The sequence below is a fragment of the Meles meles genome, chromosome 7 (genome assembly GCF_922984935.1).
Source record: "Meles meles chromosome 7, mMelMel3.1 paternal haplotype, whole genome shotgun sequence".
NCBI classification, from domain to species: domain Eukaryota; kingdom Metazoa; phylum Chordata; class Mammalia; order Carnivora; family Mustelidae; genus Meles; species Meles meles.
The window spans coordinates 56533750-56589717 of record NC_060072.1 but is presented as its reverse complement, the minus strand read 5'-3'; the positions used below and the strand labels follow the sequence as shown (position 1 = coordinate 56589717).

Below are 55968 nucleotides of genomic sequence, written 5' to 3'. Positions count from 1 at the left end.
ATAGTTGATTAACACATATTTCGCATGTTACCTGTGTTATGCTCTGTATTCTTATAATAAAGTAAGCTGTTATCGAGACTATCAAAAGAAAGAGAAAATTCATTTACAGCACTGAACTGGACTTACGGGAAAAGCCCCATATAAGTAGACCCACACAGTTAAACCAGTGTTGTTCAAGGGTCAACTGCAATTGAAAAGAAAATCCTTTTGTTACAAGATGTGTTATGAAGAAACAACTTGAGGGGCACCTGGGTGGCTCAGTCAGTTAAGGAGATGCTCAGTTAAGTCAGTTAAGCCTTCGGCTCAGGTCGTGATCTCAGGGTCCTGGGATCGAACCCCACATAAGGCTCTCTGCTTGATGCAGAGCCTGCTTCTCCCTCTGCCTCAGCTTTCCCTCCCCCTGCCTGTGCTTGCTCTCTCTTTCTCTCTCTCTCTGTCAATTAAGTGAATAAAATCTTTAAAAAGAAACAACTAGGGCCTTTGTTATAAGTTATTCTCTAAACTAAATGACTATATTTTTAAAATTAAAAATGAAACCACACGGGCCACTGAACAGTGCTGTGTCACACACAGGTGCAAGAGGCAGCTTCAAAAATATAAAGACTTAAATATTTGAAATTTCTAAGACATTTTTAAAGGTCTATGGGACCAGCCCATAGTTCAAATATTCATAGGATGAATATTTGAAACTGGGATGATCCCATAAAACGTTACAAACCAACTTTACCCAAAAGAATAATAGAAGCAACTTTTTCATTGATTCTCAAAAGCATCGTGATATTATGGATTATTTCTTGGTCAAGACCCTTGTGCTGTCGTGGCTGAGCTGGGTGAACTGGAATACTTTTGTACGGAAGCGATTTGGTGACACAATCAGATATTAAGATTTAGAAACTCATGTGAAGTTTGTCAGTCCCCAGAGTGATTTAGAATAAGTCAGTCATCATTTAGTCAAAGGGGGAAAATATGACAGGAGCCTAAATGATAACTTTTTCTGTATTGTTTTTATCCTCTCTGGTGCCATCTTCCACGAGTTTAAAGTCAAAGGGTTTTCTTCTCAAGGGTTTACAAGCAATGATTCATTAGTCCCAGCACAGAACCACACATTCTTTCCTCTGCCTTATCACAGCATTTATCGCTCAGCAAATAAAATAAGACGAAAGGGATGTAAACAATTCTACTCACAGAGGTTGGAGCGCTCCAGACTTTCAACTTAGGAAGACGCAGAAGACCTTTATTTCCAAAATTGTTTTCTAATGAACTTGTCAAAGGCCCCCAGTCTCCCTCTGTTCCTGATTTGGTAGGCCTGGCTAAGACCTACAGAAGAAAAAGGACTTGCTCAAAACTTACTTAATGAGACACTGGCACTGAGGAAAATATTCGTACCAAGATAAGAAGGTTAGTAAATAAAGTCCATTCTCCTCTGAGTGCGGGGGAAATATTTGGCTTTCCAATACAGACCAGTCTGAGGTTTTGAGAAAAAAAAAAAAAAATATATATATATATATATATATATATGTCTTTTTTTTTTTAATACAGCCTCAACCATGATTTCCTGAGTCATGAGAAGAATGAAAACCTGAGGGAAGAAAAGCTAAGAACCACATACTGATTGAAGGCCCACTTTGTGTCAGCCCCCCCTTTTTAGCACAAAAGCACTAAAGAGAAGGCTCCATGCATTCTCTCAGCAAACTTGTCCAATACGCCTACTGTGTGTCAGGTACATATAGTTTTTCAGATGAAACTGAATCAATGAGTAAGAGAGCCTTATCCAAATCAACAAATCACCTTTGCATCAAAATGTCCTTAGTCTCCTCTCTTGGGTTGGAAAATCAGCAGATTATTACCTTGTGTTGCTTGTTCTTTCGTTGCTATTAGTTTATTCAGTGCGTTAATGGGGAGACCCCAAGGAACATGGCCAAAAGGCCTAGTGTCCCCTGGGAGTGGGATGAGAGGGGTCCCCAGTCTGCTTTGCAGCCCCAGGCCACATCTGGGTCTGATTCTGGTCTCATATCAGAGATGGGCCAATGGCTCCAAGGAACCCAGGAGACTAATGAACTGACGAATTCCAAAGACAACACAGACCCGAACCAGAGTGAAACTTCTGTGGAAAGATTCTGGCCTGGCACTCAGGGAACACCCTGGGGCCCGCCAGCAGGCACAGGTGGCCATGGCAGCTCCCAACCCACCCTCAGCGGTGGTAGGTGCGGAGCCAGAACAAGGGTGCCATTGGGCCTGCCGCTTGCCCGCCAGCCATTTCGTTATTTCTCTTGTCCTACCCCAAACCACGACTGCTCGAAACACCTTCACAAGAAACGGATGGGTGTGACCTGGGGAGGGAACAGGGTAAACAGGCACAGACAAAGGCGAGTATTGAGAAAAGAAGATGATTTTTAAGGGAAAGCGGGAGAAGACGTAGCCACCTTCATCTCCTTCAAGGTGAAGGTTCCAGATATTTCCGGGTAAGACTTCTCAGGTTCTCCAAACCAAGGCTTGTCCTAGCTCACCTGAGAAAGAACTTCTGAAGGGAGACCTAGGGAAAGCTTATTTTCCCATTGTAAAGAAATATGGCTCTCTTCCCACGAAATAACAGCATGTGAGTGTGAGTGTGTGTGGGTGTTATACATCATGCTTTGCAATGTTGAACTATTAGTTAATAATATTTGGGGGTGTGGGTAGCACTTGGCATCTAGGTCTTGTCCATGATGCACATCCATAAAAGCAGGTGTAGTGAGAACAAGCTTGACCAACAACAAGACTGAAGTTCAGAGACAAAAGGATGTGGAGCACGTCCCCTCTAGTTGTCTGGGGAGTTCTAGTCAGGGCGAGAACTGGAGTCTCCAGACTCCTGTTCCGGGCGGCCAGCTGTTTATCACCCTAATCCTACATCAACTCTTATTTTTTTTTTTTAAGATTTTATTTATTTATTTGACAGAGAGAGATCACAAGTAGGCAGAGAGGCAGGCAGAGAGAGTGAGAGGGAAGCAGGCTCCCTTCAGAGCAGAGAGCCGGACGTGGGACTCGATCCCAGGACCCTGAGATCATGACCCGAGCCGAAGGCAGCGGCTTAAACCACTGAGCCACCCAGGCGCCCCTACATCAACTCTTATTTAAGGATAACAACTCAGACAGCAAACTCTTTTACATTCTGCATTTTAAAAATCTGCATTCTTACTCCTACCCACAAAATCATGGAAGAAACTTCCTTGATACTCTCAAGGACCACCAGCGCTCCCTGCTTTCTCCAGTGCAGGGGCTCAGAAACTGAGCTCCATGGGCCACACCAGGGATCCAAAGGGAGATTCCAAGCTGAGAACCCCTCTCAAAGGTATCCATGGAGCAATCAAAGGCAGAACCGCTATTAACCTATGTCCCCGGCACTGTACCTGCCAACACAGATCAGGTTTTTCCTGGCTCTCAGTTGTAAAGGGACATCCCTACAAGTGGCTTAAAGGGTACAGCAGTGATATACCAACAAAGGTTTGGCTGAGAAACCCATGATCAGCCTAGGGGATTAACATTTCCCTATTTTGACATTTTATTGGAAATGTATTTTATAAAAACCAAGGGTTTCTCTCTCTCTTTCTCTCTCTCTCTAAGGGACATCTGGGGGGCTCAGTCAGCTGGGCATCTGCCTTCAGCTCAGGTCATAATCTGAGGGTTTGGGCTCTCTGTTTAGCGAGGGGTCTGCTTGTTCCTCTTCCTCTACCCCTCCCCATGCTGGTGCTCGCTCTCTCTCTCTCAAATAAATAAAGTCTATTAAAAAATAAATAAAATAAAATACATCAGGGAGGGGCACCAGTCAGTTAAGAATCTGACTTAAATTTCACCTCAGGTTGTGATCTCAGGGTGGTAGGATTGAGCCCCATGCCAGGCTCTAAGCTCAGCACAGTTTGCTGGAGAGTCTCTCTGCCTCTCCTTCTACCCCTCCCCGACTCAGGCCTGTGCTCTCTAAATAAATAAATAAAGGAATAAATAAAATCTTAAAGAAATAAGAACATAAAATTCATTGGGGGGATATTCATAAGAAGGAATAGTTTCTTTTTAATTGGTATTATGGATTGGATGTTTGTGTCTCCCACAAAGTTGACATGTTAAAATCCGAATTCTCACATGTGATAATATTTAGAGATGGGGCCTTTGGGAAGTAATTAGGGTTAGATGAGGTTATAAGAGCAGGGTAGAGTCGCGGGGCTCATGATGGGATTAGTGCTCTTACAAGAAGAGACACCAGAGGGGCGCCTGGGTGGCTCAGCCCTTAAATGTCTGCCTTCGGCTTAGGTCATGGTCCCAGGGTTCTGGGATCCAGCCCCACATGGGGCTCTCTGCTCGGCAGGATCCTGCTTCTCCCTCTCCCCCTCCCTGATTGTGTTCCCTCTTACTGTGTCTCTCTCTGTGTCAAATAAACAAATAAAATCTTAAAAAAAAAAAGAGAGAGAGAGAGAGAGAGACACCAAAGAATTTTCTTGCTGTATGTATGTCTGCCCCCCCTTCCATGAGTGAATGCACACACACACACACACACACACACACACACACACACACACACACGTCATGTGACACACAACAAGATGGCGGCCTCCTTCCAGCCAAGAGAAGAGGCCTCCAATGAAACGACCCTGCTGGCCCCTTGATCTCAGATTTGGAGACCCCAGATCTGCGAGAAAATACACTCTGTTGCCCCAGCCCCTCAGTCTATATTTTGTTGCAGCAGCCTGGGCTGACCAATACAAGCCGTTCTGTTTCTTTTTCACGTCAGTGACAACTGGCATCCAGAATTTTCAGTGTCCACACACTTGTGCTTTCTTTGTCTCATCCTGGACCTTTACAGAAACCCTTCAAAGCAAATGCTATTTTCTTCATTTGACAGATGAGAAACTCAGGCTGGGAGAGGTAAGCGGCCTTGACGTGGGTCAGCCTTCAGAGAACTAGCAAGGCCCACAAAGCCCAGCTCCTCACCCTGCAGGCAGGCCGTTCCCCACCTCCCTCTGCCCTTGGCCCCTTGGCCCAGAGCATGACTGACTTTGCAGGGACGCTGAGGCTGTGTGCTCTCTGCCCTGTGCTCCCCAGAGGGCTCTGCCCTGGCCTCCCTGCCCGCCTCGCCCTGCTGAGCTCATTTGCAGCTGGTGTTCCCCAGCCGCCTTAAACGGCTTTTTAGACATGTAGACAGTTAGGTTTGGCAGGGCCTGCAGCTCCTCCCTTAATTTCTCCTTCCCTAGTGAAAATAGCTGACAAATTGACCTCACTGGGGCCAGGCTGGCATCTCTTAGCAAATGTCTCCATTCGCAGCCCGTTTTCCATGATTCATATTTGGTGCTATTATTTATTTCTATGCATTCTAAGATGCACGACAGACCCATGAGGTGGCTGTATCTTCATTTAGTATCAGTGAGGGACTTCACCTCATTCCTTGGTCTCTAGCTCACCTGTCATGTTAGGAGTTCCTGGGGGGCAAGGCCAGTCTAGTCTACAACAGGCTGGGAAGGGCATAGTCTCAGACCCGGGTCTCCTGCCCACCCCACTGCCCCACTCCTGCTAATTCCATATCCTTCCCCATATCTCCTCTGTTTCCTGAACACCCTCCCACTTCTAATCTGCTCTTTTGTCTTTTTCTGTTTTCAGCCAACATCTGCTGAGCACCTTCTTCTTCCGGGCACTGCATTACTTGCTCTGTATCCATTATCACAAATCATTTTCTGCGCCAAGAAGCTGTTAAACATGTTCATGGCAAGGCATATAGAGCAGATAAGGTTTAATAAGTTACCCCTGGGGCACTTTAGTGGAAACTGGATCTATACCAAAGCGTGAGGCTGTCTTTATAAATACGAAAGTATTAGTAAGCCAGGTAAGGAAGGAATCGGCAATGGTTTGGTTTAGTTTGGTAGGCTGGGGATGCTTTCCTATAAGACCTTGAATCATATTATCAGGTGTTCCTTCACCTGTTCCTCTTTTTCAAGACTTGGCAAATATCATTACTCAGTTTGATTCCGCCCAGTGTACATACTAAGTACCTACTACGTGAGGGCATTGTGCTCATCTTGCAACACCAAAGTTCTCTACCCGAAGGAGGCTCCTGGACTCCCAACACTACAGAAAGTTTATAAATGTCTCTGTACAACTCTTAGGAGAGAACTTTCATATCCTTTTGAGATTTTCAAGGGTTTTCAACACCCTAGCAGGTAAGAACGACTGCTATACACAGGTAAGTTATAAGGTAAGCCCCTAGATGTTAAGATGTTTTGTAGAAAGTAAGAACATAAAAACAGAAGTAATAAAGACACACATAGCTAAGTGAAGCCCCCTCTCTCTGTTACCATCTGTCATGGAGGCATGTCGTGGCCCCAAGGAACAGGACCTGGTCCTCACCTTCACTCCATCCTCTGCTCAGTCTGCATCAATCTGGACTGGAGCAGAAGGATTGGTTAGGTGACTCTACCTAAGGCACTGGCTGAACTGGAAGGCTCGGGGACTAACCCATCTCTTAGTTAGCCTTATCCACTTGGTGTTCCTTTGCTATTACTGCTTATAAGTCAACTCTTTCATTTCCTTGGCTAGATTTGCCTTAAACGAATTTTAAGGACACACACATACACATTCATATTGTAATTTAAGACAACAGGGTTAGCCATTGGCTTCATTCATGTGTGCATTCAATCGGTACTTACTATCCCACCTGGAACCAGGCTCTGGGATGAAGGACATAAGTTAAGTCCCGTCTTTAAGGCCCTCATAATGTAATAGGAGAAACAGACCTAAAAGCATAGGATCACAATACAGAGAGCTCAATACAAAGAAGTAAATAAACCAGGAATTTAATAGAAAGAGAGCAATTTCTCCTGGAGGGATAAAGAAAGCAGGAAAGATGAAATGAGCTGAAGAGTAAGTTAAAATGAGATGTAACAAAGAAGACACTTAAAACATGTGTCTCATCAAAAGCTTTTGCACAGCAAAGGAAACAGTTAACAAAACCAAAAGACAACTGACAGAATGGGAGAAGATATTTGCAAACGACATATCAGATAAAGGGCTAGTATCCAAAATTTATAAGGAACTTAGCAAACTCAACACCCAAAGAACAAACAATCCAATCAAGAAATGGGCAGAGGACATGAACAGACATTTCTGCAAAGAAGACATCCAGATGGCCAACAGATACATGAAAAAGTGCTCCACGTCACTCGGCATCAGGGAAATACAAATCAAAACCACAATGAGATATCACCTCACACCAGTCAGAATGGCTAAAATTAACAAGTCAGGAAATGACAGATGCTGGTGAGGATGCGGAGAAAGGGGAACCCTCCTACACTGTTGGTGGGAATGCAAGATGGTGCACCCACTCTGGAAAACAGCATGGAGGTTCCTCAAAAAGTTGAAAATAGAACTACCCTATGACCCAGCAATTGCACTACTGGGTATTTACCCTAAAGATACAAACGCAGTGATCCGAAGGGGCACGTGTACCCGAATGTTTATAGCAGTAATGTCTACAATAGCCAAACTATGGAAAGAACCTAGATGTCCATCAACAGATGACTGAATAAAGAAGATGTGGTATATATACACAATGGAATACTATGCAGCCATCAAAAGAAATGAAATCTTGCTATTTGCGACGACGTGGATGGAACTAGAGGGTATCATGCTTAGTGAAATAAGTCAATCGGAGAAAGACAACTATCATATGATCTCCCTGATATGAGGACGTGGAGATGCAACATGGGGGGTTAGGGGGATAGGAGAAGAATAAATGAAACAAGATGGGTTTGGGAGGGAGACAAACCATAAATGACTCTTATTCTCACAAAACAAACTGGGGGTTGCTGGGGGAGGTGGGGTTGGGAGAGGGGGAGGGGGTTATGGACATTGGGGAGGGTATGTGCTATCGTGAGTGCTGTGAAGTATGTAAACCTGTCGATTCACAGACCCGTACCCCTGCGGATAAAAATACATTATATGTTTATTAAAAAAAAATTGGAAGCGGAGGCGAACCATAAGAGACTATGGACTCTGAAAAACAACCTGAGGGTTTTGAAGGGGCGGGGGTGGGAGGTTGGGGGAACCAGGTGGTGGGTAATAGGGAGGGCACGTATTGCATGGAGCACTGGGTGTTGTGCAAAAACAATGAATACTGTTACGCTGAAAAAAATAAATAAATTTATATATATATAAAAAAAAGACAAAAAACATGTGTCTCACTGTGGGGTTGCTTTTCATTCCTGCAAGCATTCACTCAACAAACACCAATCCAGCACCAATGCGAGCTACCAGCTATGCTCTGACTTCCCAGCCTTCCCTTCCCTGATGGCAATAATGCATAGTCAAAGCACCCATAGTCAAAGCCCCCTGCCCCTTTCTCCAGACCAAAAAAGATGATTTGCATTGCAAATACCCTGGGTGGGGTGGAGGGTGCTTTATGAGCAGAGGTTTGTGAGTGGTTTATAAGACAAGTTCAAGTCTACTCCCCCGCCTGGCTAAGGGAAAGCCAGCCTTTGACATGAGCTCTTGGGGAAGGCCCATCTAACCCCCAAATCTCTTACCGGAACCTTGTCCTCCACCCCAAGGTGGGCCATGAGCATTAATAAGCCTTATTTCAAAATGTAAATATGGCATGAAATGCTAGTATATTAATCTATTACGGTTCATACCTTTTGTGTAAATATAATCCAGTTCTCCTCTCTGAACAGTTGCTAGACATCTTCTTGCTTCGGAGACCACTTTGCCTGCATCCGTGAGAAGCCAGCGGCATCCAGGAACTGATGTCTGTCCATGGCACTGAACCAAGGTCTGGCTGACCCCTGATGGGTGCAGGTGTGGGGGCAGGGTGTGAAAGCTCCAACTCCCTTGGCTCCAGTATGGTCAGCTCTCCTTACCCCACTCCCCACCTTCCGGCAGGCCAGGCCGAGACTGCCTCCTGCAAGGCTTCACCCTACTTGGCTTCTTCCTCTACCTTTCCGGCTGTCCCACTGGTCTTCCCCGGGAGCACCTCCTCATGGAGCCTGACCGACAGATACCAACAGAGGACATGCTGCACCAGGAAGCCACAGATGGGAGATGGAAAGGCCTGGAAAAATAAATTCCCAGTGTTTGACAGTGTTGCCTTGGGACAACCCTTTGAGGGTTTTCACAGTGCCTGGTGTTGTTAGTACTGCTACTCTGCCACATTCCTTCCCAGGCCTGTGACTAGCAGACAGTCATGGCCGCCATCCACTGTGCCCTTTGACAAGTGCCACACACACATTTTCTTTATGTAATCCTCACAACAACCTCATGAGGGAGGCAATTCTCGTGTTCCACTCTTCAGGGAGAAAACTGAAGCTTCATAAGGTTAATAACTGACCCAAGGCCACAAACCTGGCTAGGGGAAGAGCCAGGACCAACCCCAAATCTCTCTGGCCGGAGACCGAACTTCTCATCACCACATAATCATTGAAGCTGATGGTCCCTCTCTCCAAGGGTTTGCCTGGATTGAGACTAATCCCTGCATCTGAAGGGAGGCCCAGCCCAGCAGGCCTCAGGTTCCCTGCACTCCCCAGTGGAGCTGCTTGTCCAGCACAGCACCAACCTCCTCCCACAGGCTTCCAAAAGAAACCAGGAAGCCACATTTCTCCTCACACATGTTTCTGATATCATGTGCAGGGAGTAGAGGTTCCTATGAGATCCTACTCTGAAAGGCAGCATAGCAACCCTAGTCTTCTCAGGGAGACTGCACTGACTTGAACTGCAAATAAGCTTTATCACTGGCTCCTTATTCACTTAGCATTTCCTTAACAGTGGCTTCTAAATCCTGAGCGAGGCATCAGGTTCTGTGCTAGGCCCAGGGTTACCAAGATTAAAATAAAAACAACAGCCTACCCCCTACCCTTAGAAAAGGTAACGGTCTAATTTGCAGAAACAGGTAGGTAAACTGGGCTACAGTGTGGGGAGCGCTGAAAATGCGAAACAGTGAGGAGTACGACCATCTGGGTTTTAGTTCTGGGTGGGTTTGGCCAGAGGCCAGAAATGCTCTCAAGTTATTTAAAAACCATAAGCTTCAGTCTCCTCAGCAGCCTTAATGTGGATAAAAAGCTTATCTCTTAGGGTTGCTGAAAAGATTAAACAACAAATACATGCAAAAAATGTGTTCCTGGTTAGCTTCCGAGTAAATGCCAACCTTCACAACATGGGGCAGGTGACTTAACACCTTCCTCCTCAGCTTCCCACTCTGTAAGTCAGGGCTAACACATCTTCCAAATCTCTGGATCCGTCAATTGATAGAGGTTGCCTGAAAACTCTGAGAGGGGTTCTGGGGACAAGAGGGAGAAAACCATCAACCCTCAGCCAGCTTCCTGTAAAGCTGGGAGAACAATATACCTGGCATGTGTGAGTCAGCACTGAGTTGTAGGGTGCCTACTCTTCCAGCTGGGACAGGGGTGGGTCTGGGAGTGACCCGCAAGGGCTGGAAGAATGACAGGAGGCTCCCACAGATGTGGGACCAGAGCTATGCCTTGAAGAACATGTAGGACTCAACCAAGGAAAGCCCCACATGGACCCACAAACAAGAATGGAGCATTGGTGGACAAGAGAAGAGATTAGAGTCAGTCCCATCAGGGGTCATTTAGAATATCATCTAGACCTTCAGAGGCCCCTAAGCCAGTGGATGAACACACCAGGCTCATTCATTGCCCACAGTCCCAGCAGCTACCCTTGCCTCAGATGTCTCTTCTTAGGAGCACACTCCTCCAAGTAGCAGCCACTGGGGCCACTTATTCTCAGCTGTTCCAAGTCCCTCTAAGAACTATGGACTCCATGAGCAACCTGTGTCCACAGAGGGTGTTTGAGAAGCCCAGCTTGATAGGGCAAGAGTACCCCCACAGAGTAGCCAATCAGAACTTACTGGTGTTCTATGTGCCAAATAAACTACAAAAAGCAAATCAAAACTCCAATTCTGATTCAAAGGAGAACAAATGAGGCAGTTATGAGAAAATGGCCTCAGTTTCCCTTGGATGCAGTGATTTTGGGGGGGTGGGGTGGCACATCTATTTATTATTAGCAGTTGTAGGCGTAAGCAATGAAACTGGAAACCATATGTCCCACCTGAACCATCCCTGCCCAGTTTTTTGTAGCTGCATATCTGGCTCCACCAAATAGCACATATTACACTTGTGCCTATATAAACAAGTGAAAAAGGCTAATTTACTGGCAGGAAATTCCTGTGTGATTAGTCAACACCTCCAGTCCCTGCTCTGTCACTAACCAGCACTGTGACCTTTAGTAGGTTCTCCTCTCTCCATCCCCATTGACATAACCTTAGGCCAGGCCACTATGTCCCCCTTGTGGGCCACAGCAGCTTCCAACTCATCTCTGTCTCCCTCCAAGTATTTCCCACCCTGGCGACCTTTAGTGTAGATATCTACCTAAAATCCCAAATCTGGTCAAATCGCCCCTCCCACAATCTGCAATGTCTCTTCATTTACTTTTGGATACAATGCAAACACCTCTGTACAACTTAAAGTCACGCTTTGGCCCCTGCTTAGCATTCTAAACTCAAACTTCCCCCTGCCCTCATCCTCTGGAGTCCTTTGTTCTGGCCATTTTTAACTTCCGTATTTTCCTGTATAATACTAACAATAACCAACACTTACTGAATGTTTTCCATGTGCCAGATATTATTCTAAAGAACCGTTCATGCACTACTGATATAACCGTTTCAGATCTAGTAGATAACAATTATGATTATCTCCATTTCACAAAGGAGGAAACCGAGATGTAGAAAAGTTAAATAATTATCCAAAGTCACCTGTCGAGTAAATGGTAGAATCTGAATGTCCCATGCTTATCAACTCCTCTTCTTATCTCCATGTCTCCCTCTGCCTGGAAGACCATTCACACTCTCCTTCTTTTTCTTCCCCACCCTTTCTTCACTTGGCTAATTGGAAATCTTCGTCTGAGCATTCCCACATATGTATCTTTTCCTCTGAGTTTTCCCTCCTCAGATGGCCCTCCCTGCTCTGTGGTAGTTTCCAAAGATGGCGCCCAATGAATGATGCATCCCAATATGATGCAGTTCCCTTTACGTACTGAATCTCAGTTGACCCTGTGACTCACAACAGTATGGTAGATGTGATGCTGAGTAACTCCTAGGCCTCAGTCATAAAAAGCCAGCTTCCACCCAAATCTCTTAGAATACTCATTCTGGGGCAAATCTTACAGTCACTATGTAAGAAGTGCCTCATGCTGTGAGGAAGCCAAGGTAACCACACAGAAAACTATGTGGAGCTAGAAAGATGCCAAGCCAGTGCTCAGCGATTTTAGCTGTCAAAGGTCATGCACTAGATATGTGATAAAGAAACAATCTTGAGGGCGCCTGGATCACACAGTTGGCTAAGCACCCAACTCTTGATTTTGACTCAGGTCATGATCTCATGGTTGTGAGATGGAGCCCAAAATTGGGCTCTGCACTCAGCATAGAGTCTGCTTGAGCTTCTCTCTCCCTCTTCCCCTCCCCCTATCCCACTCATGCTCCATTTCTCTCTCTCTCTCTCTCAAAATAAATAAATATAGCCAGAAAGAAAGAAACAAACAAACAAACAAACCATCTTGGATGGCCAACTTGGTTGAACCTCATATAACACCAGCCTGAACCACCACCTGACTGCAACTTTATGAGGGACCCCAAGAAGAAACCCTGTAGCTAAGCTGCATCAACGTGCTGAAATGTGATTTGTTATTTTGATCCACTAATCTTCAGTGTGGTTTTGTTAAGCAGGAATAGATAATCAGAATGGGGATACAGTAGTGAACAGGAGATTGTGTCTACCCCCAAGGAAGTCTTAGCCTAATGGCAAAGACAGTATAATGAGTTTGGGTGGTGGAGGAGTAAGGGAATGACAGTTAGTCCTTAGCACAACCAAGCTGAAAATTAACAAAAGAAAGCAATATTATATTTTTGATATAAGCATGGGCTTTTGAGTCAGATGAAGTTGTTAGAATCCTGGCCCCCATACTTATATTCTGAGTGACTTATGGAAAATTTCTCAAACTTTCTGAGCCACACCTTCATCATTTATAAAATGGGGATAATAATACTTAGTTTATAAGATAGTTTTAAGGGTTTAATTAAGTAGTGTTCATGATGTTCATCACATAGCCTATTATGTGGTAACATTCTGTATATAACATCTATATCACATGTGACTAAATAGAGCTAATTACTGAAAAAGAATATGTTCTAACAACAGTCTGGGTTTATCAATGCTCACATCAAACTAATAGCAGAAAACTCCCTCAACGCATGGAACTTGTCTCCATGTTGCACATTTTATAACTAAATAATGAGTTATATTCCACTTACTTGAAAGCCCATATTTTGGGGAGAGGATGAAGAAGGGAATTTTTGCTTTTACCTTGGTGTATACTAAACAAGAGACTGGACTGGCCACTCTTGGAGGGCAGGAAGTGAAATCGTGTTCATCCTCATTCTGCATGCTAATAATAGCACCTGCACAATATGGTAACTGCTTCCTAAATATGAGTTGAATGAATGACTGAATGAACGAAAAAGAGTACTCACAACAACTAAGTGTGTATATAGTGCCAATATTAAGCTGAGCATTTTACCTAGAATATCTCGTTGACTCTCATAACTATCCTAGGACTTAGGCAATATATTTTCTTCGATTGAAACCACTCTCCAGCATTCAACACCTTCTTTTATATTACTTGTACCATAAACTTGAGGCTGATCTTTTTCAGAAAGCAAAAGTGTGGCTTGACTTAGTTGGCTACAGAGAAGACTCTCACTGCCACGCAGAGCTTCTCTTCCAATTATTCTGTAACTACATGAATAACCTTTGAAAGCTAAAATAAGCTGGTGAAGGCAATGTAAGATTGCCCAGTAAGGGGAGTAGAATGAGGGCATGTAGATCCCTTCAATACCATAACTGAATTTGCAATTTATGCATGACAGGCATCCGGATCTGGGAAATCCAGCAAGATGTCAGGAGAAAAAGAACCTCTCTACTAAAAAAGAAGGCTGTGCATTTCAGCTCCCTGTCAAAGTGGGGATGTACTTAGGTCAGTCTGGGTCCAGTCAGGAGGCAGAAACCACACAGTAATTCCAATAGGGAAAGTTTTAATGTAAGAATTATGAGACTGTGATAGGAGCATAATTGTCAGACAAAAGAGAACTGTAAAGGATGCTTTAGGGCTGAGGGAGAATATCCAAGGAGAGACAAGCCTGAAGGGGAGGTCCCATCCTGAGGCTGGGCTTCAAATTTCACTGGAGAAGATTTGTTTAGTGCTGCTGGTTGGAGAGGAAGTTCTCTGGGTTGCCTAGGCCAGAGCTGGTCCACAATTGCTGGGCAGGCAGGAAGCAACTCCTCAGGGTGCATGCAAGCTGAGGCTTGTGGGAGGGTGGCCAGGAGTAAGGGAGTAAGGGCACCACTGCAGTCCTGGAGCGTGCAGAGCCACATAGGAAGGGCCACAAGAAGTTGGTCACTGGGCCTGCATTGTCTCCAAGAGACCGCACATTCTGAGCAAACAGCGAGGACAGAGCACCATTGTCCTAAACTGCCACACCACTGACTAGTTGTTCTGCAAGAGCAAGAAAGGAAAACCACAATGCACCAGAACTACAAAGAAAAGCCTACCATTTCCTCTTCAAGTTCCCTCCTTTGCCCTCTACTGAGACAACTTAATATCATTCTCAGCATGTACAAGAAATGCCTGGAGTCCAGCCTATCATCACAGAGCAGGTACTGAAGGGTGCATTTAAAGCTAAGAGGCCATAAAGTGATAACTGACATAGTACCTATGTATGAAAGGAAGGCAAACTAATACTTCATATGGGAAAGAGAATGAGCAGGTAGTCTTTCCCTCCTTCTACAAAAAACACCATAAGGCATTTTCTTGGTAAGTTCTCCATAGCAGGGCTCTATCTCTGACAGTTGCACACAGAAGTAAGCATGGATTTTGGTGCCCAATTTACCCTGCCTGGTAGCAAGCAATCATAGAGTCTAAACACAGATCACAGAAAGTTCTGATTCACCTTGGTGATTTCATATGGCTTTGTCACCACTGTTCTATTTACATGCTTTGTCAAGCTAGCTATAATTTCAGCCTAAAACCACCCCCTAAACCCTTGAATATTTCTTATGCAATCAAAATGAAAGGTTGTCTATACATAGCAATGCTCCAGACAATAAATGAAGACTCCAATGTCAAGAGTATCTGCCATTTCTAGAATTCTACTGTGCACTGAACTTAGCTTTTGCTTGCTCTGGTCTACCAAAACTTGGTGGAGTCCGGGCCTCCTTATTTGTGTCCGAATTGTTTTTCTGAGCTTTGAGGACTGCTTTGGGTCCAGAGATAAGTGGCTTAGTTTCCTAGGACTGCCACAAGAAAGTTCCACAAACTTGGATGGTTCAAAACAACAGAAATTTATTCTCTCCCAGTTCTGGAGGTTAGAAGTTCTAAATCAGGGTGTCAGCAGGGCTCTGTTCTTTCTGAAGGCTCTAAGGGATGTTTCTTCCTTGCCTCTTGTTACCTTCTGGGGGTTGTCTACAATCCTTGGTGTTCATTTTCTCCTAGATTCATACTCCAATATCACATGGCCCTCCCCTTGTGTGTCTTCTGTCTCTGTGCCCAAATTTCTCTCTTCTCACAGACACCAGTGCTTGGATTAAGGCCTACCCTTATCTAGTATGATCTCATCAATGATTACTGCTGCAAAGACCCTATTTTCAAATAAGGTCGCATTCACAAGTACAGGGGATTAGAATCAGAAACATCTTTTGCAGGGTGGGGCACCTGAGTGGCTCAGTCAGCTAAGCATCTGCCTTTAGCTCAGGTCATGATCCCAGGGTCCTGGGACCAAGCCCCGCATTAGGCTCCCTGCTCAACAGGCAGTCTGCTTCAAGCTCTCATTCTCCCTCTGTGTGCTCCTCTCTCTCTCTCAAATAATAAATAAAATCTTTTTTAAAAAACACATCTTTTTGGGAGACATGATTCTACCCACTGAAGAGCACTGCTTATCCTTCTGTTTCCTCTATACATAAATATGACATGTGCAGAAACTGCTTCACCATGCATCCAGCAATTGCCAAGACTGGCTGAGAAGTGGGAAAGATGAAGAACTAGAACATTCTGGTTTCTAAAACCAACCTCTATATTTGGTTGAGGTCCAGACATTTCAGAAGTGGCAGGGAGAGAAGAATGTGTGCAATCCTGAGTAAAGGCATAATTTAGTGAGTAGTTTTGTATATATGGATATGCTTTTAGCAATAAATGTAACTCCAAAAGTGTGGGAGAGGCTGACCAAGCCAATAGGCATTGACATGGGTCTATGGACTGTCATTTTCAGGTCTTCTTTATTTTCAAGTCATTAATGCAAGATTACTTACTAGTTGTCCCACTAATTCCTCTACCTTAAATATTTCCCCCTTACCTCTCCATCTCTTTTCTATTTTAGGTCCCTCCATGTCCTAGATCCTCTATGGAACCTTCTTAACTTAGTCTTCAATCCATTCTACTAATATTGACTGAGTGCCATTATATGCTAGGCACATTGTTTGGTGCTTAATGATGAGTAAATGATGATTCAGTCTCACCTCTCATTGCGCTTATAATCTAGTGAGAGAAATAGATACCAAATAACCAGACAAATATAATACTATGACAAGCGTTACAAAATAGAGATGCAACATGCAATCATAACTTCCAGTAGGAAGACTTAGCCTAGTCAGTGATGTCAGGCAAGGCTTCCCTGAAAAAGGGAATGCTTGAGCTGAGATCTGAAGGATGGGTAGAAGTTACATAGGTGAAGAAGACAGAAGAGGAGAGCAGGCAGAAGAAAATAGCATGTGCAAAGGGCCTGTGGCAGGCAGGAGCTTAGGGACTAAAAAGGGCCATGGGGGAGGGAAGACAAGTAAAAGAGTTGCTAGAGAGATTAGTGGAGACATGCCAAGCCTTGTTAAGTGGACTTTTCTTTATCCTTTCTCCAAAGAGCAATGGAAAGACATGGAAAGTTAGGTGAGTTAGCTGTCGATTTGTCTTTCTGAGGATTGACAATGGTTGCTTCAGCTAGAGGAGAACTCTGAAAAAAGACCAGAATTAATGACAAACATCTATGTGGGCGGACATTGTCTGCCTCCTCTAAACTCATTTATTCTGTATTATTTGTATCCACCTTATTTGGTTACCAGCTATGTAAAACCTTAAGCAGCTACTTGTTTGAGCTTTAGCTTCCTCTTCTGGCAAGGGACAATATTAATAATAGCTACCTTAGAGAACTTCTGGGCAAATTAAATTAAATTAAATCATGTACATAAAGCACTTAAAAAGCATCTGATACATAGCATGGGCTCAGAAATATTAGCTGCTGTTATTTTGTTATTACATCTTAAGAATTAATTTTCTATTGATTTATTCTTTAATTACTTATGCCATGTAATCAGCACTCCGTTTAATTTTGAATCATCTTTTAATTGTGCACTTAATTTTAACTCTTCTATTAAGACTGAAAGTTCCTTAAAGGCAAAAACTGATCCCTCTCTCATCATCTAATATGCTGCTCATCTAAATACTTGTTCATCAGTTAGATCTTCAGAGTTTGCCCTGCCTCTGCTTTCATTTATTTTGAATCATGGAAGCAGCACAGAAAGGTGGAAGAATGACGTGGGCTGGTGGAAAACATGGGAGGAGGGATGTGGTTCTAATCATGAACACTGACCTCCAGAGTTGAGTGGTCCAAAGAGCGGATGCCAAGAAGGTGTGCTTAGAAACCTCTCAGGACCCAGAAACAGAAGTCATGATCATCATCAGGGTTAACAGATGCCGAGTGTCTACTACTCGTACTGAATTAGCTCTTAATCCTCAGGACAACTGTGTGAGGGTGATGTTATCAAGATGACCCCCATTTCACAGTAAGGAAAAGTACAGCAGAGTGTAGAGCTTAAGCACCAAGCGTGACACAGCCCTCACACACCTAGCAAAGGCACGTCACTGAAGTCAGGTCTGCCCCGCCCTTGAGTCTGAGCAAGATATCCCTTAGCCTTCCCTATTCCTCCAAGCCTCCCCTGCGTGGAGCCTGCACCACAGGCAGCAAGCAGTATGCTGCTCAGGTCAGACAAGGTTGTGTTCCGTTCCACCTAGCTAGAGACTTAAGGCAAATCATATGAATTCTTCATTTGCTGTTTCCTCATTCAAAAAAGGAATGATGAAAAGAAGGGACTTTCATCAGAAATTTTCACTTCCATGGTGCAGAAGTGAACTGTAGTTGTTCTCCTATTAACCTCTTCTCAACCGTTGGGGTGAGGTCAGACAAGCTTCTGTGTCATACATTTCCTGGGTTTCCCTGACCTCCGTGTTCCCACTGCATCACTTCTAACTACAGACTTGGTTTACTGCTGTGCTTTGTACAGTACTTTGTGCATTTTGGCATCTGATAAAGTTAAATTAGAAAACCTTCATGTGGCATCACTGCGTTTATTTTGGCTTCAAACTTGCAGAAGAGATCCTCATTTTAAGTCTTAGTATTTTTCTAAAATCAGGGATGAAAAGGAAAGCAAGCCAAGCCACTCTAAGTTGAATCTACAGTGAGCTCAAGGAGGACATAAATGAGTATTGTTAGTACTGACTTAGGTAACGATGAAGGGAAGTGTGATAGTCAAGCACCATTTAACGTGGTGGCACTCCCAGGTTCAGGTTCAACACCAACCAAACCTGTCTTGAGTATACTAGGTGTGGCAAAAGAAAATGCTGCCTACAGGACAAACTGAGTTGAAAATAATAATGTGAATTCATAATATTTTTCTCTTTAAAAAAAGAAGCAGAAGAAAGAGCAAAACAATAAGGATAGAAAGCAAATGGGCATGAGGAAAATTTTGGAATGAAGGAAGTATTCTAAAACTGGATTAGGTGATGGCTGCATAAATTTGTGGAAACTCATCAAACTGTACAATTAAAACAGGTGATTTTTTTTTTTGCTACATAAATGTTTTCGATAAACCATTAAATGCTTTTTAATTAAAAAAAAACACTGGAGTGCCTTCGTGGCTCAGCTGGCTAAGTGTCCCACTCTTGATTTCACCTCAGGTCACAATCTCAAGGTCATGAGATCAAGTACCAAGCTGGGCTCCACGGTGGACATGGAGTCTCCTTGAGATTCTCTCTCCCTCTGCCCTCTCCCTCCCTCCCCCCCACTCTCTTTCTAAAATAAATAAATCTTAAAAATTAAAACATAGCAAAACAAAATATAACAAACCAAAAAACCCAACTCTGAATGATTCCCAGAGAAAGAGTAAGGGTGAGATAGGATGGGAGGTGAGGCGGGTGTGGGGAGGGGTATCTGGAACAGGGCATGGGGTTGGTTTTAAATCTTTTTGGATGAGAAGAGTATGACTGACCCAAGATACGGGGTTTTAAAGCCCAAGCAGGATTAGAAGAATGTCCCTGCATGATAATTGCCCAAGTAGCAAGTTGGAAACTGAAAGGTGAGGAAAACATTCATAGGGGGCCAGAGAGGGTAAAAGGAAAGATGGTCCATCATGAAGAATTGGAGCCCGAGGAGATGAACAGTGTCCCACAGAGGGATGTCACAGTGTGATGTGTCTGAGCCAGAGTAATATAAAGAGGTATATGTGTGAAGAGGGACCAATACGAGATATGCGGCCCCAAGCAGATGAGGAGTATGTGTATGCTATGAGATAGGCTGGCACAATGTATCAGAGTCTAAGCAGGGTGATGTCCCCACAGAGAGGTAGCCTGGAGTAGGATACTGGAACCTGAGCAAGGTAGAGAAGGCATCCACACCTGAAGGCAGTCAAGGTTGAGAAGTCCAAAACCAAGCAGGGTAGTAAATAAGATGTCCAAGCAGGGGGGCATTCTGGCACAGTGTTTGAGCATCCAAATGGAGTGATGAAGTCATCTACTCTGGAGTGGGGTTAGTAGCAGTTATGGGATATTGGTTATATACAGAAAGATTGATCAAAAAAGGAATTAATATGAAGGATAATAAGTGTAATCACTGTTAGAGAAGGAAATTAGAAAAATGGAAAGGAAGAAAACTAGAATAAACCCTGTGCAGTTAGGTTGGAATTGGAAATATTGATATGAACTCACGTTTTCCAATATAGATAGATATAGAAATAGAGATAAATGTACACAAACACGTGTATTGTCTAACTCTGTCCACTGAGAGGGCTTAGGAGTGTGACATCCCAGGAGCACTGACCACACGTACAACCCAGATGTTGATTTCTAAATGCCATTATAGGGGTGCCTGGGTGGCTCAGTGGGTTGAGCCTCTGCCTTCGGCTCAGGATCTCAGCGTCCTGGGATCGAGCCCTGTGCGGCTCTCTGCTCGGCAGGGAGCCTGCTTCCTCCTCTCTCTCTGCCTGCCTCTCTGCCTACTTGTCATCTCTCTCTCTCTGTGTCAAATAAATAAATAAAATCTTTAAAAAAATTAAAAAAAAATTTTAAATGCCATTATTTACTAAAAGAACAAGGTCCCCTCGAAGAAATGATTCTTTCTAAACTGTGGCGGGAAAGCACAAAACTGCCTGGAATGCCTTGTGGTGCCAGAAATAAAGAACTGCTTAAAGAATTATGGGGGTATATCAAAAGGACACAAAAACCAGCTGAAATGGGGGCTCTCCTCTGGCCAAGTCTGGGCTAATTTAAGCATCAACATAAACAATAAAACAGGAATCTGTAAGTCCATACTGATATAAAGAAATAAATTAAAAGCTTCATGAAGTGGGGGGATTTATATTCCTACAAACCACCTCTCCATAAAACTTACTAATTACAAAAGGAAAAAAAGTAACTGCATAGTGAAGAAGCCTCACAGATACCACCATAATCAAATTATCAAAGTGACCATATCAGTAATGAGAAAATCAAAACCAGGTGCCACCTCATAAGCTGCCATGTAAAGAACACAGCATCACTTCTATCATATTCAGTTAAAAGTGCAAAACCCAAATCTAATCATAGGAACATATTAGATTCCAAATCAAGGAATATGCTACAAAATAAATGGCCTGCAGTTTTGAATGGATTTGAAGACTAGATTGTAATAATATGCCAGTGTTAACTTCCTGATTTTGATGGTTGCATTTATGTTAGGTAGGAGAATATTCTCCTTTGTAGGAAATACAAACTGAAGTACTCAGGGATGATGACGCCTTGTATCAACAATTTTCTCTCAAGTGATTTAGGGTGGAAAAGGTTCCTTGCTATACTTGACACTTTTCTATGAACTTGAAATTGTTTCAAAATTAAAATTATTTTTAAAACATGTATGGAGTTATGGAGAATCATAAGACTCACACCCTAACAATGAGAATAAGGGGGTTAACCTACAAAATATAAGCTTCAAAAAAAAACCCATCAGAGATATGAGGACACAAAGAAACTTAAATGAACTAAATTGCAGTGTTATAAAGGGCTTCCATGTTGAAGGATAAAACATTTATAAAAGATGGGAATCAGAAGAGCAGCTGAACTTTCAATGAACTTCTAATGGCTACGTGTGGCAAGCTACAGAGCAAGTCTGCACCCACCCACCCACGTTTTCCCCTGGCCTTCACCAAATATGCAGGGCTAGTAACTCAATACTGGGGACAGGGCAGGAGAGCTGAGAGAGATCACCACTAGTATGCAGGTCTTCTCCAAATGCACAGCTACAGCCATGAGAAGAGAGCTGAAAGGAATCCCTCTGAGGACTCCTCTTCAGGGAGAGTATTTCAGGCATCCTCCAAAGACTGGGGACAGAGCAGCAAGGCAAAAGGCAAAAAAGTTTCCAAAGGTGCATAAAGCCAGTAATGTGACAGGAAAGCAAACAGAATTCCCAGAAACACATACCAAGCAACTGTGCTAAAAACAGAGAGAGATTTCCAGGATCTGTGAAGCTGGTGGCTGGATATAAAGCATAAAGAGATCTCTGTGGTCTTGCTAATGTCAGATCCCAAACTCTGCTAAAGGAAAAGTCTTTATCCTGCTCTCAAAACATTTGAAGCTGGGGTGCCTGGGTGGCTCAGTTCGTTAAGTGGCTGCCTGCGGCTCAGGTGGTGATCCCAGGGTCCTGGGATCGAGTCCCACATCCAGCTCCTGGCTCAGCAGAGAGCTTGCTTCTCCCTCCCACTCTGCCTGCTGCTCTCCCTGTTTGTACTCTCCCTCTCTGTTAAATGAGTAAATAAAACCTTTAAAAAATTATTTAAAAAAAAAACATTTGAAGCCAATGGTGACCTAAATCAAACTAAACAGGAAAAGTCCCAGACCCACTTTTTTTTTTTTAAAGATTTAGAGACAGAGAAAGAGCAAATGGGGGGCAGGAGGACAGGGAGAGAGAGAGAGCCCTCAAGCAGATGCCCCAGTGAGTGGTAAGCCTCACATGGGGCTTGATCCCAGAACCCTAAGATCATGACCTGAACTGAAATCAAGAATTGACCGACTGCTTAACCAAGTGAGTCCTCCAGGTGCACTGCCCAGAGCTATTTTAAATTTCAGCCTCCTATAGAGTACGTCCTTTGTCAAGGATAAATATTACTTCAATTTCTAAAATAATGAAGCATATAAAGAAGGAAGAAAATATGATCCAGTATCAAGAGGGGAAATAGTCAATAAAAGCAGGCACAGAGTAGGTCTAAATTTTGCAATTATCAGACGGACTTTAAAATATCTTTGATAAACAGGACAAAGGAACTAGTGGAAAAAGTAAACACCATGTCTAAACAATTGAGGAATTTTAGTAAAAAGAGAAAGAAAGAAAGAAAGAAAGAGGAATAGGGAGGGAGGGGGGAAAGGAAGGAAGGGAGGGAGGGAGGAAGGGAGGTAAGAGAAGAGAGGGAAGGAGGAAGAAAGGGGAAAATGAAGAAAAGAAAAAAGAGAAGAAGGAAGAAATTGCTAAAAATAGAAAAATATGATATCAGAAATGAAGAAGTCGTTTATGGTCAGTAGAATTATGCACACAGCAGAGGAAATAATCAGTAAACTTAAAGATAGATCAGTAGAAATTATTCAAACTAAAAGAGAGATGAAAAATGGGGGGTGAGGGGAACAGAGCAACTAAGATGCTGAGATGATATCAAATGGCCTAACATATTTGTATTTGAAATCTCAGGAAAAGAAGGGAGACAGAATGAGACAGACTATTTGAAGAGGTAAAGGACACAAATTTTCTAAAATTGATTAAGGAAATCAATCCACAGACCATAGTAGCTCAATGAACCCCAAGCAGGATAAATACAAAGAAAACCACAAATAGACATATATCATAGTTAAAGTGCTAAAAACTAAAGATAAAAATAAAATCTTAAAAGCATCCAAATTAAAGAAAACTATTATGAATTATGGCTGACTTCTTATCAGAAACAGTGGAAGTCAAAAGACAATAGAAAATCTCCCTTAGAGAGCTAAATTTAAAAAAAAGAAACTTGTCAACCTAGAAATCTACATAAATTTCAAACATGAAGGTAAACAAAAGACATTTTCAGACAAAGCTGGGGGAATTTATGTTAATAAAACCTGCTTTACAAGAAGGGAAATGATACAGATGGAAGTGTAGATTTGCATGGTTGAATATAAGCCCCAGAGACCATAAATATAAAGCTATTTTTATTTATTTTTTATGTTTAAAAAACATCTGTATGTTTTTTAAAAACTACTGGCTGGGGGCACCTGGGTGGCTCAGTGGGTTAAAGCCTCTGCCTTCGACTCAGGTCATGATCCCAGGATCCTGGGATTGAGCCCTGCATCAGGCTCTCTGCTTGGCAGGGAGCCTGCTTCCCACCCCCTCTCTCTGCCTGCCTCTCTGCCTGCTTGTGATCTCTGCCTGTCAAATAAATAAATAAAATCTTTAAAAAAATAAAAATAAAAACCACTGGCTGTTTAAGCAACACAATAATGACATTGTACAATATACAGTATGACAACCAGGACTCAAAGAATGGGAGTTTAGTAAGTGAAATTATAGCATCACAAGAGTTGTACATTGTTTGAGAACTATAATAATGTTATTTAAAGGTGGGTTGTGCAAAATTAAAGAAAACTCTAGGGAATAAAACCACTAAAAATAAAAGGTGATATTTAGCTAAATAGTCAATGGCAAATTTAAAAATATTCAGTTTGTCCAAAAGAGGGCAGGAGAAGAGGAACAGAGAAACAAACAATAGAAAGGGCAAGAAGGAATAACCAAAATGTTAGGATAAACCTAAACATATCAAAAGTTACCTTAAATATAAATGAGCTAGCCTACAATAAGAAAACAGAAATTTTCACACTGAGGAAAAAACTCCCACGTATATACTATTTAAAAGAAACACAGGGGCGCCTGGGTGGCTCAATGGGTTGAGCCTCTGCCTTCGGCTCAGGTCATGATCTCAGGGTCCTGGGATAGACCCCTGCGTCGGGCTCTCTGTTCAGTGGGGAGCCTGCTTCTCCCTCTCTCTGCCTGCCTCTCTGTCTATTTGTGATCTCTCTCTCTGTGTCAAATAAATAAAATCTTTTAAAAAATAAACATAAAAGAAACACAATAGAAATAGAAAGACACAAGAGGAAGGGGGACTTAGAAAATTTTAAGAAACAAACTTCAAAGTGTGGGAACACCTGAGAAGCAGGGCCTGATGGAGGGCCTCACTTGTTCAGTTTTAAACTCAGCGCTGTCCAGGAATCATGACGTAGGAATAGTGTGCCCCACTTCATCTTTCTGAGGACTCCCTCAAGATAGAGGGGGAGTTACAATGCTGGGAACAAAGCAGCAAATGTCAACTCCATACCCATAAATAGCTACACTTCCTGATCAGTATGAGAGGACCACTCCAACTACTTAATATTTCTAATCAACACAAAGCACTTGACCTTTAAGTTGGCCTATGCAGTCTTACTTTGGGTAAATATAAGACTTTTCTTGGGCTCTGGAAATAGTGAAAATAGCTCACACACCTTCTGTGAACTCCTAGGGAACTGCGGACAAATCTCTAGTTTGAAACTAGAATTTGGAGGCTACACTGAGTTCTAACAACCCATGAATCTAAAAACATAAGAGTGAGTTTATATTTTCCCATTTCTAATTCAACATGTAAGGATCTTGGAAGTTACCACTCCATCCTAACAACAGGTTAAAGCTAAACACACTGAAAAATCAACAACTTTTCTAAGATCTATAAGAGAGGTAAGGATACATGTCAAACTGCTACCCCCAAGATTGGAGAGTGATAGGTGAATACAGGAAGTCATGGTTTTCCAGAGGAGAGACTCAAAAAACAAACCACAGTGGGAATGAGTACCAGGGTAGGAAAATCTGAACTGTAATTGATGAATGGCTGGAGGTTCAGTGTGGACAACTCTGAGAGTTAAAAATTCCAGGGGGGCCAGTCAGAGAGGAGCCCCACAATTTGTGAGATTTACCTCTAGGAGTTCAAGCAGGTTCTCGCAATGAAAATAAGAGAAAAATCCACCCTCCCCCCCGCTTCCAACAGAGGGAAGGAAAAGAGAACCATCTGAAATATATCAGAGCATGCTGTTCTTCTTAATAAGGCCTATCTTCAAGAGAAACTAGTTAAACAAAGCCTAACCTGCTAGGGTATTATTAGACCTGAGAGAAAGGAGATGCTCAACTCTAGCTGACACTAGCCTTCCATGTAGAAGGGAAATACCCAACTTCAGCCCACTCTAGCCATCCTATCCCACCTAAGGGGGAGGGAAAAAACTGAGACAAAAAACTGAGACACACTTTGAAGTTTGCAGTCCAGAGACATAGGCTCACTAAAGGACTGAAACCTAATCACAGAGTTACAGAATACTTCTCGTCCCACCACACCCTACCACATTACTAAAGGTCCATTTATAGCACTTCCTTTTATTCAGTACATCATGTCCAGCTATCAAGAAAAAATTACAAGACATAAGGCAAAAAAACAAACAAACAAACAAAAAAAAACAAAAACACAATTTGAGCACATGGACAAGCATTAAAACCAAACATGGAAAGAATGTTGAAATTATCAGATTGGGAATCAATCAACCATGATTAATATATTCCAGACTCTGGTGGATAAAATAGCATGTAAGAAGAGATGGGAAATTTAAGCAGAGAGATTTAAATCCTAACAAAGAACAAAAATCAAATGCTAGAGATGAAAAACATTGTAATAGAAATGAAGAATGCCTTGTATGGGCTTATCAATAGACTGGACATGGCTGAGGAAAGAATATTTGTTCTTGAGGATATCTCAGTACAAACTTCCAAACCTGAAAAGCAAGGAGAACATAGACTGAAAAAAGAAGACGGAGAAGGAGGAGGGGGGTGGGGAGGAGAGTATCCAAGTACTGAAAAGAAACAGACTATCTGAATAGACCTATATCTATTAAAGAAATTTAATCAGTAATTAATAACCTTCCAAGACAGAAAGCACCAGACCCTGATGAGTTTTCTGATAAAGTCAATCAAATATTTAAGGAAAATTTATACCAAAACTCTGGAATCTCTTTCAGAGGATAGAAGAGGGGATATTTCCTAATTCATCCTAGGACCAGCCTTACCCTATTACCAAAACCAGACATAGATATTATAAGAAAACTATAGACAAATATCCCCCATGAACATAAAGCAAAAATTCTCAACAAAACATTAACAAACCAAATATAACAATGTAAGAAAAGAAAGGATTCTATACAATGACAAAGTAGTATTTATCCCAGTTGAGCAAGACTGGCTTAATATTTGAAAATCAATTAATGTAATCCATCACATCAACAGTCTAAAGAAGAAAAATCACATGAACGTAAACAGATGAAGAAAAAGTATTTAATAAAGTCCAACACCCATTTATGATAAAAACTCTCGGCAAACTAAGAATACAGGGGAACTTCCTCAATGTAAAAGAGAATATATATCCAAAAAAAATTCTACAGCTAACATTATACTTAATGGTGAGAAACTCAAAGCTTTTCCACTAAGATCAAGAACAAGGCAAGGATGTCTCCTCTCACCACACCTTTTCAACATCATACTGGAAATTCTTGATAATAAATTAGATGAGAAAAGGATATAAAGGGTATATAGATTGGAAAGAGAACTAAAACTCTCTTGGCTAAGAAGAGGAGACGAGAGGAGGAGGAGGAGAGGAGAGGAGGAGGAGGAGAAGACAGGAGAGAAGAGAAAGAGAAAAAGAACTGTCAACCATGAATCCTGTATGTGATAGAACTATCCTTCAAAACTGCAGGAGAAATTAAAATGTTCCCAGATAAACAAAAGCTAGGGAATCACTAGACCTGTCCTACAAGAAATGCTCAAGAGAGTCCTGCAAGGTAGGGTTGCCTGAGTGGCTCAGTTGAGTAGCTGCCTCTGGCTCAGGGCCTGATACTAGGGTCCTGGGATTGAGCCCCACATCAGGCTCTCCCTACTTCCCTACAGAAGTCTGCTTCTCCCTCTCCCACTCCCTCTGCCTGTGCTCTCTCTTTGTCAAACAAATAAATAAAATCTTTTAAAAAAGAAGGGGGCGGGGGCGCCTGGGTGGCTCAGTGGGTTAAGCCGCTGCCTTCGGCTCAGGTCATGATCTCAGGGTCCTGGGATGGAGCCCCGCATCGGGCTCTCTGCTCAGCAGGGAGCCTGCTTCCTCCTCTCTCTCTCCGCCTGCCTCTCTGCCTACTTGTGATCTCTCTCTGTGTGTCAAATAAATAAATAAAATCTTTAAAAAAAAAAAAAAAGAAGGGGCGGGGGAGAGATTCTTGCAAGGTAAAATAAAAGGATACCAAATAATAGCTCAAAACTATATAGAAAAAAAGATCTTAACATATGTAAACACACACACACAAACACACAAAATATATACATATATATATATATAGGTAAATACATGGGCAATTATAAAAGCTAGCATTACTTTAACAATGGTTTGTAACTCCACTTCTTTTTCCTATGTATCTGAGAGAATACTACATTTAAAGAAAAAAATTGTTAGTATAAAAGCTAAAATTGCTGTATCTTTGGTGTGTAACTCCAGAATTTCTTTTTTACCTAATTTAAGAGTCTAATGTATTTAAAAGAATTATTAGTTTATGTTTTGGGGTACAAAATGTATAAAGTTCTAATTTTGTGACATCAACCAAAGGAGTGGGGAGAGAGCTATAAAGGAAGCAGAGTTTTTGTATGTTATTGAAGTTAAGATGGAATAGTTTCAAATTAGAGTATTATAATTGTAAGATGCTAAATGTAATCCCCATGGTAACCACAAAGAAAATAGCTACAGAATATACATAAAAGGAAATGAGGGGTGCCTGGATGGCTTAGTAGGTTCAGTGTCTGTCTTCAGCTCAGGTACTGATCCCAGAGTCCCACAGTGGGCTCCCTGCTTATGGGGAGCCTGCTTCTCCCTATCCTGCTGCTGCTCCCCCCTGCTCATGCTAATTCTCTCTCTTTTGTGTGTGTGCACATGCGTGCACAAAATAAATAAAAATATTTAAGAAAAAAAAGGAAATGAGAAAGGAATGTAAATATTTCACTACCAAAAAAAAAAAAAAATCAGCTAAACAGAAAAGACTATGTAATTACGGAAATGAGGGATTAAAAAGCCGTAAGACATACAGAAAACAAATAGCACAATGACTGAAGAAGGTCCTTTCTTTCTTCTTTTTTTTTTTTTTTTGAAAGATTTTATTTATTCATTTGACAGAGAAAGAGAGAGATCACAAGCAGGCAGAGCAGCAGGCGGCAGGGTGGGTGGGGGAAGCAGGCTTCCTGCTCAGCAGAGAGCCCAATGCGGGGCTCGAACCCAGGACCCTGAGATCATGACCTGAGCTGAAGGCAAATGCTTAACCCACTGAGCCACTCAGGCACGACAAGAAGGTCTTTTCTTATCAGTAATTACTTAAGTTGTAAATGGCTTAAATCCTCCAGTAAAAAGACAGAGATCGGAAAAATGGATAAAAACACATGATGCTGTCAATGCAGAAAAAGAATTTGACCAAATTCAACACCCTTTCATGATAAAAAAATATTCGATAAGCTAGAAATAGAAGGAAACTGTCTCAACCTAATAAAATCCATATATGAAAAACCCAGAGCAAACCTCATATTCAATGATGAAAGTCTGAAAGCTTTTCCTCTAGAATCAGCAAGAAGGATGCCCACTTTCACCACTTCTATTCAACATAGTACTACAACATAGTACTATAATTTCTAGGCAGAAAAATTAAGCAAGAAAAAGAAATAAAAGGCATCCAAATTGGAAAAAAGGAGTAAAATTATCTCTATTTCCAGATAATATGATCTTCTATGTTAAAAAAGAAAACCCTAAAGATTCCACCAAAAAAACTATTAGGGTACATGAATTCAGCAAAGTAGCAGAATACAAAGTCAACACACAAAAATCAGTTGCATTTCTATATGCTATCCATGAAAAATCTGAAAAGGAAATTACAAAATAGTTCCATTTATAATAGCATCAAAAAGAATATTTTTTCAAAAATAAGAATAAAATTCTTAGGAAACAACCTAACCAAGAAGGTAAAGACTTATACAATGAAAACTATAAAACATTACTGAAAGAAATTAAAGAAGACATATATAAATGGAAACACAACCCACGTTCCATGGATTAGAACACTTAAAAATTGTTAAAATGTCAAAACCACCTAAAGTCATCCATAGATTCAATGCAATCCCTTATCAAAATCCCAATTTTTTGCAGGAATGGAAAAACCCATCCTAAAATTCATACAGACTCTCAAAGGACCCTGAATAGCCAAAACAATCTTTAAAAAGAGCAAAACTGGAAGATTTACACTTTCTGATTTCTAATTTTAGTACAAGCTATAGTAACCAATATAGTTTCATAGAGCGCTTGGGTGGCTCAGATGGTTAAGTGTCTGCCTTCTGCTCAGGTCATGATCTCCAAGTCCTGGAACTGAGCCCCATGTTGGGCTCCCAGCTCAGCGGGGAGTCTGCTTCTCCTTCTCCCTCTGCCTCTCCCCTTGCTTGTGCTCTGTCTCTGTCTCTGTATATTTCTCCAATGAATAATTAACAATAATAAAAATACAGTGGGGTATTGACAGAAAGACATACATATTAGACCAATGGAACAGAATAAAGAGCCCAGAAATAAATCCTCATATATATAGTCAAATAATCCTTGACAAGAGTGCCAAACCATTCAGTGGGGAAAGGACAGTCTTTTCAACAAATATTACTGGGAAAAACAGATATTCACATGCGAAAGAATGAAGTTGGACCCTTTACCTAACACATACAAAAATTAACTCAAAATGAATCAAGGACCTAAATGCAAGACCTAAAACAATAAAACTCTTAGAAGAAAACATTCCAAAGGCTTCATGACATTGGATTTGGTAATGATTTCTTGGGTATGACACCAAAAGCACAGGTAACAAAAGAAAAAAATAGACAAATTGGACTCCACAAAAATTGTAAAAATTTACGTATCAAAAGACACTCAGCAGATGAAAAGGGCAACCCTCAGAATGGGAGAAAATATTAGCAAATTATATATGTGATAAGGAATTAATATCCAGAATACACAGGGAACTCCTAAAACTCAACCTCGAAAATTAAATTAAATTTACAAATAAAAGCAAAAAAAAAAAAAACCCTCACAAAAAACAAATTCAGAAATGGGCAAAGGACTTAAACACACATTTTTCAAAAAAAGATACACAAAGGTGGGGGGGGTGGGAGGTTGAGGAACCAGGTGGTGGGTAATAGGGAGGGCACGTACTGCATGGAGCACTGGGTGTGATGCCAAAACAATGAACACTGTTATGCTGTAAATAAATAAAAATAAATATAAAAAAAAAATGGGAAAAAAAAAAAAGATACACAAAGACGCTCAACATCACTAATCATTAGGGAAATGCAAATCGAAACTACAGTGAGGTTCCACTTCACCCCATCAGGATGACCACGATTAAAATAAAAGAAACCACAGGTGTTGCCAAGGATGTAGAGAAATTGGAACAACTATACATTGTCAGTGGGAATGTAAAATGGCAGAGCCACTATGGAAAATAATGTGGTGCTTTCTCATAAAGTTGAAAACAGAACTATCCAGCAACTCCACTTCTGCATATATACCCAGAAGAACTGAAAGCAGGGTGCTGAAAAGATATTAACACCCATGTTCACAAGAGCTAAAACATGGAAACAACCCAAGTGCCCACTGATAGAGGAATGGATGAGCTAAGTGTGGTCTATACATACAAGAGAAGATTATCCTGCTCTAAGTAGGAAGGAAATTCTGCAATAATCCAGAATATGTATATAATTGAGGATATTATACCAAGTGTAATATGCCAGTCACAAATAGTACTGTATGATTCCACTTACATAAGGTACTAAGAGTAGTCAAAATCATAAAGACAGAAAGTACAGTAGTCATTTGCCAGCAACTGAGGATTGGTGAGAATGGGAATTTAATGGATGGAGACTTTTAGTTTTACAAGATTTAAAAAAGAGTTACAGGGAGGGACGGCAGTGGTGGTCGTACAATGACATGAATATATTTAATACCATATAACTCTACACTTTAAAATCGTTAAGATGGTAAAGGTTATGAGTATTCTATCACATTAAAAAAGATTGGGGGATAGGCACCTGGGTGGCTGTTTGTTAAGTGACTGCCTTTGGCTCAGGTCATGATCCTGGAGTCCCAAGATCGAGTTCTACATTGGGTTCCCAGCTCCATGGGGAGTCTGCTTCTTCCTCTGATTTCTCCCCTCTCATGCTCTCTCTCACTCTCAAATAAATAAATAAAATCTTTTTTTTAAGATTTTATCTATTTATTTGACAAACAGAGATCACAAGGAGGCAGAGAGGCAGGCAGAGAGAGAAGGGGAAGCAGGCTCCCCACTGAGCAGAGAGCCTGATGGGGGCTCCATCCCAGGACCCTGAGATCATGACCTAAGCCAAATGCAGAAGCTTAACCCACTGAGCCACCCAGGCGCTCCTAAATAAATAAAATCTTAAAAAAAAAAAAAAAAGATTGGGGGAAAAACCTGCACAAGGATGTTTATAGCAACTTTAAATGCTAAAAAGAAAAGAGCTATCAAGCCATGAGAAGGCATGAAGGAAACTTAAATGTATATAAACTATGGAGACAGTAAAAATATTAGTGGTTGCCAGGGTTTGGGGGTACAAGAAGGGATGAATAGGCAGAAAGCACAGGGTTTACAGGGCAGTGAAAATATTCTGTATGATACGATAGTGGTAGATACATTTGTTCAATGCACAGAATGCACAACCCCAAGTATGAACCCTGGGGTAAACTATGGACTTTGAGTGACTGTGATGTGTCACCATAAAGTCATGGATTGTAACCAATGTAATCTCTGCTGGGGGTGTAGATAACAACAGATTGTTATGTAGTACATAACAATGTACTCTCTGCTGTGCATGTGTGTGAGAGGAGATATTTGGGAGATCTCTGTACCTTCCTCTCAATTTTGCTGTGCTCTAGAAAAGTTAAACTGCTCTAAAAACTGCTCTAAAAGTTAAAAAAAAATACAACTATCCATCTATATATAATGGATGTATCCAAGTTTTGTTTAAAAATTAATTTCAAGGGTGCCTGGGTGGCTCATTGGGTTAAACCTCTGCCTTTGGCTTAGGTCACGATCTCAGGATCCTGGGACCGAGCCCCACACTGGGCTCTCTGCTCAGCGGGGAACCTGCTTCCCTCTCTCTTTCTCTCTGCCTGCCTCTAGGCATACTTGTGATCTCTTTCTCTGTCAAATAAACAAATAAAATCTTTTTAAAAAATTAATTTCAGAATGAAACATGAAATGTTTCTTTTAAAGGACTGTTGTCAGAATAATTCCTTACAGCTTTATTCTCAAATCTTGATAGTGTACCCCTATTTAACATTTTAACAAACTTCAATATTTGTATATATTTATAAATTATTCCCATACTTTATGTACATTCTAAGACACACAAAAATAGCAATCAGACAAGGATGAGTTTAAAAGTCTAAATAAAAATTCTAGTTACTTCTTCCCACAACCCAAAACCATCATGCACCCCCCCCCCCCCAGATGCATGTCTCCCCGTGAAAACCAGGCCTCTATGCCACGGGGAGAGAAGTGAGCCCAGCCACAGGTCACTGACCCACAAGAGACCCACCCAGGAAGTGTGGAGAGTGGAGAAGGGGCAGGAAATGACCGTACCACTAAGTACCATAAAACTCTCCGGTTTATGTACAGGTTATAAATCTCACATGACCTGCTTCTCTCGCTCCTTTCCTCTCTGTCCCTGCACCCTACCCAGGGGATCAACAGAGAGGTATGTCGCTCTTCTCCATTCTCACATGAACTTCTCAGCCTGACCCTCATCCTCATGTCGACTTCAGCCTCCTTCTAGGCCTCCCTTGGTGATCACACGTAATTGGAGTTCACCTGGACAAAGATGCCCTTCAGGTGAGGCATGAAATGTGACTTACCCACACTCTTCCTGAGACAGCACCTAGAACCTGGTTAGGGACAACACTGGCATTTATTAGGAAAATGGGTTTGGCTGATCAGTGTTTTCTAAAACACATTTTTGTCCCCAGCATTTTTCCACCACTCTTCTCCAAAAGAAGACTCCAGTCTTCAGATGTTAGTCCTTCCCCCATTTTTCAGATGTTAGTCCTTAAAAGCAAGCATTTTCCCCCCCTTAGGCAACTATTATAAACAAAATTCCTCTAGAACTTTTGTGAAAAACAGGAGTCTATTTTAGTCTCTCTCTAAGTAGCTATAACTTCAGGAGCACAGTATAAAACATATCCAAACTTATAAACACACATATACTTTCTTTGACTCAAAGGAAAAATGAACAATCTGGTTGATTGCCAAGATCCTCTCAATCCTCAGGTTCTGATTTTGTGTGAGGCTGCACACTAAAGTATTATGGCAGAGTCTAAATGTTATTCATTTTCTAGGGATTTCGTGAAAACATAAAATTACAGCGAAGAGGGTCATCTTTCTCACTTCCCCCTCACCCCCAGCTCTTTGACTCCCCCCAGATCAATGAAACAGAAACAGAAGCCACAGATTAAGTATGGTGTTACAGAACCTCCACTTCATTTTGTTGGCATAAGCCTTCCCTGCAAAAGCTCCAGAATACCCTTGGATGCACGTATGAAATATAGAAGATGCACAATGAGGAATGATCAGGTTGTGGTTTTAATATACCATAAACAAGCTTTTCTAGGTTCCTCAAGAAGTGAGTCATTACTTCCAGTAAATGAAATAACATGCACCAAACCCCTAGCAAGTGCCCAGCACATAGCGGGCTCTCCACAGCCTTATTATAATCACAAACAAACCATTACGAATGTACCAACAGAGTATGTCAAATGAGAAATCTTCTGATGCTCCCCACTCTCTTGACCCACCCAGAAAACACAACAAGCATGTTGGTCTGAAGTTGGCACTGGGTTGAATAGGGTGGGTTCGAGTTTCTAAGATGTCAGGTACTGAGCAGGAGTCGCCAGCAGACTCCTCCCTCAAAGGAATGCCTGGAGAAGAGCCAGCACAGACATCAGGGCAGTTAACCCAGTGTCTCTGACCACTATGCCTGAGTGTTCTACTACTCTTATGGAACCGGAGGGACATGTCCCCATCACTTGGAGCTGAAAGCGGACAGAACAGATGAATGAGTGGCTCACCGCTAACCAGCACCATGCTGGCTTGATAGAGGGAGGCCAACAAAGCTCAGCAGATGGATATGCAGTAAGAGAGGTGGAGATAAGAGAAGGGATTAATGGCTCAGAGAATTTAGATTCTAAACACAAACAACATGTACTGGGGTAGGCAGGGGGGGGGAATAACAGTACCCATAGGTTAACAGGCTTTTGGGCGGGGCATAAACAGAGGGCAAGTGACTTCATCAAAACCCTAGGAGGGAAGGGCAGACTTGAAAAGAACAAAGCTGCTTTTAAGATGAAAAGGAGGGAATGTGGACTAAGGCTGTGGAGCACAGAGAACAGCAGAAGGCAACTTTTTCTTCCTACTACGTCTGAACTTCTGTGTACTTGAGTCTCCCAGGGCCCATCCTATGGGTCAGCCTAGATCTTCTCAAAAGTTGCCACTCTTCAAATACTTATGGGAAGTTCTCATACACACACCGGCTCCCACCCCTTAGTCACTGTGGGCCAGACATGACACCAAGAGCCCTTGTAATCGGCCCCTGTGTCTCATTATTAATCATTCTGTTCAGGATGAGAACTCTTGCCCAGTCACAAGTATTTTTTTCTTCCTTCTGCCATCTACTGGTGGAAATGAAAATTTCATATTCTCCCACCAGGCTGTGCCCAATTTGCAAATAGGTTGTGGAGTCTGAAAGCTCATTTAGGTAGTACTAATCTGCTGGTAGAAGAAATTTTTCCAAAAGAATAAATATATAACATATTATGGTTCAATCATTCATTCAATAAGCACTTACTTAATGAGAAATGTGAAGTTAAAGACATACACACACAAAGTATGTAATATCAAGGGTAGAGTCTTGAAACCAAATATTGCTTGACCCCCTACCTGCTGTATGACCTGGGCAAGCTACTTAGCCGTCTATAGTAATAGAAACAATAATATACTCATAATGGCTAATACACACTAATCATATGAGGAGCCAGTCTACCTCACTTAAACCTCACAAGGTAAGGTAGGTATATTGCTATCTGTGTTTCTTCTGAAAATACTAAAACACAAAAAGGCTGAATAACTTGCCAAAGGTCCCACAGCTAATAAGGAGCAGATTTGACCATCCGGCTCCACAGCTTATAATGAGAACAATAATATCTACCTTCCAGGATTGTTCAAGGAACTAGAGACAACACATGTAAAGTTGCCAACATATAGTATGTTCCAGAAAATGACAGATATTGAACAATTCACTGTGTACTGGGCACTACAAGGTGTTAAAATTGCATCCATGAATAAGCCACAGTACCTGCCCTCCAGGCAAGCATAATCACAGTACAGTGCTAAGACTGCATTCACCGAAGGCCCAATTCAGCAAAGGGAACATCTGACTTTTTTTTTTCAGAATTGTCTTCCTGGTACTGGGCACAGTAGCTGGGACATAGCAGATACTGGAAGGGAAAGAGACCACAGAATTTAAAAAACATAAAACACAAAAACTAGGCATAAGACTCTGGGAGGCAGATGGGATAGATGCTAGCCAATGAGAGAAATCAAGATTCAGTAACTCCCACAAGGTCACACAGCAAGTCAACAGGTCTCTTGACTAACATTTTGCCCACACTCTGTTGCATTCCCCCATCCTTCCAGTTTCTACCAGCCCCTAGATCACATCTGCAGGTTAACGAAGGTATCAGGTGGAGGGAGAGCAGATTAAAACTTCAAAGAATAATTGGGGCCCTGGATGGTTCAGTTGTTAAGTGTCTGCCTTCGGCTCAGGTCCGGGGTCCTGGGATGGAGCCCGTCCTGGGATGGAGCCCCACATCGGGCTCCCCACTCTGTGGGAAGCCTGCTTCTCCCTCTTTTTGCCACTCCCTCTGCTTGTGTTCCCTCTCTCACTGCATCTCTCTGTGTCAAATAAAAATCTTTAAAACAAAAAAACTTCCAAGAATAAAAACAGACATCAGGGCCCATGTCCTAGAGACTACACAGTCCCGCATGAGCCCATTTTCTTCCCGTCTCTGTCCCATTTGGCACAAACCAGCTTTTCACTTTAGGGTTAGACTGTTCAGGGCTCTTTCCCAGAGATCGAGTTTCTGTAGTTATTTTTAGCTGGAGTTTTAGTGCATACCTGCGACAGGTGAGGCATGAAAAGGAATGTGGGTGCGGATAACCCTTGAACCTCTAGTGCCAAGGTTTGGGTCTCTCGTCATTCCAACTGAAGAGAGATGACTCATACCCTGACTTATCTGCCCTGAGGCAAGATTTCACCTTAAGAACTATGTGAATTAGAACTTCTTGTATATTCTCTAATTTTGTATTCAAGTTCTTGGAACATACTTTCTTGACGTTACTTTGTTACCTGCTTTTGATAACTTGGATGCCTTCATTTTCTGCCACCAATGCCAGAGCCTGTGGTTCTTTCTGGTCTCCTTTCCCAGGCTTTGAGGGAGCTGGGGTATAGAGTCTCTGATTAAGATTTTTTTTTTAAAGACTTTATTTATTTGACAGAAAGAGAGAGAGAGCACAACCAAGGGGAGTGGCAGGCAGAAAGAGAGGGAGAAACGGAGCTTGATCCCAAGACCCTGGAATCATGATCTGAGCCAAAGGCAGACATTTAACTGACTGAGCCACCCAGACACCCCAATTTAGGTTTTTTGATTATCTGTAGGTAGGAAGCTACCTGGAAAACACTTTGGCTGTAAGCCAGATATTTTTATGAAGCCAGCCAAGTTTTAGGATATTAAGGGACTAAGAAAGAATAATCAGGGTGCCTGGGTGGCTCAGTCAGTTAAATGTCTGCCTCCAGCTCGGGTCATGATCTTGAGTCCTGGGATCAAGCCCTGTGTTAGACTCCCTGCTTAGCGGGGAGTCTGCTTCTCCCTCTCCTGCCCCCTCCCTCTGTGTGCTCTCAAGTAAATAAATAAAATATTCAAAAAATTTTTAAAAAGAAGAATCATCATAAGCTAGTTGAGTCTAGACCCCTCCTGGCAACTACTAGAATCCCCTCAGAGTACCCTTAAGTTCCAAAGTGCGTAGAACTCTGGGCCTGCTTTAAGTCTGGAATAGCCAACCCAACTAAAACCCTATCACTGGGATCCTTGGACCCCTTCAAAAAGCAGAGATATTTTCCTCATCTCACTTCAGCTCCAGATAGAGAAAATAAAAAGAGGCTAGCTAGTATCATGAAGCCATGATACAACGAATACTATATAAAGTGGCTTCATGATTCAGATGAGAAATAAGAGGGAAATCTGGGCCAGCATTTCATGACTATTGTAAGCTACTTCCTTTATGAAGTCATACAAGTTAGGTGTAGGAATTGTTTGCAACTGGGGGAGGGGGTGAGGGTGGTTGGTTATTTTGAAACTCTGTTTCTTTCTTTTTTTGAGAAAGAGAGAGACTATGAGAGAAATGGTGGGGGTGGGGGTTGGGAGGGCAGAGGGAGAGAGAGAGACATTCTTTAGCAGGCTCCACACCCCAGCACGGAGCCCAACACCGGGCTCAATCTCATGAGAACTCATGAGATCATGACCCGAGCCAAAATCAAGAGTCGGACACTCTACCAGCTGAGCCACCCAGGCATCCCCGAAGCTCTGTTTCTTAAATCAGGAGAGCAGAACTAAGGAATTACACCAAGAAGGAAACAGAAGAAAGACCAGAAACACCCTCCCTACTCCTGAAACTAGAACCTTTGGTACCTTGACTGCAAAGATAATTTATATTTCATTTAAGAGAGTATCATCTTAAACTTGTTTTTTGTAAGATTTAATTTTTAAATAATCTCTACACCCAACATGGGGTTTGAACTTACAACCTCCATATCAGGAGTCACGTACTCTACCAACTGAGTCAGCCAGGTGCCCCTCATTTTAAACTTCTATGCTTCTACCCACCTTAACCACTTCTGAAGACCTACCTTCTGCCTTTTCTCCATTTTCTTTGTCATCAACTCTATCTACCATTTCTATTCCACCATATAGTCTTAAACCCCAAACAACATAGCAGTCTAGAAAGATGGGCCCGTATTAGATTGAATAATCTCCCTCCAAATTGCACATCTACCTGGAACTCCAGAATATGACCTTTTTGGAAATAGGGTCTTCACAGATACAATTAGTTAAGATGAGGTCATACTAGATTAGGATGCACCCTGAGCTCAATGGCTGGTATCCTCAGAGGAAGGCCACGTGAAGACATGGACACATGAGGAAGGTTATATAAAGATGAAGACATGGGACGCCTGGGTGGCTCAGTGGGTTAAAGCCTCTGCCTTTGGCTCAGGTCGTGGTCCCGGGGTCCTGGGATTGAGCCCTGCATCGGGCTCTCTGTTCAGCGGGGAGCCTGCTTCCTCCTCTCTCTGCCTGCCTCTCTGCCTACTTGTGATCTCTCTCTGTCAAATAAATAAAATCTTAAAAAAAAAAAAAAAAAGAAAAAGATGAAGGCAGAGATTAGTTATGCAGCCACAAGCCAAGGAACATCAAGGATGGTTGGCAACCAGAAGCTGGGAAGAGGCAAGGAAGGAGTCTTCTCTAGAGGTTTCAGATGGCACAAGGCCCTGCTGACATCTTCATCTCAGACTTCTAGCTTCTAGCTTCCAGAACCGTGAGCCAATAAATTTGTTTTAAGCCACCCAGTGTGTAGCACCTCGTTATGGCAGCCCTAGGAAACTAACACACACCTTGATTAGGGTTTTAGCAGCAAGACCTCATAACCCTGCCTCAGAGGATATGGGTACAAGAACAGATCCAATTAATGGTACAAACCCACAGCTCTGTCCTTATTCACTAGCAGATCACATTTATTTATTTCTGTGCCTCCTGTCCTTTGCAGTAACATCTTTACTCACCTTGTGCAGGACCACGGCTTATGGTCTGGATCTCCTAATATGCCTAAAGACAAATCATTCACATTTCTTTGCTGAGTATCCTATTGTCCATCCTAGCAAAGCATAATGGCTAAGCTTTAGAGCAATAGTTTTTTAACCCTTTTGGTCTCCCCAGAAATATGCATACACTTCAGGCAACTACAGATCCTATATGAGAGACCCCTACCTACTTAGAAAGTTCAGACTCCTTCAGGATAATTCCAATCTCTCTTCCTTACCCACACTCCATCCCCCAATTCAATGCCAGCTTGCTTCTGAAGTCCCCCAATGAACTGAAACGGCAACCATCCATTTACTTTTACCCAAAGGCTCACAGAGAGAGAGAGAAAGTTGTTATTATCCTAAGCTCCCCTGGAGAGTCCCATCAGGAAAATACATTCAGGAAGAATCAGCCTCCAGTGATACACACAACTCGGTCACAAGTATGGACCCACTCACCTTTTCTTCTATTCTTTTTCTGCTTTCCTTCTTTCTTATTGACTCCTAACTTCTCTAACTTAACCTTCGCTCAAATGCACCATAAAGAGGAACAATGAAATGTGAAGCAAACTGAACAACAAAATAGCCATGTGTTTAGATTTCAAGTAATTATAAATGCCTTCTTATTCACAGGCATTCCTCTTGGATGCACTTGTGGCAGAATGTACCCCACCACCTGTGTTTATAAAGATCTTCCTGCAATCAACGGTCCACACCTGACTACCACAGAGAATTTTACTGATGTCTACTTTTCACTTCTCGTGACTAAGAAATACAATCATTGGAACTTGTACTTTCCTTTTTCTTTTTTTTTAAGAATTTATTTATTTATTTGACAGAGAGAGATCACAAGTAGGCAGAGAGGCAGGAGGTGGGGTGGGGGGGAAGCAGGATCCCCACTGAGCAGGGAGCCCAATGCCCGACATGATCCCAGGACCCTGAGATCATGACCTAAGCCAAAGGCAGAGGCTTTTCACCCAGGCGCCCGGAACTTGTACTCTTCATTAAGATACATATGGAAAGTTTCTCTTCTGCCAAAACTCATTCTCAATTGTAAATCACTGGAAACGCTTCACCCTGGTTCTGCCACTCCAGACACATCCTCTTCTAATAAAATTGTTACATTTGACAAAAATGATTAGGCATCTTCTGAGTTAAAAGAGCAAAACACTGTTTATGACCGAGAAGCCCAGAGTTGTTTCTAAATTCCATCAACTCTCCCCTGTCCCATCCAGTCCCTACAGAGCCACAGTCTATTTTCTTTCCAGGAGCTGATGGTCCAGCTTTACTTCTCCTGAGTTTCATCACCCAGCAGATGGAGACAAAAGAAAGGGTATTAGCCAGTGAGCCTCGATGACAAGGGGGTGAAACTGGGTCTTGGAATTACCCTGTATTTCTGATGCTTCTTGATTTTACTCTAGTTACCTGGGGATAAGAGTCTATTATATAAGAAACCCGTCTTCCTATCCAAGTGTTTAATCCAAGAAGCCAGGGAAGTGAATCTATTCAGTGATCGAACAGATTCTGCCGTCTTACTTATGAACTTTGGTCTATCACCAAGAAAAACACAACCAAGACTTTCCTTTCAAAGCCATCCATCATCTTGTTCATTTGTGGATTTTTTTTAATCATAAATGTTTATCTTAATCAAGGATGAGCAATGAATCTGCCACATAATTGCCACTGCCAGTTTCTTACTTATTAGTAAGAGCTTACTTAAATCTCTAAAGTCCCTCAGCCTATAAAAGATTTCAAGGAGTACTGAATCTTTTAAAAATAATATTTAAATTTATTATTCCACATTAGGTTTAATGAAGCGCAAGCTGAGACTGCTAAAGGATCACCATTTTACAGACGTAGGAGCGTCTTCCCTTTATAACAACAGGTCCAGCGCTTCATAAACCTAGTCCTTGACCTGTAGCTAAAAAAGCAAAAGTCTGTGTGAAGCAAACAGAAGAGCACAGCCTACTCAGGTTGTGACCAAGGACCCAAAATTGACCTCAGCGCTGGAAAAGCCAGTCTGCAGTCATAGAGCTCTATAGAAGGGGAACGAGTACTGAGTTAGAGGAGGTTCTGGACATCATTCTGACAGATTCCAATCTGAGGAACTCTGCCCAAGGAGGTTTCATTCTCTTCTACAATCCCCTTTTACAGAACAGAAGGCTGAAATTGAGTCTTTATAAGAGAATTAACGGCCTTTCCGTTTCTTCATTTTTCCTCCAGCCACCTTGTTCCTGACACCCATAGCACCTTCTGTGTCATCATTGTCCCCAGCATCCTCCCGAGTGCGTTTCTTCTTCTCTCCATGCTCCCTTAACTCCTGCAAGAAAAGAGAAAGGATGGGAGTGAAAGTTACTATTACTGAGGGTAACACATCTTGTCTCCCCTCCCTAAAATCAAACACTAAGTAACTCCCTAACACCTCACATTCGCAAAAGGCTAAGACCAAAATCCTAATACACAAAAATGTTCACATGAAAATTAAAACAATAAGGTATTATTTTCACATGGTAGGCCAGCAAAGATTTAAGAGGTAGTACCTCATATTGGTCAAGGTGTGGGAACATCCACATACTTTGTCTCTGACAGTTTAAACTGCTATAGCTTTTCAGGGGGGAGGGGCAGGAAATCTGGCATTCTCTATGAATGCCCAACAATTAATTCAGCCCAACAATTAATTCTACTTCTAGGAACTTATTCAAAAGAAACAAGTATGCAAAGCTATACATATTGGGATGTCCAACATCCTAATGTATATATGTCCACTTAAAATACAAAACATGTGATAAAGCATAAACATATATGTACCAATACAAGTCATGTTATATATTCATAATGGAATTCTCTCTAGCCATGAAGAAGTGATCCCATGGCTCCCTATTTGTTAAAATAGAAAAATGTTAACCATATACAATCAGATAAAAATCTAAGTATGGCTAAAAAAGGAAAAATAGCCAAAAGTTCTCTATGCGGGGTAGCTTATATGTTTCAATTTGCTATTTTAATCTTTTCTGTATTTTCTGAAATTTTTTCAATGTACATATAATACTGTTATAAGCCAAAATAACAAAGAATTCCATGTGAGCAGAAAAATAAAAACAAGTCCACACATCGGCTACTCAGAAAGCACCCCAGGGGCACAGCTGCCTCATCCCTCAAACTACAACTCTAGGGAGCAGACAGCACTTGCTAGTCAAGATAATTATTATTGCCAGTTTTTTGGGCAAGGAACTGATTCTGAGAGGTTAGATGCACTATCCAAACCCACCATGTCCAATTCACAGCTGGGTCTTCTGACCGCATATGCAAAGGTTTTCTTGCCACAGGTGAAACACAAAGAGAGGCTCAGCATGTGGTCACTGCGGTCAGACTGAGTCCAAACCCCAATTCAAATTACCTACCATCCCTGTATTTTAGTATGCTCATCTTAAATTTGGAATAAAATAATACTGAGTTCCTGTGGTTTTGAGGATTCATACAACAGCACCTAGCACATAGCTCACAGTGTCAGCATTTAAGTTGGTGAGAAAATAAGTTGCATACCATGCGGGCAAATCTCTGGGCTTCAGTCACACGTTCCGTCAGCATCATAACCTCATCATCCTGTGTTGGAAAGACGGGCAGTTTCTTCCCAATTAAGTGTTCTATACGCTGGAAGAGTTCCACATCATACCTAAGGAAAGAAAATGGGCATGGCTTTGGTTGGCTGACAGTGCAAATGTCTGTCCATTCCAAAAGCATACATTATGTGATATGATGCACCAGAAGCCAGTTATAAACACTACCGAATCCATTATTCCTCTTCAGAATACTGATTAGATGCCATCTTCTGTACACAGTCCACTAGAAAATGTCCAACGTATTCTTTACTCCCAGAAAAACCCTGGTTACATAAAAATTTGTTCCTTTTAGAAACAAGACCAAAATAATTATTCTAATACTTTGAGTTGAGGGAAAGGTCACTGTGCTCCAGTTTCAGCAGCTGAAAGAAACAGCAAGGGTTTCTCTCCATGCTTCTGTATGCCAAACACCGTACCAGATCTTTTATGTGTGTATCACCAACCTTCATTAAAATCCTGCTAGGTAGGTATTATTATTTCTATTTTACAAATGATGAAAACAGTATGAGGAAGGTTTAAGTGACAATTAGAGTAAATGGCAAAGTCAGGCACCAGGTCAGTCTGCTGAAAAAGCTCTGCTCTTTTCTCTCCATTGTTCTCCCTCTGAAATCAATTCACTTACTGTGTGACAAAGGTAATAGCCTTTCCGGAACGCCCAGCTCGAGCAGTTCGACCTACTCGATGGATATAATCCTGAAATAAAAAGTGTAAATTTGAGTTACATAAAACATAAACAAAAAATAATGAACATAAAGTTTTACTGCAAACCTCTGAAAGAAAATAGACTTGTGTTGAAACATGGAAAAATGGATTGGGCAATAGACTGAGATAAATCTACTACTTCTTTTTTTAAAGATTTTATTTGTTTATTTGAGAAAGAATGATTGAGAGAGAAAGAGCAAGAGCAAGCCATGAGCATGAGGAGGGAGAAGCAGGCTCCCCACTGAGCAGGGAGCCGGACATGGGGCTTGACCCAACTCCGGGATCATAAACCAACCCAAAGGCAGATACTTTACCGACTGAGCCACCCAGTGCCCCTACTTCCTCTCTTTTTATTCTCCTTGCAGCACTAAATTGACTCTTTTTTCTTTTCTTTTACAGAAAGACGAATCTAAAGTGTATTTACATAGTCTAGAGGAAAGCAGCACTGGATACAGAGGAGGACCTGGATCATGGTTCTGGTCTTACCACCTACCAGCTACACCACTGTCTGCAAGTCACATAGTCTCTCTGAATTTGTTTCTCTCTATAAAACAGGATAGAATGCCTGCCCAAGCTGAGTCATTGTCAAAATCAAATGATACAGCAGTTACACACAAAGCCAAAAGATATTAGTTACTCTGGGGACAATTCTGTCCTCCCCAGGGAATATTTGGAAATGTCAGCAAACATATCTGGTTGTCACAATGTCACCTGTGCGTAGAACTGGAATGCAGCTAAGCATCCTACAATGCAAAGGACAGCCCCACAGCAAAGAATCTGCTGGCCCAAAACGTTAATGGTGCCAAAGATGAGAAACCCTGAGATACACAAAGAACTACAAGCTGACCATTCTGAGGAAATGAGACTGACAATGATCAGCATATGCTGCACCTCCCCTGTGGGCTATGAGCACCCAATACTTCTCTTTGGCTACCTTCTTTCACATTTATTAATATCACATCTTCAGGCACATGCGAGATAACGAGAATGAATAAATCAAGAGCCTTCCCAGTTTTGGATACTTAACTGCAAACAAAATAAATTTTAAAAATGATGTTGTAACTAAGGACAGACAGAAAACATTCCATTAAGAAATACACTCTGGGGGACGCCTGGGTGACTCAGTCATCGGGCGTCTGCCTCCGGCTCAGGTCATGATCCCAGGGGCCTGGGATCGAGTTCCGAGTAGGACTCCCTGCTCAGTGGGGAGCCTGCTTCTTCCTCACCCACTCCCCATGCTTATGTTCCCTCTCTTGCTGTCTTTCTCTGTCAAATAAATTAATTAAAATTTAAAAAAAAAATAGAAATACACTCTGGGGGATGCCTGGGTAGCTTAGTTAAGTGTCTGCCTTTGGCTCAGTTCATGATCCTAGGGTCCTGGGATAGAGCCCTGGGTCCTACTGCCAGCTCAGTGGGGAGCCTGCTTCTCCCTCAGCCTACCACTCCCCTGCTTGTGTTCTCTCTCTCTCTGATAAATAAATAAATAAAATCTTTTAAAAAATACACTTTGGTGCCTGGATAGCCTGGTCGGTTAAGTATCTGCCTTCGGCTCAGGTCATAATCCTGGAGTTCTAAGATTGAGCCCTATTGCCAGGCTCCCTGCTCAGTGGGAAGTCTGTCTCTCCCTCTCCCTCTGATCCTTCCCCCATGCAACTCAATCTCAAATAAATAAATAAAAACTCTTAAAAAAAAAAAAAAGAAAGAAATACAGTTTGGATACAATGGAATATTATTCAGCCATAAAAAAAGAATTAAATCTTCCCATCTGCAACAACAGACATGGACTTTAAGGACATTACGCTAAGTGAAATAAGTCCGAGAAAGATAAATACCGTAAGAGTTAACTTATATGTGTAATCTAAAAATTAAAAAAACAACAACAAACTGAGCTCATGATACAGATGACAGAATTAGTAGCTGCCAAAGGTGGAAATAATGGGATTGTGGATAAACTGGGTGAAGGGGGTCAAAACGCACAAACTGCCAGTTACAAAAGAAGTCAGTCATGGGGCTCTAACGTACAGCTTGGCAACTATAGCTAATACTGTATCACACATCTGAATGCTGCTAAGAGAGTACAGTTGAGAAGTTCTCATCCCAAGGAGGGGAAAAAATCCATAACCATGTATGGTGACAGATGTTAACGAGATCTGTGGCAATCATCTCATGATGTATGCAAATATCATATCATTATGTTGTACAACTGAACGTAGTGTTATATGTCAATTACACCTTAATTTTAAAAATGAAAGAAATATACTTTGGGACTAGGAAGTCAGGTTAGTGACAGGACTCACCTTGGAATGGGTAGGAATGTCAAAGTTAACAACTACATCCACATGAGGTATGTCCAAACCTCGGCTTGCAACATCAGTTGCCAGAAGAATAGAACGAGCCTTGGCCTTAAATTTATTAAGGGATCCTAGGCGTTTGCTCTGAGATGATGAAAAAAAAATGAAAAAAAATTTAATCTTGGAACACTAAGGAATCTTACAATCTACAGACCCACTAAATATAAGAACAGAGACAGAAATTTTTAAAAGGCTATTTCCCTCTAAGTCCAGACTGGGCTTCACAGGTCAAAAGGAAATACGGAAGCAGCAAAAAAAATATTTAATACTAAGGCTAGAAAATAACATGAAACAAGGATGATTTAACATGACAGATAGTTGAAAAATAATTTACTAAAACTCTTCTGAGACGAAAGAACCACTATTACCACTAGAGCTGAATAAATCAACTCAAGAGTTTCCACACCAGACAAATAACTGGAATCTTTGAGTCTGAGCCTCTCTCCTATCCTGAAAAGAGGCATCCAGAGCAACACTTTAAAGCTCATAAAATCTGATTAATTCTGGGAAGATGCATTAATGTCTCATTCTGTTTTTGTACAGATCTACTGCTATAAAGTTTACCTTTCTCATGCCACCAGTTCACCACTAATGACACCGAAGAGTCTTTACCTGACTCATCTGTCCATGGAGGGGGATGGCAGTGAATCCAAGGTTTCGGAGTAGCAAAGCTGTTCTCTGAGTATTGTTACAGGTGCTGCAGAATATCATAAAGGAGTTTCCAGCCAATTCATTTAGAATATAAACCAGGTAGGTATCCTAAGTTAAAAACCCAAAACAATTTAAGTAATTGAACCTGGGAGAAAAGACTGGAGTCCTGGGGATACAAATTATGTAAAACACTAAGCCTATATATAGTTACTTCTCAATTTTCCAGACCACAGCTGCCAGTTCTGCATTCCTGAAGCAGCATTATCATGTCTGTGAACTCTGAATCTCACATGCAGCCTAAAGCCAAGCACAACTCCTTGTCGTCAGCAATCAGGAAGAGTCCCAACATCAAAGCACAAAACTAGGGTCCCTTGCCTAAAAGCCACATAATCAGCAGACAAAAGAAAAGCTACTTCAAGAATGGGCCGGGAAAGGAATGACATCATTATTTTGGTTTAGCGTGCTATGAATTCCCGGAATATCTAACTTTATCAGTGATAAATATAAGCACAGTAAGCGCCCTAAAACAAATAGAGCATGGCTCTTAGCTAATCAAAAGTGGACGAACTCTCAGCTGCTTCGGTGAGGAAGGAGAGGGAGAGGCAGGAATGATCAAAGTAAATACTTAACCTTGAATTTAGAGGGAATAAAAAGATAATATTGCTGTAATTTCTCAACTGTCTGGTATTTGGAAGAAACAGCACATTTCACAGGATTCTTCAGTGCTGCTCGCTGAAGTTTTTGCACCTAAAGAAAGAAAACTCAGAATAGCACACTGATGCCCAAGTGCTCTATTTTTATGATTGCTATTGTTTTTATTTATCACTTAATAAAGAAGAAAATGTTAAGTCCTAGAAAATTTCACCTTCTTAGTCATGGTAGCAGAAAAGAGAAATGTTTTCCGATCTCGGGGAATCACTTTGAGGATCTTGTCAACCTAAGGCAAAAAGAAGAAAGGATACCAATATAACAGTCAGACTGGATACTTGCAAATGCTCTCTGTGAAGGGGACAGAGTAAAAAATCAAAAGCATCACTGTGGGATCTGGCAACTCAAAAATTCAATTCAGCTAAAATTTACTGAATATTTACTTTTTGATACCATACCAGAAAAGAAACTTAAATTAGAGTTGAGTTAATCTAAGAAAAAAGTCAAGAATAAGTGTTCATCAACTAATTAAGCTGTGATGAGTGGGTCAGCTATGATAACAGCTGACCTAAAATAAAGGTATCTCAAAGTCTATGAAAGAGGCAGAAGTCAAACGAAATGGAAAGGAAATCTGGTTGATATTTCTCACATCTGAAATCAAAATCGAACTACATTCTAGAGAGGATACTGAGGCACTGACAATAGAGAGGAGCAGTAAGAATGAGAAAAGGCAGCAGGGATATTTAAATTAACTGATGATGATACACGGCTCCACATAAAGCAGGTGTGCAATGAACCAAATTTTGAAACAGGGCACCTGAGATGCCCTAAGAGGAGGAAAGAAACTGAATGCTCACTTCTGTCTCAAAATCCATATTTAATATTCGGTCTGCTTCATCCATGACCAAGTACTTGAGAGCTCTTAAGTTGAAACCTTTTGTATTTTCCAAGTGGTCAATCAATCGACCAGGAGTTGCTATCAAGAAAGGTTGAGGAGAAAAACAATGTTTAAGAATAAAGACAAAAAGAAAGTTATCAACCGCCCCAACCCCCAAATTTCAGAAATTAAAAAAATTAAAGTTACAAAAATCCTTTCTTCAAAGTCTTCCCACACAAATAAGTTACACTCAACATCTGTAGATTTTTTCCAATTCATCATCACTACTGCCTTCTACCTCTGTCAATTACTCACCGATTATTACGTGTGGTTTTTTCGCCAGAGCCAGAGATTGGGACATTGAATCAATTCCACCTACAATCACAGCTACAGAAATAAAAAGAATATAGAATAGAGACCCTTTATTTTTTCCATAGTTCACCGAACATCTTTTTGAAGCCAGTGCTAGATTTCTACCTAAATTTCTCTTCCTGTACAACTTTCTCCAAAGCTAAAATACCAAATTGGCTCTTCTTAAGGTCAAAGAACTCATGTTAGTAATACTTTCCTCTATTCTCCTTTTCCACTCATTCTCAACTTGTGATGAAACTCTGATTCCTTTCCGCTCAGACACTTACCACTTTGCACACCAATAGAAGACCCCAGGGCTTCAAACTGCTCTGAGATCTGAAAGGCCAACTCTCGAGTGGGTGTGAGAACCAAGGCAAACAATCGCTGGGGCGTCTCCAGTAGTGCATTCAGAATGGGCAAAGCGAAAGCCCCTGTTTTTCCAGAGCCAGTTTCTGCCAGCCCGATGATATCACGACCTAGGAAGAAAAAGGAAACATCTAAAAGCAAAGAAATGCTCTCTGCATTATTTCCATATTTTCTACAATGACAGCATGTGGGCATAAAGGAGACAATGAATAAACATTTGATGAATGGGAGGGAGAGGAAGGCTGAATAGACAGATGACATGGCCTCGTCCTAGATAAGCTCAAAATCTGGGGGAGATACACAAAGATGGTATGTGATAAGGACTTTAGAACAGACCCCTAAAAATATAGTGAGAACACAAAAGAAGGAGTAACTTACAGTCCATAGGAGTCAGGAAAGGCTAACAGAGGTGATGGGTAAATTCAACTTGGAAGTAAGCGAAGAAAGAAAGGAAGGACATTCCTACGAGGACAGAGGGGAGAGGCTTTAAAGAACACAGCATGTGCAGAGAGAGTGAGAAGTACAATGTGGCTGGAACACAGAAGTGTAGGGAGAAGAATGAGGCTAGAAAAGAAACTCATAAGCCATGCTAGAGAGTTTTGACGTCTTCTTTTAAGAGGGAGGAACTGAATGATTTTAAAAGCAGGGAACTTGATGACCAATGCTATTCCTTAGGAAGAGAAACCCTAGGCCTGAAGGCATAAGGAGCCAAGGATCTCAACAGTACAGGCCATTTCCACTGCTTCTTCTGAGGGAAGAATGCCATAAGTGATCCCTTAAGAAGATGTCCCTGGGATTTGTTATCACCAATCAAACCATAACAGTAAGATCTGGAAATTAACTCCCAAAGCAAGACCACCATCTCTAGGCTGGCTGGGTACAGCTCACAAGGTTGCCATGCACGAGAACAGCGGCCCCTGGGATACTTCCTAGCAAAAATGCCCTCTACCAGTTGATGCTCACATTGTTCCTTGACTATACACAACTGGTGAGATTTCCTTACCTAGGGATTAACCCTACAATAAACTCCTTTTCCCTGAGGTTAGCTAACTCTCTTCTTCATGACCTAAAATGACCCAAACAAACAGAATGGGGAACACACAGGAAAATGAGAGCTCAATGAGGATACCAGGGGAGTTAGGAAGGTGATCTGAACTGAGGTAAGGCAGTGAGGACAGAAAGAAGTGAGATGTAGAAAGTCATTCAAGAAAATGTGGTTGACACATGGGTTTCTACCTTGGGAAACTCAAAGGCCATAAACTGAGACAAGGGCTTCTGGAAAATTAGTTCTGATGAGGAAAACAGTGACTCTGGTTTGAACATAAGGAACCTGAGGTTTATGCCAGAGGCTCAGAAAGAAATATCTAACTTGTCTGGAGCTCAGTAGAGAAGTATAGGCTAGTAACACAGATGTGGGAGCTATGAGCATCCAAACAGTGGTGCTCCTCCAAGGCTAGACACATTAGAATAATTTACAAGATTTTTATAACTATATATGCCGAGGTCCCACATGTAGAAATCCTGATTCAGTGGGTCTAGAAATCTCTGTTGTTTTAAAAGTTCCACAGGTGATTCTGATGAACACTGGCTGAGATTTACCAATGCAGACAGTGTTAAAGGTTCAGGACATGAGAAATCTTACTAGTGTTTTAGAGTGAGAAAAAAAAAGGATAAAGATAGATTTAACATTGCAAGGAAAAAAAAAGAAGAAACTGAGAAAGAACAGCTAGAAAGACAGAAGACAATACTGACTTGAAATTGAGGAGAAAGAGAGCTTCAAGAAAGGAGAGTGATTATTATCAAATAGAACAAACTTTTCAATATTCATTTCTTAGACATTCATCACTTAAATAAGGACTGGCCATGCCACACCAAACAACAGCATATTCTAGTGAATGCTACCCTTTACCCTTCTAACAGTAACATCAACGTTTTCCATAAAAAAGTACAGGTGTGGATGTGAATTATAAGTCAGACCAGACAATGGACTAATTTTATTAAGGTCACAAAAACAAATGGCAACAAAAGGATAAAATTTCTCCCTCATTTACTAACTTTAATGTTCCTTTTGGTCATAGGGTAAGTGACAACAAACTGCAACAGCATCCCCCTACTTGTGAGCTAAGGACTTCCAAAGCTTTTTTTTCCTCCACTCTGTGGGAATTCTGCCCTCCCTGCCGGGGTCCAGCGTGCCTTCTGGAACAGGAAAAAACAAAAACAGTGGGATCTGTCCCTTTTTCTATCAAGGGAAATCTAAAAATTTCAGAAGAAAGGAGTATACAAGAAAGACTTAGGGAAGTAAAGGAGCTTAAGTCTCTCGCTTCATGTGGCTATGAACGACGCCCACCACCCCCAGTGAAGGCCAGCACTGCGGGCGGTTCTCTTATGATCCCCTCAAAGCAATACTCGCTTTGTGAGACTGATTTTCCTCTATGATCTCCCTTCCTCCTCTCACAACCCCTATGCCCCTCTGGTAGTGTCTGTGTAGAATACATACCCCGTGAGAGAAGAATAAATTCATTCACCTTGATCACACGGCCGGCACCTAACACAACTGCTTTGGGATATGGCAGCCATTCAAAAAACTGTCTAAAATTCCTAGAGGACTTTGAGTGATCTCTGAATTAGAAATAAACTTAACACACGAAACAGATGGGAAGAAAAGCATCCTCAAAAACCATCAAAAGGTTTTGATCTCTCCATTGTAAAACCCTGTAATACAGGGCCAAGAACCGGCTTTTCAGCTAGAACATCCTATATTCAAATTCTAGCTCCAATAATAATTAGTTATGTGACTCTAGCCAAGGTACTTAACCCTCTGACCTTCAGTTTCACAAATAAAATAATCAATCCTAACTTTCAGAATTGTTATAAGGTTTAAGAACAATGGATGCACCCAGAACTCCTTAACTTTGTTGAAACTGACACCATCATTAGTAATTAAACTAAAAATTTAAAGTTCATTTTATAGAAGAAAAAAAGAAAAATGCTGTTATATTATTTAAATCTCTTGCTTAGGGCCAGCACCTACAGGTTTTTTTAAATGAAACATTTATAAATTGTTCATTAGAATGAGATAAGCTCAAGAATAAGAAAAAAGACTTTCCATGATGATGATGTCCCTCACATTACTCAGTTCCTGGTATCCTTTCACTGACTCCTATTTTCTCTGTATTCAATACAAACTTGTTACTGAAAACCATTATGAATAATTTCAGAATTATTACCACCACCTAATTTGGGTTCCTCCCTCCAACGACTGCTGTAGGGTAAGCAGGAAAATGCTGGAAGACACCAAACTTTCTATTTGCTATTTGAAAGCAGCTCCAGTAGTGCTGACTACTGAAATGTCTTCCCCACTCACGCAGTCCTTATCCAGTTTAGCTTCTCTAAACAAGTTCAAAGTCTTTGCTGTCCCTTCCCTGAAATACTCCCCCCTCACCTACTTTGTATGAAATCATACTCTCATGATTATCAACCCTCTACTGAGCCTCCACCATCTCTTCACCCTTACGTGGCATCCTCATCCATACCCACAGTTTCAGCTACAACTTTGCTTTGGATATGGTGTCTGTATCCAGTTCTGGCCTCTTAAGCAAGCTCTAATCCCCAGATTCCAACTGTACATTAGTTAATTCTATCTCTTTGATGCCTCAAATCAATTATTTCCAACTGAACTCCTCTTCCTCGGAATTATTTTTCCTCCTATGCTCCTTTTTACACCAGTAATATGTCCTAAATGCATAGGCAGTAATCTTCGATTTCCCCACCCCTTGCTTTCCATTAACAAACTGATTATAAAATCACGATGATTCTTTTTCTATCATTTTCTCTTTTTTATTCTCACTACCACTAGCCTACGCTTTATTTATTGCCAAAATTACCACAATACCCTAACTAGTCCCCCAGTCTCTGGTTACTCATCTCTGAACTACCTTACAAAGCTATAAGATTAACAGCCCAAGAATACAACTCGAAGGATTTCATTCTCCAGCTAAAAAAATAATCTCCAGTGCCCATGGAACAAAGACTAAATTCCTTGGCCCAGCATTTAAGTCTGGCATAATCTGACCCCAACGATTTTATTAAACTTTCCCCCCATTCTCTGCTAAGTACTTGCAGGCCTCCACACATGCCTGTGCTTTGCAGCCTCCTTTGTTTTTTGTTCGTGCTATTTCCTATGCCTAGAAAGTCCTCCCCTCCCACCAGACATGAATGTCTAAATCCTATTCAGTCTTCAAGGTTCAGCTCGAATGTCTTTCCAATCTTCCCTGCCAAAAGATAAAGTTTTCTTTAATCCATTTCAATGAGTAATAATCTATTCTCAGTGCACTTGGAACACCTGGAATGTAACTTTCTTACGCCTCTGTTCACCTTGTAATAGATTTTTAATTATCTCCTTACTAGACTCCAAGTTTCTGGAGATGGCCAAATCTTAACTTCTGGTGCCTTACACTTAGATACTTACTATTTATGGAAAGAACAAATGGGATTTCACAGAGTAAGTTTAATTACTTTTCCACATGACAGCTCTTCAAATCACTGAAGCCAATTATTATATCCCACCCAGCTTAACTCTTCTCCAGACCGAATGCACTCAGCTCTTTTAACTGTTCAGGACATTTTTTTTCTTTTTTTAAGATTTTGTTTATTTATTTGAGAGAAAGAGAGATCACACACACACAGGGAGGGGCAGAGGGAGAAAGTACCTGAACCAGGCTGTACTGAGCATGGAGTCCTACAGAGGGCTCAATCCCAGGACCAGAATATCATGACCTGAGCCAAAATCGAGAGTCCTACGCTCAACCGAATAAGCCACCCAGGTGCCCCATTTAGCCATCCAGGCCCCTGTACTCTTGATACTGTACCACATTCAACGCCACTCAGTTGGTCCCTCAAAACTGGTCCTCAGAATTAAGCATAATATTCTAGATGTGTTCTAACCAATACAAGGCACTTTTTTCCTCTTAAAGCTAGTTCAAGAGTTCTTAACCTGGGATATGTAGCAGAGGAATTGGGGGAGGGAGGTGTAAATTCTATGTACAGATACACTGATACATTTTTTTCTGGGAAAAAAATCTTATTATAGCTAAGATAACATTCATTTTCTCTAAGGATCTTAATGAATTTCAGTTAACATTCCTAGGTCTCTTTTACCATCAACCCTAATACTGTGAAGTTGGGCTTTGGGAATCTAAGAGCAGGACTTTGCCTCTACACCTATGAAAGTTCCTCCTGTTAGTATTGGTCCCACTAGTCATCAACCAACATGTTAGCCATTTTTCTGCAAATCTGATAAACATGTCTCATAAAGCAAGAGCTCTCAACTCCTCTGGATACTAACAGACGTTCCAGGTACCCTATATGTAAATCCGCACTTACCAACTCATAATTTCTAACAAGTTTGTTAGTACACTTTAATCCAGTGCTTCCTTAAAGTCAGCATCTGTTGCAGACAACAAATCTCTTTACAGAAAATAACCTCAGTAGAAGAAGAGAATTACTTTTTCAAAAGCCAACGAGCCACAAATTTTGTATCATAGTGGACACACTTTTATACTACTCGAAGTATGCAATAGCTCTCAAACATGGTATTTAATTGAGTATAACCTCATACCGAACCTGTACTGAGCCACAGGTTTAATTTCAACCTACCTTGTAATGCCAAAGGAATAGCTTCAATCTGGATCTTTGTGGGCTTTGTCCATCCCAACTGGTCACAGGCTTCACACAACACATCTGTCACACCCTTAGAATTCAGAAAAACAAACTTTAGCAAAGAACACACACACACACACACACACACACACACACACACACACACTTGCCTCCCTACTAATTAAATGAAAGTCAGAGCCACCCTCCTGGTGACAAGTGCATCCCTTAGCCTTTGATTCAAAACGTATCGCGCGCCTACTCGGTGTGCTCTTTAACTGTAAGCACTGAGACACCACCCCAAGACTTAACACCTTCTCCTCAGAGACAAAGCCAAGTTCTCCATATGTCTTATTTCATTTAATCCTCACAACTCCATGAAGTACTTATTACTACCCCCAATCTACAGATGTGCAATGTGAGGCAGTGCGAGGTAACGACGTGCCCCTAGTTAGCAAGTGGGTCAGACTCCAAACCCGTTTCATCTTACTGCGCAGCCCAAGATTTCGGCGGGGTGGGGGTTGGGGGACTGCCGCATGGACAGTCTCCTGGCGAATACAAACGTGGGCACACCAAAATGGAGAAAGTCGCAAATGGCAACTCTCAAGGACGGGCAGCCCTCCCACCATTCAAACCCGGAGGTTTAGGGAGCCCAAGCTTGGGAAATTCTGAGGGAAAGCCAAGCTAGGCGCCAGATGCTTTTGTACAACGCCAGCCAGGGTACGAGGGAACCGAACTCTGTCTGCGCTTGGTGCCAGCAGAAAGAAGAAAGAAGAGCCGGCGTCATCCACTCTCACCAGATCTTTAAACGTTTTCGTTTCCTCCTCCTGGGCGGCCGGCTGAGGCGCTTCAGTCGCAGAATCACACTCTCCGGGCGCCGCCATGTCTTCCGCGCACTCCGGAAGTGGGTCGGCAGCGCGTGGGATGCCGGGAACTGTAGTTTTCGTTCTCACTGGGCCTCACTTTTTGGGCGCCCTCTGCGAGCTTGCTGGGATTTGCTCGCGCTAGGGGTGTGGTCTAACAGAAACTTGGTTAAAAAAAAAAAAAAAAAAAAGGCGGGGGATGGACGTAAACGTATGGCCTTACAAACCGAGCCAAGTGCAGAAGGGGCTGACGACGTGAGCCTCCTATCTTTTAGGAGACTTTAAAGAAGTTTCCTAACGTCTCACACCTGTTATGTCCCTTGCTTTTCTAACCATAGAGCTTTGAACAGGTTGATATCACAATACTATTTATTTAATTGTTTCATTTATCTATTCAATA

General features: G+C 41.7%; 1 protein-coding gene across 1 annotated transcript; it reads right to left on the bottom strand.

Moving 5' to 3' along the window:
* Positions 1–41252: 41252 nt before the first annotated feature.
* Positions 41253–55630, bottom strand: DDX47 (DEAD-box helicase 47). Its single transcript, XM_046013924.1, has 12 exons — positions 55503–55630; positions 54706–54799; positions 48972–49160; positions 48649–48720; positions 48314–48432; positions 47674–47745; positions 47439–47555; positions 46770–46916; positions 46104–46241; positions 43727–43797; positions 43028–43157; positions 41253–41804 (listed from the first exon to the last, which is right to left on the bottom strand). Exons 1-12 carry the CDS (start codon positions 55587–55589, stop codon positions 41673–41675), a joined length of 1368 nt encoding a protein of 455 aa, XP_045869880.1. The 5' UTR covers positions 55590–55630; the 3' UTR covers positions 41253–41672.
* Between the last annotated feature and the right edge of the window lie 338 nt (positions 55631–55968).

Bases quoted from the DNA above. Each gene is read 5' to 3' on its own strand.
- DDX47 (XM_046013924.1), bottom strand. From the start codon at position 55,589: ATGGCGGCGCCCGGAGAGTGTGATTCTGCGACTGAAGCGCCTCAGCCG. The intron at 54,800-55,502 runs GTGAGAGTGGAT...CTGAATTCTAAG, and splicing joins CGAAAACGTTTAAAGATCTG to GGTGTGACAGATGTGTTGTG. The intron at 46,242-46,769 runs GTAAAGACTCTT...TCATCATCTCAG, and splicing joins TCCATGGACAGATGAGTCAG to AGCAAACGCCTAGGATCCCT.